We start from the raw sequence: 72089 nt of genomic DNA, 5'->3' as shown, positions 1-72089 counted from the left end.
CATGTGCAAACGATCCCTTGAAAGCTTTTTCGGTGGAAACAGATGGGTTTTTATCATGGGAAACAGAATTAGCCCTCGACGTCTGAGCAACTTTTTTTGAAAAAATCCCTAAGCCGCGCGGTCACAATATCAGCAAAAATCTGACGTTCTGCAATTCACTCAGAAATGGGGCCAAACATGTGCAAACGAGCCCCTGAAAGCTTTTTCAGTGAAAACAGACGGGTTTTTATCATGGGAAATAGAATTAGCCCTCGACGTCTGAACACCTTTTTTTGAAAAAATCCCTAAGCCGCGCGGTCACAATTTCAGCAAAAATCTGACGTTCTGCAATTCACTCAGAAATGGTGCCAAACTGTTGCAAACGATCCCCTGAAAGCTTTTTCGGTGGAAACAGATGGGTTTCTGTCATGGGAAACAGAATTAGCCCTCGACGTCGGAACCACTTTTTTTGAAAAAATCCCTAAGCCGCGCGGTCACAATTTCAGCAAAAATCTGACGTTCTGCATTTCACTCAGAAATGGTGCCAAACTGTTGCAAACGATCCCCTGAAAGCTTTTTCGGTGGAAACAGATGGGTTTTTATCATGGTAAACAGAATTCGCCCTAGACGTCTGAACACCTTTTTTTGAAAAAATCCCTAAGCCGCGCGGTCACAATTTCAGCAAAAATCTGACGTTCTGCAATTCACTCAGAAACGGTGCCAAACTGTTGCAAACGATCCCCTGAAAGCTTTTTCGGTGGAAACAGATGGGTTTTTATCATGGTAAACAGAATTCGCCCTAGATGTCTGAACACCTTTTTTTGAAAAAATCCCTAAGCCGCGCGGTCACAATTTCAGCAAAAATCTGACGTTCTGCAATTCACTCAGAAATGGGGCCAAACATGTGCAAACGAGCCCCTGAAAGCTTTTTCGGTGGAAACAGATGGGTTTCTGTCATGGGAAACAGAATTAGCCCTCGACGTCGGAACCACTTTTTCTGAAAAAATCCCTAAGCCGCGCGGTCACAATTTCAGCAAAAATCTGACGTTCTGCAATTCATGCAGAAATCGTGCCAAACTGTTGCAAACGATCCCCTGAAAGCTTTTTCGGTGGAAACAGATGGGTTTTTATCATGGTAAACAGAATTCGCCCTAGATGTCTGAACACCTTTTTTTGAAAAAATCCCTAAGCCGCGCGGTCACAATTTCAGCAAAAATCTGACGTTCTGCAATTCACTCAGAAATGGTGCCAAACTGTTGCAAACGATTGACTGAAAGCTTTTTCGGTGGAAACAGATGGGTTTTTATCATGGGAAACAGAATTAACCCTCGACGTCTGAGCAACTTTTTTTTGAAAAAATCCCAAAGCCGCGCGGTCACAATTTCAGCAAAAATCTGACGTTCTGCAATTCACTCAGAAATGGTGCCAAACATGTGCAAACGATCCCCTGAAAGCTTTTTCGGTGGAAACAGATGGGTTTTTATCATGGGAAACAGAATTAACCCTCGACGTCTGAGCAACTTTTTTTGAAAAAATCCCTAAGCCGCGCGGTCACAATATCAGCAAAAATCTGACGTTCTGCAATTCACTCAGAAATGGGGCCAAACATGTGCAAACGAGCCCCTGAAAGCTTTTTCGGTGGGAACAGATGGGTTTCTAACATGGGAAACAGAATTAGCCCTCGACGTCAGAACCACTTTTTTTGAAAAAATCCCTAAGCCGCGCGGTCACAATTTCAGCAAAAATCTGACGTTCTGCAATTCATGCAGAAATCGTGCCAAACTGTTGCAAACGATCCCCTGAAAGCTTTTTCGGTGGAAACAGATGGGTTTTTATCATGGTAAACAGAATTCGCCCTAGATGTCTGAACACCTTTTTTTGAAAAAATCCCTAAGCCGCGCGGTCACAATTTCATCAAAAATCTGACGTTCTGCAATTCACTCAGAAATGGTGCCAAACTGTTGCAAACGATTGACTGAAAGCTTTTTCGGTGAAAACAGATGGGTTTTTATCATGGGAAACAGAATTAGCCCTCGATGTCTGAACAACTTTTTTTGAAAAAATCCCTAAGCCGCGCGGTCACAATTTCAGCAAAAATCTGACGTTCTGCAATTCACTCAGAAATGTTGCCAAACTGTTGCAAACGATCCCCTGAAAGCTTTTTCGGTGAAAACCGATGGGTTTTTAACATGGGAAACAGAATTAGCCCTAGATGTCTGAACACCTTTTTTTGAAAAAATCCCTAAGCCGCGCGGTCACAATTTCAGCAAAAATCTGACGTTCTGCAATTCACTCAGAAATGGTGCCAAACATGTGCAAACGATCCCCTGAAAGCTTTTTCGGTGGAAACAGATGGGTTTTTATCATGGGAAACAGAATTAACCCTCGACGTCTGAGCAACTTTTTTTGAAAAAATCCCTAAGCCGCGCGGTCACAATTTCAGTAAAAATCTGACGTTCTGCAATTCACTCAGAAATGGTGCCAAACTGTTGCAAACGATTGACTGAAAGCTTTTTCGGTGAAAACAGATGGGTTTTTATCATGGGAAACAGAATTAGCCCTCGATGTCTGAACAACTTTTTTTGAAAAAACCCCTAAGCCGCGCGGTCACAATTTCAGCAAAAATCTGACGTTCTGCAATTCACTCAGAAATGTTGCCAAACTGTTGCAAACGATCCCCTGAAAGCTTTTTCGGTGAAAACAGATGGGTTTTTAACATGGGAAACAGAATTAGCCCTAGATGTCTGAACACCTTTTTTTGAAAAAATCCCTAAGCCGCACGGTCACAATTTCAGCAAAAATCTGACGTTCTGCAATTCACTCAGAAATGGTGCCAAACATGTGCAAACGATCCCCTGAAAGCTTTTTCGGTGGAAACAGATGGGTTTTTATCATGGGAAACAGAATTAACCCTCGACGTCTCAGCAACTTTTTTTGAAAAAATCCCTAAGCCGCGCGGTCACAATATCAGCAAAAATCTGACGTTCTGCAATTCATGCAGAAATCGTGCCAAACTGTTGCAAACGATCCCCTGAAAGCTTTTTCGGTGGAAACAGATGGGTTTTTATCATGGTAAACAGAATTCGCCCTAGATGTCTGAACACCTTTTTTTGAAAAAATCCCTAAGCCGCGCGGTCACAATTTCAGCAAAAATCTGACGTTCTGCAATTCACTCAGAAATGGGGCCAAACATGTGCAAACGAGCCCCTGAAAGCTTTTTCGGTGGAAACAGATGGGTTTCTGTCATGGGAAACAGAATTAGCCCTCGACGTCGGAACCACTTTTTCTGAAAAAATCCCTAAGCCGCGCGGTCACAATTTCAGCAAAAATCTGACGTTCTGCAATTCATGCAGAAATCGTGCCAAACTGTTGCAAACGATCCCCTGAAAGCTTTTTCGGTGGAAACAGATGGGTTTTTATCATGGTAAACAGAATTCGCCCTAGATGTCTGAACACCTTTTTTTGAAAAAATCCCTAAGCCGCGCGGTCACAATTTCAGCAAAAATCTGACGTTCTGCAATTCACTCAGAAATGGTGCCAAACTGTTGCAAACGATTGACTGAAAGCTTTTTCGGTGGAAACAGATGGGTTTTTATCATGGGAAACAGAATTAACCCTCGACGTCTGAGCAACTTTTTTTTGAAAAAATCCCAAAGCCGCGCGGTCACAATTTCAGCAAAAATCTGACGTTCTGCAATTCACTCAGAAATGGTGCCAAACATGTGCAAACGATCCCCTGAAAGCTTTTTCGGTGGAAACAGATGGGTTTTTATCATGGGAAACAGAATTAACCCTCGACGTCTGAGCAACTTTTTTTGAAAAAATCCCTAAGCCGCGCGGTCACAATATCAGCAAAAATCTGACGTTCTGCAATTCACTCAGAAATGGGGCCAAACATGTGCAAACGAGCCCCTGAAAGCTTTTTCGGTGGGAACAGATGGGTTTCTAACATGGGAAACAGAATTAGCCCTCGACGTCAGAACCACTTTTTTTGAAAAAATCCCTAAGCCGCGCGGTCACAATTTCAGCAAAAATCTGACGTTCTGCAATTCATGCAGAAATCGTGCCAAACTGTTGCAAACGATCCCCTGAAAGCTTTTTCGGTGGAAACAGATGGGTTTTTATCATGGTAAACAGAATTCGCCCTAGATGTCTGAACACCTTTTTTTGAAAAAATCCCTAAGCCGCGCGGTCACAATTTCAGCAAAAATCTGACGTTCTGCAATTCACTCAGAAATGGTGCCAAACTGTTGCAAACGATTGACTGAAAGCTTTTTCGGTGAAAACAGATGGGTTTTTATCATGGGAAACAGAATTAGCCCTCGATGTCTGAACAACTTTTTTTGAAAAAATCCCTAAGCCGCGCGGTCACAATTTCAGCAAAAATCTGACGTTCTGCAATTCACTCAGAAATGTTGCCAAACTGTTGCAAACGATCCCCTGAAAGCTTTTTCGGTGAAAACCGATGGGTTTTTAACATGGGAAACAGAATTAGCCCTAGATGTCTGAACACCTTTTTTTGAAAAAATCCCTAAGCCGCGCGGTCACAATTTCAGCAAAAATCTGACGTTCTGCAATTCACTCAGAAATGGTGCCATACATGTGCAAACGATCCCCTGAAAGCTTTTTCGGTGGAAACAGATGGGTTTTTAACATGGGAAACAGAATTAGCCCTAGATGTCTGAACACCTTTTTTTGAAAAAATCCCTAAGCCGCGCGGTCACAATTTCAGTAAAAATCTGACGTTCTGCAATTCACTCAGAAATGGTGCCAAACTGTTGCAAACGATTGACTGAAAGCTTTTTCGGTGAAAACAGATGGGTTTTTATCATGGGAAACAGAATTAGCCCTCGATGTCTGAACAACTTTTTTTGAAAAAATCCCTAAGCCGCGCGGTCACAATTTCAGCAAAAATCTGACGTTCTGCAATTCACTCAGAAATGTTGCCAAACTGTTGCAAACGATCCCCTGAAAGCTTTTTCGGTGAAAACAGATGGGTTTTTAACATGGGAAACAGAATTAGCCCTAGATGTCTGAACACCTTTTTTTGAAAAAATCCCTAAGCCGCGCGGTCACAATTTCAGCAAAAATCTGACGTTCTGCAATTCACTCAGAAATGGTGCCAAACATGTGCAAACGATCCCTTGAAAGCTTTTTCGGTGGAAACAGATGGGTTTTTATCATGGGAAACAGAATTAGCCCTCGACGTCTGAGCAACTTTTTTTGAAAAAATCCCTAAGCCGCGCGGTCACAATATCAGCAAAAATCTGACGTTCTGCAATTCACTCAGAAATGGTGCCAAACTGTTGCAAACGATCCCCTGAAAGCTTTTTCGGTGGAAACAGATGGGTTTCTGTCATGGGAAACAGAATTAGCCCTCGACGTCGGAACCACTTTTTTTGAAAAAATCCCTAAGCCGCGCGGTCACAATTTCAGCAAAAATCTGACGTTCTGCATTTCACTCAGAAATGGTGCCAAACTGTTGCAAACGATCCCCTGAAAGCTTTTTCGGTGGAAACAGATGGGTTTTTATCATGGTAAACAGAATTCGCCCTAGACGTCTGAACACCTTTTTTTGAAAAAATCCCTAAGCCGCGCGGTCACAATTTCAGCAAAAATCTGACGTTCTGCAATTCACTCAGAAACGGTGCCAAACTGTTGCAAACGATCCCCTGAAAGCTTTTTCGGTGGAAACAGATGGGTTTTTATCATGGTAAACAGAATTCGCCCTAGATGTCTGAACACCTTTTTTTGAAAAAATCCCTAAGCCGCGCGGTCACAATTTCAGCAAAAATCTGACGTTCTGCAATTCACTCAGAAATGGGGCCAAACATGTGCAAACGAGCCCCTGAAAGCTTTTTCGGTGGAAACAGATGGGTTTCTGTCATGGGAAACAGAATTAGCCCTCGACGTCGGAACCACTTTTTCTGAAAAAATCCCTAAGCCGCGCGGTCACAATTTCAGCAAAAATCTGACGTTCTGCAATTCATGCAGAAATCGTGCCAAACTGTTGCAAACGATCCCCTGAAAGCTTTTTCGGTGGAAACAGATGGGTTTTTATCATGGTAAACAGAATTCGCCCTAGATGTCTGAACACCTTTTTTTGAAAAAATCCCTAAGCCGCGCGGTCACAATTTCAGCAAAAATCTGACGTTCTGCAATTCACTCAGAAATGGTGCCAAACTGTTGCAAACGATTGACTGAAAGCTTTTTCGGTGGAAACAGATGGGTTTTTATCATGGGAAACAGAATTAACCCTCGACGTCTGAGCAACTTTTTTTTGAAAAAATCCCAAAGCCGCGCGGTCACAATTTCAGCAAAAATCTGACGTTCTGCAATTCACTCAGAAATGGTGCCAAACATGTGCAAACGATCCCCTGAAAGCTTTTTCGGTGGAAACAGATGGGTTTTTATCATGGGAAACAGAATTAACCCTCGACGTCTGAGCAACTTTTTTTGAAAAAATCCCTAAGCCGCGCGGTCACAATATCAGCAAAAATCTGACGTTCTGCAATTCACTCAGAAATGGGGCCAAACATGTGCAAACGAGCCCCTGAAAGCTTTTTCGGTGGGAACAGATGGGTTTCTAACATGGGAAACAGAATTAGCCCTCGACGTCAGAACCACTTTTTTTGAAAAAATCCCTAAGCCGCGCGGTCACAATTTCAGCAAAAATCTGACGTTCTGCAATTCATGCAGAAATCGTGCCAAACTGTTGCAAACGATCCCCTGAAAGCTTTTTCGGTGGAAACAGATGGGTTTTTATCATGGTAAACAGAATTCGCCCTAGATGTCTGAACACCTTTTTTTGAAAAAATCCCTAAGCCGCGCGGTCACAATTTCAGCAAAAATCTGACGTTCTGCAATTCACTCAGAAATGGTGCCAAACTGTTGCAAACGATTGACTGAAAGCTTTTTCGGTGAAAACAGATGGGTTTTTATCATGGGAAACAGAATTAGCCCTCGATGTCTGAACAACTTTTTTTGAAAAAATCCCTAAGCCGCGCGGTCACAATTTCAGCAAAAATCTGACGTTCTGCAATTCACTCAGAAATGTTGCCAAACTGTTGCAAACGATCCCCTGAAAGCTTTTTCGGTGAAAACCGATGGGTTTTTAACATGGGAAACAGAATTAGCCCTAGATGTCTGAACACCTTTTTTTGAAAAAATCCCTAATCCGCGCGGTCACAATTTCAGCAAAAATCTGACGTTCTGCAATTCACTCAGAAATGGTGCCATACATGTGCAAACGATCCCCTGAAAGCTTTTTCGGTGGAAACAGATGGGTTTTTAACATGGGAAACAGAATTAGCCCTAGATGTCTGAACACCTTTTTTTGAAAAAATCCCTAAGCCGCGCGGTCACAATTTCAGTAAAAATCTGACGTTCTGCAATTCACTCAGAAATGGTGCCAAACTGTTGCAAACGATTGACTGAAAGCTTTTTCGGTGAAAACAGATGGGTTTTTATCATGGGAAACAGAATTAGCCCTCGATGTCTGAACAACTTTTTTTGAAAAAATCCCTAAGCCGCGCGGTCACAATTTCAGCAAAAATCTGACGTTCTGCAATTCACTCAGAAATGTTGCCAAACTGTTGCAAACGATCCCCTGAAAGCTTTTTCGGTGAAAACAGATGGGTTTTTAACATGGGAAACAGAATTAGCCCTAGATGTCTGAACACCTTTTTTTGAAAAAATCCCTAAGCCGCGCGGTCACAATTTCAGCAAAAATCTGACGTTCTGCAATTCACTCAGAAATGGTGCCAAACATGTGCAAACGATCCCTTGAAAGCTTTTTCGGTGGAAACAGATGGGTTTTTATCATGGGAAACAGAATTAGCCCTCGACGTCTGAGCAACTTTTTTTGAAAAAATCCCTAAGCCGCGCGGTCACAATATCAGCAAAAATCTGACGTTCTGCAATTCACTCAGAAATGGGGCCAAACATGTGCAAACGAGCCCCTGAAAGCTTTTTCAGTGAAAACAGACGGGTTTTTATCATGGGAAATAGAATTAGCCCTCGACGTCTGAACACCTTTTTTTGAAAAAATCCCTAAGCCGCGCGGTCACAATTTCAGCAAAAATCTGACGTTCTGCAATTCACTCAGAAATGGTGCCAAACTGTTGCAAACGATCCCCTGAAAGCTTTTTCGGTGGAAACAGATGGGTTTCTGTCATGGGAAACAGAATTAGCCCTCGACGTCGGAACCACTTTTTTTGAAAAAATCCCTAAGCCGCGCGGTCACAATTTCAGCAAAAATCTGACGTTCTGCAATTCACTCAGAAATGGTGCCAAACTGTTGCAAACGATCCCCTGAAAGCTTTTTCGGTGGAAACAGATGGGTTTTTATCATGGTAAACAGAATTCGCCCTAGACGTCTGAACACCTTTTTTTGAAAAAATCCCTAAGCCGCGCGGTCACAATTTCAGCAAAAATCTGACGTTCTGCAATTCACTCAGAAACGGTGCCAAACTGTTGCAAACGATCCCCTGAAAGCTTTTTCGGTGGAAACAGATGGGTTTCTAACATGGGAAACAGAATTAGCCCTCGACGTCAGAACCACTTTTTTTGAAAAAATCCCTAAGCCGCGCGGTCACAATTTCAGCAAAAATCTGACGTTCTGCAATTCATGCAGAAATCGTGCCAAACTGTTGCAAACGATCCCCTGAAAGCTTTTTCGGTGGAAACAGATGGGTTTTTATCATGGTAAACAGAATTCGCCCTAGATGTCTGAACACCTTTTTTTGAAAAAATCCCTAAGCCGCGCGGTCACAATTTCAGCAAAAATCTGACGTTCTGCAATTCACTCAGAAATGGTGCCAAACTGTTGCAAACGATTGACTGAAAGCTTTTTCGGTGAAAACAGATGGGTTTTTATCATGGGAAACAGAATTAGCCCTCGATGTCTGAACAACTTTTTTTGAAAAAATCCCTAAGCCGCGCGGTCACAATTTCAGCAAAAATCTGACGTTCTGCAATTCACTCAGAAATGTTGCCAAACTGTTGCAAACGATCCCCTGAAAGCTTTTTCGGTGAAAACAGATGGGTTTTTAACATGGGAAACAGAATTAGCCCTAGATGTCTGAACACCTTTTTTTGAAAAAATCCCTAAGCCGCGCGGTCACAATTTCAGCAAAAATCTGACGTTCTGCAATTCACTCAGAAATGGTGCCAAACATGTGCAAACGATCCCCTGAAAGCTTTTTCGGTGGAAACAGATGGGTTTTTATCATGGGAAACAGAATTAACCCTCGACGTCTGAGCACCTTTTTTTGAAAAAATCCCTAAGCCGCGCGGTCACAATTTCAGTAAAAATCTGACGTTCTGCAATTCACTCAGAAATGGTGCCAAACTGTTGCAAACGATTGACTGAAAGCTTTTTCGGTGAAAACAGATGGGTTTTTATCATGGGAAACAGAATTAGCCCTCGATGTCTGAACAACTTTTTTTGAAAAAATCCCTAAGCCGCGCGGTCACAATTTCAGCAAAAATCTGACGTTCTGCAATTCATGCAGAAATCGTGCCAAACTGTTGCAAACGATCCCCTGAAAGCTTTTTCGGTGGAAACAGATGGGTTTTTATCATGGTAAACAGAATTCGCCCTAGATGTCTGAACACCTTTTTTTGAAAAAATCCCTAAGCCGCGCGGTCACAATTTCAGCAAAAATCTGACGTTCTGCAATTCACTCAGAAATGGTGCCAAACTGTTGCAAACGATTGACTGAAAGCTTTTTCGGTGAAAACAGATGGGTTTTTATCATGGGAAACAGAATTAGCCCTCGATGTCTGAATAACTTTTTTTGAAAAAATCCCTAAGCCGCGCGGTCACAATTTCAGCAAAAATCTGACGTTCTGCAATTCACTCAGAAATGTTGCCAAACTGTTGCAAACGATCCCCTGAAAGCTTTTTCGGTGAAAACCGATGGGTTTTTAACATGGGAAACAGAATTAGCCCTAGATGTCTGAACACCTTTTTTTGAAAAAATCCCTAAGCCGCGCGGTCACAATTTCAGCAAAAATCTGACGTTCTGCAATTCACTCAGAAATGGTGCCATACATGTGCAAACGATCCCCTGAAAGCTTTTTCGGTGGAAACAGATGGGTTTTTAACATGGGAAACAGAATTAGCCCTAGATGTCTGAACACCTTTTTTTGAAAAAATCCCTAAGCCGCGCGGTCACAATTTCAGTAAAAATCTGACGTTCTGCAATTCACTCAGAAATGGTGCCAAACTGTTGCAAACGATTGACTGAAAGCTTTTTCGGTGAAAACAGATGGGTTTTTATCATGGGAAACAGAATTAGCCCTCGATGTCTGAACAACTTTTTTTGAAAAAATCCCTAAGCCGCGCGGTCACAATTTCAGCAAAAATCTGACGTTCTGCAATTCACTCAGAAATGTTGCCAAACTGTTGCAAACGATCCCCTGAAAGCTTTTTCGGTGAAAACAGATGGGTTTTTAACATGGGAAACAGAATTAGCCCTAGATGTCTGAACACCTTTTTTTGAAAAAATCCCTAAGCCGCGCGGTCACAATTTCAGCAAAAATCTGACGTTCTGCAATTCACTCAGAAATGGTGCCAAACATGTGCAAACGATCCCTTGAAAGCTTTTTCGGTGGAAACAGATGGGTTTTTATCATGGGAAACAGAATTAGCCCTCGACGTCTGAGCAACTTTTTTTGAAAAAATCCCTAAGCCGCGCGGTCACAATATCAGCAAAAATCTGACGTTCTGCAATTCACTCAGAAATGGGGCCAAACATGTGCAAACGAGCCCCTGAAAGCTTTTTCAGTGAAAACAGACGGGTTTTTATCATGGGAAATAGAATTAGCCCTCGACGTCTGAACACCTTTTTTTGAAAAAATCCCTAAGCCGCGCGGTCACAATTTCAGCAAAAATCTGACGTTCTGCAATTCACTCAGAAATGTTGCCAAACTGTTGCAAACGATCCCCTGAAAGCTTTTTCGGTGAAAACCGATGGGTTTTTAACATGGGAAACAGAATTAGCCCTAGATGTCTGAACACCTTTTTTTGAAAAAATCCCTAAGCCGCGCGGTCACAATTTCAGCAAAAATCTGACGTTCTGCAATTCACTCAGAAATGGTGCCATACATGTGCAAACGATCCCCTGAAAGCTTTTTCGGTGGAAACAGATGGGTTTTTAACATGGGAAACAGAATTAGCCCTAGATGTCTGAACACCTTTTTTTGAAAAAATCCCTAAGCCGCGCGGTCACAATTTCAGTAAAAATCTGACGTTCTGCAATTCACTCAGAAATGGTGCCAAACTGTTGCAAACGATTGACTGAAAGCTTTTTCGGTGAAAACAGATGGGTTTTTATCATGGGAAACAGAATTAGCCCTCGATGTCTGAACAACTTTTTTTGAAAAAATCCCTAAGCCGCGCGGTCACAATTTCAGCAAAAATCTGACGTTCTGCAATTCACTCAGAAATGTTGCCAAACTGTTGCAAACGATCCCCTGAAAGCTTTTTCGGTGAAAACAGATGGGTTTTTAACATGGGAAACAGAATTAGCCCTAGATGTCTGAACACCTTTTTTTGAAAAAATCCCTAAGCCGCGCGGTCACAATTTCAGCAAAAATCTGACGTTCTGCAATTCACTCAGAAATGGTGCCAAACATGTGCAAACGATCCCTTGAAAGCTTTTTCGGTGGAAACAGATGGGTTTTTATCATGGGAAACAGAATTAGCCCTCGACGTCTGAGCAACTTTTTTTGAAAAAATCCCTAAGCCGCGCGGTCACAATATCAGCAAAAATCTGACGTTCTGCAATTCACTCAGAAATGGGGCCAAACATGTGCAAACGAGCCCCTGAAAGCTTTTTCAGTGAAAACAGACGGGTTTTTATCATGGGAAATAGAATTAGCCCTCGACGTCTGAACACCTTTTTTTGAAAAAATCCCTAAGCCGCGCGGTCACAATTTCAGCAAAAATCTGACGTTCTGCAATTCACTCAGAAATGGTGCCAAACTGTTGCAAACGATCCCCTGAAAGCTTTTTCGGTGGAAACAGATGGGTTTCTGTCATGGGAAACAGAATTAGCCCTCGACGTCGGAACCACTTTTTTTGAAAAAATCCCTAAGCCGCGCGGTCACAATTTCAGCAAAAATCTGACGTTCTGCAATTCACTCAGAAATGGTGCCAAACTGTTGCAAACGATCCCCTGAAAGCTTTTTCGGTGGAAACAGATGGGTTTCTAACATGGGAAACAGAATTAGCCCTCGACGTCAGAACCACTTTTTTTGAAAAAATCCCTAAGCCGCGCGGTCACAATTTCAGCAAAAATCTGACGTTCTGCAATTCATGCAGAAATCGTGCCAAACTGTTGCAAACGATCCCCTGAAAGCTTTTTCGGTGGAAACAGATGGGTTTTTATCATGGTAAACAGAATTCGCCCTAGATGTCTGAACACCTTTTTTTGAAAAAATCCCTAAGCCGCGCGGTCACAATTTCAGCAAAAATCTGACGTTCTGCAATTCACTCAGAAATGGTGCCAAACTGTTGCAAACGATTGACTGAAAGCTTTTTCGGTGAAAACAGATGGGTTTTTATCATGGGAAACAGAATTAGCCCTCGATGTCTGAACAACTTTTTTTGAAAAAATCCCTAAGCCGCGCGGTCACAATTTCAGCAAAAATCTGACGTTCTGCAATTCACTCAGAAATGTTGCCAAACTGTTGCAAACGATCCCCTGAAAGCTTTTTCGGTGAAAACAGATGGGTTTTTAACATGGGAAACAGAATTAGCCCTAGATGTCTGAACACCTTTTTTTGAAAAAATCCCTAAGCCGCGCGGTCACAATTTCAGCAAAAATCTGACGTTCTGCAATTCACTCAGAAATGGTGCCAAACATGTGCAAACGAGCCCCTGAAAGCTTTTTCAGTGAAAACAGACGGGTTTTTATCATGGGAAACAGAATTAGCCCTCGACGTCTGAACACCTTTTTTTGAAAAAATCCCTAAGCCGCGCGGTCACAATTTCAGCAAAAATCTGACGTTCTGCAATTCACTCAGAAATGTTGCCAAACTGTTGCAAACGATCCCCTGAAAGCTTTTTCGGTGAAAACCGATGGGTTTTTAACATGGGAAACAGAATTAGCCCTAGATGTCTGAACACCTTTTTTTGAAAAAATCCCTAAGCCGCGCGGTCACAATTTCAGCAAAAATCTGACGTTCTGCAATTCACTCAGAAATGGTGCCATACATGTGCAAACGATCCCCTGAAAGCTTTTTCGGTGGAAACAGATGGGTTTTTAACATGGGAAACAGAATTAGCCCTAGATGTCTGAACACCTTTTTTTGAAAAAATCCCTAAGCCGCGCGGTCACAATTTCAGTAAAAATCTGACGTTCTGCAATTCACTCAGAAATGGTGCCAAACTGTTGCAAACGATTGACTGAAAGCTTTTTCGGTGAAAACAGATGGGTTTTTATCATGGGAAACAGAATTAGCCCTCGATGTCTGAACAACTTTTTTTGAAAAAATCCCTAAGCCGCGCGGTCACAATTTCAGCAAAAATCTGACGTTCTGCAATTCACTCAGAAATGTTGCCAAACTGTTGCAAACGATCCCCTGAAAGCTTTTTCGGTGAAAACAGATGGGTTTTTAACATGGGAAACAGAATTAGCCCTAGATGTCTGAACACCTTTTTTTGAAAAAATCCCTAAGCCGCGCGGTCACAATTTCAGCAAAAATCTGACGTTCTGCAATTCACTCAGAAATGGTGCCAAACATGTGCAAACGATCCCTTGAAAGCTTTTTCGGTGGAAACAGATGGGTTTTTATCATGGGAAACAGAATTAGCCCTCGACGTCTGAGCAACTTTTTTTGAAAAAATCCCTAAGCCGCGCGGTCACAATATCAGCAAAAATCTGACGTTCTGCAATTCACTCAGAAATGGGGCCAAACATGTGCAAACGAGCCCCTGAAAGCTTTTTCAGTGAAAACAGACGGGTTTTTATCATGGGAAATAGAATTAGCCCTCGACGTCTGAACACCTTTTTTTGAAAAAATCCCTAAGCCGCGCGGTCACAATTTCAGCAAAAATCTGACGTTCTGCAATTCACTCAGAAATGGTGCCAAACTGTTGCAAACGATCCCCTGAAAGCTTTTTCGGTGGAAACAGATGGGTTTCTGTCATGGGAAACAGAATTAGCCCTCGACGTCGGAACCACTTTTTTTGAAAAAATCCCTAAGCCGCGCGGTCACAATTTCAGCAAAAATCTGACGTTCTGCAATTCACTCAGAAATGGTGCCAAACTGTTGCAAACGATCCCCTGAAAGCTTTTTCGGTGGAAACAGATGGGTTTCTAACATGGGAAACAGAATTAGCCCTCGACGTCAGAACCACTTTTTTTGAAAAAATCCCTAAGCCGCGCGGTCACAATTTCAGCAAAAATCTGACGTTCTGCAATTCATGCAGAAATCGTGCCAAACTGTTGCAAACGATCCCCTGAAAGCTTTTTCGGTGGAAACAGATGGGTTTCTAACATGGGAAACAGAATTAGCCCTCGACGTCAGAACCACTTTTTTTGAAAAAATCCCTAAGCCGCGCGGTCACAATTTCAGCAAAAATCTGACGTTCTGCAATTCATGCAGAAATCGTGCCAAACTGTTGCAAACGATCCCCTGAAAGCTTTTTCGGTGGAAACAGATGGGTTTTTATCATGGTAAACAGAATTCGCCCTAGATGTCTGAACACCTTTTTTTGAAAAAATCCCTAAGCCGCGCGGTCACAATTTCAGCAAAAATCTGACGTTCTGCAATTCACTCAGAAATGGTGCCAAACTGTTGCAAACGATTGACTGAAAGCTTTTTCGGTGAAAACAGATGGGTTTTTATCATGGGAAACAGAATTAGCCCTCGATGTCTGAACAACTTTTTTTGAAAAAATCCCTAAGCCGCGCGGTCACAATTTCAGCAAAAATCTGACGTTCTGCAATTCACTCAGAAATGTTGCCAAACTGTTGCAAACGATCCCCTGAAAGCTTTTTCGGTGAAAACAGATGGGTTTTTAACATGGGAAACAGAATTAGCCCTAGATGTCTGAACACCTTTTTTTGAAAAAATCCCTAAGCCGCGCGGTCACAATTTCAGCAAAAATCTGACGTTCTGCAATTCACTCAGAAATGGTGCCAAACATGTGCAAACGATCCCCTGAAAGCTTTTTCGGTGGAAACAGATGGGTTTTTATCATGGGAAACAGAATTAACCCTCGACGTCTGAGCACCTTTTTTTGAAAAAATCCCTAAGCCGCGCGGTCACAATTTCAGTAAAAATCTGACGTTCTGCAATTCACTCAGAAATGGTGCCAAACTGTTGCAAACGATTGACTGAAAGCTTTTTCGGTGAAAACAGATGGGTTTTTATCATGGGAAACAGAATTAGCCCTCGATGTCTGAACAACTTTTTTTGAAAAAATCCCTAAGCCGCGCGGTCACAATTTCAGCAAAAATCTGACGTTCTGCAATTCACTCAGAAATGTTGCCAAACTGTTGCAAACGATCCCCTGAAAGCTTTTTCGGTGAAAACAGATGGGTTTTTAACATGGGAAACAGAATTAGCCCTAGATGTCTGAACACCTTTTTTTGAAAAAATCCCTAAGCCGCGCGGTCACAATTTCAGCAAAAATCTGACGTTCTGCAATTCACTCAGAAATGGTGCCAAACATGTGCAAACGATCCCTTGAAAGCTTTTTCGGTGGAAACAGATGGGTTTTTATCATGGGAAACAGAATTAGCCCTCGACGTCTGAGCAACTTTTTTTGAAAAAATCCCTAAGCCGCGCGGTCACAATATCAGCAAAAATCTGACGTTCTGCAATTCACTCAGAAATGGGGCCAAACATGTGCAAACGAGCCCCTGAAAGCTTTTTCGGTGGAAACAGATGGGTTTCTAACATGGGAAACAGAATTAGCCCTCGACGTCAGAACCACTTTTTTTGAAAAAATCCCTAAGCCGCGCGGTCACAATTTCAGCAAAAATCTGACGTTCTGCAATTTACTCAGAAATGGTGCCAAACTGTTGCAAACGATCCCCTGAAAGCTTTTTCAGTGAAAACAGACGGGTTTTTATCATGGGAAATAGAATTAGCCCTCGACGTCTGAACACCTTTTTTTGAAAAAATCCCTAAGCCGCGCGGTCACAATTTCAGCAAAAATCTGACGTTCTGCAATTCACTCAGAAATGGTGCCAAACATGTGCAAACGATCCCTTGAAAGCTTTTTCTGTGGAAACAGATGGGTTTTTATCATGGGAAACAGAATTAGCCCTCGACGTCTGAGCACCTTTTTTTGAAAAAATCCCTAAGCCGCGCGGTCACAATTTCAGCAAAAATCTGACGTTCTGCAATTCACTCAGAAATGGTGCCAAACTGTTGCAAACGATTGACTGAAAGTTTTTCGGTGGAAACAGATGGGTTTTTATCATGGGAAACAGAATTAACCCTCGACGTCTGAGCAACTTTTTTTTGAAAAAATCCGAAAGCCGCGCGGTCACAATTTCAGCAAAAATCTGACGTTCTGCAATTCACTCAGAAATGGTGCCAAACATGTGCAAACGATCCCCTGAAAGCTTTTTCGGTGGAAACAGATGGGTTTTTATCATGGGAAACAGAATTAACCCTCGACGTCTGAGCAACTTTTTTTGAAAAAATCCCTAAGCCGCGCGGTCACAATATCAGCAAAAATCTGACGTTCTGCAATTCACTCAGAAATGGGGCCAAACATGTGCAAACGAGCCCCTGAAAGCTTTTTCGGTGGGAACAGATGGGTTTCTAACATGGGAAACAGAATTAGCCCTCGACGTCAGAACCACTTTTTTTGAAAAAATCCCTAAGCCGCGCGGTCACAATTTCAGCAAAAATCTGACGTTCTGCAATTCATGCAGAAATCGTGCCAAACTGTTGCAAACGATCCCCTGAAAGCTTTTTCGGTGGAAACAGATGGGTTTTTATCATGGTAAACAGAATTTGCCCTAGATGTCTGAACACCTTTTTTTGAAAAAATCCCTAAGCCGCGCGGTCACAATTTCAGCAAAAATCTGACGTTCTGCAATTCACTCAGAAATGGTGCCAAACTGTTGCAAACGATTGACTGAAAGCTTTTTCGGTGAAAACAGATGGGTTTTTATCATGGGAAACAGAATTAGCCCTCGATGTCTGAACAACTTTTTTTGAAAAAATCCCTAAGCCGCGCGGTCACAATTTCAGCAAAAATCTGACGTTCTGCAATTCACTCAGAAATGTTGCCAAACTGTTGCAAACGATCCCCTGAAAGCTTTTTCGGTGAAAACCGATGGGTTTTTAACATGGGAAACAGAATTAGCCCTAGATGTCTGAACACCTTTTTTTGAAAAAATCCCTAAGCCGCGCGGTCACAATTTCAGCAAAAATCTGACGTTCTGCAATTCACTCAGAAATGGTGCCAAACATGTGCAAACGATCCCCTGAAAGCTTTTTCGGTGGAAACAGATGGGTTTTTATCATGGGAAACAGAATTAACCCTCGACGTCTGAGCAACTATTTTTGAAAAAATCCCTAAGCCGCGCGGTCACAATTTCAGTAAAAATCTGACGTTCTGCAATTCACTCAGAAATGGTGCCAAACATGTGCAAACGATCCCCTGAAAGCTTTTTCGGTGGAAACAGATGGGTTTTTATCATGGGAAACAGAATTAACCCTCGACGTCTGAGCAACTTTTTTTGAAAAAATCCCTAAGCCGCGCGGTCACAATTTCAGTAAAAATCTGACGTTCTGCAATTCACTCAGAAATGGTGCCAAACTGTTGCAAACGATTGACTGAAAGCTTTTTCGGTGAAAACAGATGGGTTTTTATCATGGGAAACAGAATTAGCCCTCGATGTCTGAACAACTTTTTTTGAAAAAATCCCTAAGCCGCGCGGTCACAATTTCAGCAAAAATCTGACGTTCTGCAATTCACTCAGAAATGTTGCCAAACTGTTGCAAACGATCCCCTGAAAGCTTTTTCGGTGAAAACCGATGGGTTTTTAACATGGGAAACAGAATTAGCCCTAGATGTCTGAACACCTTTTTTTGAAAAAATCCCTAAGCCGCGCGGTCACAATTTCAGCAAAAATCTGACGTTCTGCAATTCACTCAGAAATGGTGCCAAACATGTGCAAACGATCCCCTGAAAGCTTTTTCGGTGGAAACAGATGGGTTTTTATCATGGGAAACAGAATTAACCCTCGACGTCTGAGCAACTTTTTTTGAAAAAATCCCTAAGCCGCGCGGTCACAATTTCAGTAAAAATCTGACGTTCTGCAATTCACTCAGAAATGGTGCCAAACTGTTGCAAACGATTGACTGAAAGCTTTTTCGGTGAAAACAGATGGGTTTTTATCATGGGAAACAGAATTAGCCCTCGATGTCTGAACAACTTTTTTTGAAAAAATCCCTAAGCCGCGCGGTCACAATTTCAGCAAAAATCTGACGTTCTGCAATTCACTCAGAAATGTTGCCAAACTGTTGCAAACGATCCCCTGAAAGCTTTTTCGGTGAAAACAGATGGGTTTTTAACATGGGAAACAGAATTAGCCCTAGATGTCTGAACACCTTTTTTTGAAAAAATCCCTAAGCCGCGCGGTCACAATTTCAGCAAAAATCTGACGTTCTGCAATTCACTCAGAAATGGTGCCAAACATGTGCAAACGATCCCTTGAAAGCTTTTTCGGTGGAAACAGATGGGTTTTTATCATGGGAAACAGAATTAGCCCTCGACGTCTGAGCAACTTTTTTTGAAAAAATCCCTAAGCCGCGCGGTCACAATATCAGCAAAAATCTGACGTTCTGCAATTCACTCAGAAATGGGGCCAAACATGTGCAAACGAGCCCCTGAAAGCTTTTTCAGTGAAAACAGACGGGTTTTTATCATGGGAAATAGAATTAGCCCTCGACGTCTGAACACCTTTTTTTGAAAAAATCCCTAAGCCGCGCGGTCAGAATTTCAGCAAAAATCTGACGTTCTGCAATTCACTCAGAAATGGTGCCAAACTGTTGCAAACGATCCCCTGAAAGCTTTTTCGGTGGAAACAGATGGGTTTCTGTCATGGGAAACAGAATTAGCCCTCGACGTCGGAACCACTTTTTTTGAAAAAATCCCTAAGTAGCGCGGTCACAATTTCAGCAAAAATCTGACGTTCTGCAATTCACTCAGAAATGGTGCCAAACTGTTGCAAACGATCCCCTGAAAGCTTTTTCGGTGGAAACAGATGGGTTTTTATCATGGTAAACAGAATTCGCCCTAGACGTCTGAACACCTTTTTTTGAAAAAATCCCTAAGCCGCGCGGTCACAATTTCAGCAAAAATCTGACGTTCTGCAATTCACTCAGAAACGGTGCCAAACTGTTGCAAACGATCCCCTGAAAGCTTTTTCGGTGGAAACAGATGGGTTTCTAACATGGGAAACAGAATTAGCCCTCGACGTCAGAACCACTTTTTTTGAAAAAATCCCTAAGCCGCGCGGTCACAATTTCAGCAAAAATCTGACGTTCTGCAATTCATGCAGAAATCGTGCCAAACTGTTGCAAACGATCCCCTGAAAGCTTTTTCGGTGGAAACAGATGGGTTTTTATCATGGTAAACAGAATTCGCCCTAGATGTCTGAACACCTTTTTTTGAAAAAATCCCTAAGCCGCGCGGTCACAATTTCAGCAAAAATCTGACGTTCTGCAATTCACTCAGAAATGGTGCCAAACTGTTGCAAACGATTGACTGAAAGCTTTTTCGGTGAAAACAGATGGGTTTTTATCATGGGAAACAGAATTAGCCCTCGATGTCTGAACAACTTTTTTTGAAAAAATCCCTAAGCCGCGCGGTCACAATTTCAGCAAAAATCTGACGTTCTGCAATTCACTCAGAAATGTTGCCAAACTGTTGCAAACGATCCCCTGAAAGCTTTTTCGGTGAAAACAGATGGGTTTTTAACATGGGAAACAGAATTAGCCCTAGATGTCTGAACACCTTTTTTTGAAAAAATCCCTAAGCCGCGCGGTCACAATTTCAGCAAAAATCTGACGTTCTGCAATTCACTCAGAAATGGTGCCAAACATGTGCAAACGATCCCCTGAAAGCTTTTTCGGTGGAAACAGATGGGTTTTTATCATGGGAAACAGAATTAACCCTCGACGTCTGAGCACCTTTTTTTGAAAAAATCCCTAAGCCGCGCGGTCACAATTTCAGTAAAAATCTGACGTTCTGCAATTCACTCAGAAATGGTGCCAAACTGTTGCAAACGGTTGACTGAAAGCTTTTTCGGTGAAAACAGATGGGTTTTTATCATGGGAAACAGAATTAGCCCTCGATGTCTGAACAACTTTTTTTGAAAAAATCCCTAAGCCGCGCGGTCACAATTTCAGCAAAAATCTGACGTTCTGCAATTCACTCAGAAATGTTGCCAAACTGTTGCAAACGATCCCCTGAAAGCTTTTTCGGTGAAAACAGATGGGTTTTAAACATGGGAAACAGAATTAGCCCTAGATGTCTGAACACCTTTTTTTGAAAAAATCCCTAAGCCGCGCGGTCACAATTTCAGCAAAAATCTGACGTTCTGCCATTCACTCAGAAATGGTGCCAAACATGTGCAAACGATCCCTTGAAAGCTTTTTCGGTGGAAACAGATGGGTTTTTATCATGGGAAACAGAATTAGCCCTCGACGTCTGAGCAACTTTTTTTGAAAAAATCCCTAAGCCGCGCGGTCACAATATCAGCAAAAATCTGACGTTCTGCAATTCACTCAGAAATGGGGCCAAACATGTGCAAACGAGCCCCTGAAAGCTTTTTCGGTGGAAACAGATGGGTTTCTAACATGGGAAACAGAATTAGCCCTCGACGTCAGAACCACTTTTTTTGAAAAAAATCCCTAAGCCGCGCGGTCACAATTTCAGCAAAAATCTGACGTTCTGCAATTTACTCAGAAATGGTGCCAAACTGTTGAAACGATCCCCTGCAAGCTTTTTCAGTGAAAACAGACGGGTTTTTATCATGGGAAATAGAATTAGCCCTCGACGTCTGAACACCTTTTTTTGAAAAAATCCCTAAGCCGCGCGGTCACAATTTCAGCAAAAATCTGACGTTCTGCAATTCACTCAGAAATGGTGCCAAACATGTGCAAACGATCCCTTGAAAGCTTTTTCGGTGGAAACAGATGGGTTTTTATCATGGGAAACAGAATTAGCCCTCGACGTCTGAGCACCTTTTTTTGAAAAAATCCCTAAGCCGCGCGGTCACAATTTCAGCAAAAATCTGACGTTCTGCAATTCACTCAGAAATGGTGCCAAACTGTTGCAAACGATCCCCTGAAAGCTTTTTCAGTGGAAACTGATGGGTTTTTATCATGGTAAACAGAATTTGCCCTAGATGTCTGAACACCTTTTTTTGAAAAAATCCCTAAGCCGCGCGGTCAGAATTTCAGCAAAAATCTGACATTCTGCAATTCACTCAGAAATGGGGCCAAACATGTGCAAACGAGCCCCTGAAAGCTTTTTCGGTGGAAACAGATGGGTTTCTAACATGGGAAACAGAATTAGCCCTCGACGTCAGAACCACTTTTTTTGAAAAAATCCCTAAGCCGCGCGGTCACAATTTCAGCAAAAATCTGACGTTCTGCAATTCATGCAGAAATCGTGCCAAACTGTTGCAAACGATCCCCTGAAAGCTTTTTCGGTGGAAACAGATGGGTTTTTATCATGGTAAACAGAATTCGCCCTAGATGTCTGAACACCTTTTTTTGAAAAAATCCCTAAGCCGCGCGGTCACAATTTCAGCAAAAATCTGACGTTCTGCAATTCACTCAGAAATGGTGCCAAACTGTTGCAAACGATTGACTGAAAGCTTTTTCGGTGAAAACAGATGGGTTTTTATCATGGGAAACAGAATTAGCCCTCGATGTCTGAACAACTTTTTTTGAAAAAATCCCTAAGCCGCGCGGTCACAATTTCAGCAAAAATCTGACGTTCTGCAATTCACTCAGAAATGTTGCCAAACTGTTGCAAACGATCCCCTGAAAGCTTTTTCGGTGAAAACAGATGGGTTTTTAACATGGGAAACAGAATTAGCCCTAGATGTCTGAACACCTTTTTTTGAAAAAATCCCTAAGCCGCGCGGTCACAATTTCAGCAAAAATCTGACGTTCTGCAATTCACTCAGAAATGGTGCCAAACATGTGCAAACGATCCCCTGAAAGCTTTTTCGGTGGAAACAGATGGGTTTTTATCATGGGAAACAGAATTAACCCTCGACGTCTGAGCACCTTTTTTTGAAAAAATCCCTAAGCCGCGCGGTCACAATTTCAGTAAAAATCTGACGTTCTGCAATTCACTCAGAAATGGTGCCAAACTGTTGCAAACGATTGACTGAAAGCTTTTTCGGTGAAAACAGATGGGTTTTTATCATGGGAAACAGAATTAGCCCTCGATGTCTGAACAACTTTTTTTGAAAAAATCCCTAAGCCGCGCGGTCACAATTTCAGCAAAAATCTGACGTTCTGCAATTCACTCAGAAATGTTGCCAAACTGTTGCAAACGATCCCCTGAAAGCTTTTTCGGTGAAAACAGATGGGTTTTTAACATGGGAAACAGAATTAGCCCTAGATGTCTGAACACCTTTTTTTGAAAAAATCCCTAAGCCGCGCGGTCACAATTTCAGCAAAAATCTGACGTTCTGCAATTCACTCAGAAATGGTGCCAAACATGTGCAAACGATCCCCTGAAAGCTTTTTCAGTGGAAACTGATGGGTTTTTATCATGGTAAACAGAATTTGCCCTAGATGTCTGAACACCTTTTTTTGAAAAAATCCCTAAGCCGCGCGGTCAGAATTTCAGCAAAAATCTGACATTCTGCAATTCACTCAGAAATGGTGCCAAACATGTGCAAACGGTCCCCTGAAAGCTTTTTCGGTGGAAACAGATGGGTTTGTATCATGGGAAACATAATTAGCCCTCGACGTCTGAACACCTTTTTTTTGAAAAAATCCCTAAGCCGCGCGGTCACAATTTCAGCAAAAATCTGACGTTCTGCAATTCACTCAGAAATGGTGCCAAACATGCGCAAACGATCCCCTGAAAGCTTTTTCGGTGGAAACAGATGGGTTTTTATCATGGAAAACAGAATTAGCCCTCGACGTCTGAGCACCTTTTTTTGAAAAAATCCCTAAGCCGCGCGGTCACAATTTCAGCAAAAATCTGACGTTCTGCAATTCACTCAGAAATGGTGCCAAACATGTGCAAACGAGCCCCTGAAAGCTTTTTCAGTGGAAACAGATGGGTTTCTATCATGGGAAACAGAATTAGCCCTCGACGTGTGAGCAACTTTTATTGAAAAAATCCCTAAGCCGCGCGGTCACAATTTCAGCAAAAATCTGACGTTCTGCAGTTCACTCAGAAATGGTGCCAAACTGTTGCAAACGAGCCCCTGAAAGCTTTTTCGGTGGAAACAGATGGGTTTCTATCATGGGAAACAGAATTAGCCCTCAACGTCGGAACCACTTTTTTTGAAAAAATCCCTAAGCCGCGCGGTCACAATTTCAGCAAAAATCTGACGTTCTGTAATTCACTCAGAAATCGTGCCAAACTGTTGCAAACGATTGACTGAAAGCTTTTTCGGTGAAAACAGATGGGTTTTTATCATGGGAAACAGAATTAGCCCTCGATGTCTGAACAACTTTTTTTGAAAAAACCCCTAAGCCGCGCGGTCACAATTTCAGCAAAAATCTGACGTTCTGCAATTCACTCAGAAATGTTGCCAAACTGTTGCAAACGATCCCCTGAAAGCTTTTTCAGTGGAAACTGATGGGTTTTTATCATGGTAAACAGAATTTGCCCTAGATGTCTGAACACCTTTTTTTGAAAAAATCCCTAAGCCGCGCGGTCAGAATTTCAGCAAAAATCTGACATTCTGCAATTCACTCAGAAATGGTGCCAAACATGTGCAAACGGTCCCCTGAAAGCTTTTTCGGTGGAAACAGATGGGTTTGTATCATGGGAAACATAATTAGCCCTCGACGTCTGAACACCTTTTTTTTGAAAAAATCCCTAAGCCGCGCGGTCACAATTTCAGCAAAAATCTGACGTTCTGCAATTCACTCAGAAATGGTGCCAAACATGCGCAAACGATCCCCTGAAAGCTTTTTCGGTGGAAACAGATGGGTTTTTATCATGGAAAACAGAATTAGCCCTCGACGTCTGAGCACCTTTTTTTGAAAAAATCCCTAAGCCGCGCGGTCACAATTTCAGCAAAAATCTGACGTTCTGCAATTCACTCAGAAATGGTGCCAAACATGTGCAAACGAGCCCCTGAAAGCTTTTTCAGTGGAAACAGATGGGTTTCTATCATGGGAAACAGAATTAGCCCTCGACGTGTGAGCAACTTTTATTGAAAAAATCCCTAAGCCGCGCGGTCACAATTTCAGCAAAAATCTGACGTTCTGCAGTTCACTCAGAAATGGTGCCAAACTGTTGCAAACGAGCCCCTGAAAGCTTTTTCGGTGGAAACAGATGGGTTTTTATCATGGGAAACAGAATTAGCCCTCAACGTCGGAACCACTTTTTTTGAAAAAATCCCTAAGCCGCGCGGTCACAATTTCAGCAAAAATCTGACGTTCTTTAATTCACTCAGAAATCGTGCCAAACTGTTGCAAACGATTGACTGAAAGCTTTTTCGGTGAAAACAGATGGGTTTTTATCATGGGAAACAGAATTAGCCCTCGATGTCTGAACAACTTTTTTTGAAAAAACCCCTAAGCCGCGCGGTCACAATTTCAGCAAAAATCTGACGTTCTGCAATTCACTCAGAAATGTTGCCAAACTGTTGCAAACGATCCCCTGAAAGCTTTTTCGGTGAAAACAGATGGGTTTTTAACATGGGAAACAGAATTAGCCCTAGATGTCTGAACACCTTTTTTTGAAAAAATCCCTAAGCCGCGCGGTCACAATTTCAGCAAAAATCTGACGTTCTGCAATTCACTCAGAAATGGTGCCAAACATGTGCAAACGATCCCCTGAAAGCTTTTTCGGTGGAAACAGATGGGTTTTTATCATGGAAAACAGAATTAGCCCTCGACGTCTGAGCACCTTTTTTTGAAAAAATCCCTAAGCCGCGCGGTCACAATTTCAGCAAAAATCTGACGTTCTGCAATTCACTCAGAAATGGTGCCAAACATGTGCAAACGAGCCCCTGAAAGCCTTTTCAGTGGAAACAGATGGGTTTCTATCATGGGAAACAGAATTAGCCCTCGACGTGTGAGCAACTTTTTTTGAAAAAATCCCTAAGCCGCGCGGTCATAATTTCAGCAAAAATCTGACGTTCTGCAATTCACTCAGAAATGGTGCCAAACTGTTGCAAACGAGCCCCTGAAAGCTTTTTCGGTGGAAACAGATGGGTTTCTATCATGGGAAACAGAATTAGCCCTCAACGTCGGAACCACTTTTTTTGAAAAAATCCCTAAGCCGCGCGGTCACAATTTCAGCAAAAATCTGACATTCTGCAATTCACTCAGAAATGTTGCCAAACTGTTACGAACGATCTCCTGAAAGCTTTTTCGGTGGAAACAGATGGGTTTGTATCATGGGAAACATAATTAGCCCTCGACGTCTGAACACCTTTTTTTTTGAAAAAATCCCTAAGCCGCGCGGTCACAATTTCAGCAAAAATCTGACGTTCTGCAATTCACTCAGAAATGGTGCCAAACTGTAGCAAACGATCGACTGAAAGCTTTTCGGTGAAAACAGATGGGTTTTTATCATGGAAAACAGAATTAGCCCTAGATGTCTGAACACCTTTTTTTGAAAAAATCCCTAAGCCGCGCGGTCACAATTTCAGCAAAAATCTGACGTTCTGCAATTCACTCAGAAATGTTGCCAAACTGTTGCAAACGATCCCCTGAAAGCTTTTTCGGTGAAAACAGATGGGTTTTTAACATGGGAAACAGAATTAGCCCTAGATGTCTGAACACCTTTTTTTGAAAAAATCCCTAAGCCGCGCGGTCACAATTTCAGAAAAAATCTGACGTTCTGCAATTCACTCAGAAATGGTGCCAAACATGTGCAAATGATCCCCTGAAAGCTTTTTCGGTGGAAACAGATAGGTTTTTATCATGGGAAACAGAATTAGCCCTCGACGTCTGAGCAACTTTTTTTGAAAAAATCCCTAAGCCGCGCCGTCACAATTTCAGCAAAAATCTGACGTTCTGCAATTCACTCAGAAATGGTGCCAAACTGTTGCAAACGAGCCCCTGAAAGCTTTTTCGGTGGAAACAGATGGGTTTCTATCATGGGAAACAGAATTAGCCCTCAACGTCGGAACCACTTTTTTTGAAAAAATCCCTAAGCCGCGTGGTCACAATTTCAGCAAAAATCTGACGTTCTGCAATTCACTCAGAAATCGTGCCAAACTCTTGCAAACGATCCCCTGATAGCTTTTTCGGTGAAAACAGATGGGTTTGTATCATGGGACACAGAATTCGCCCTAGATGTCTGAACACCTTTTTTTGAAAAAATCCCTAAGCCGCGCGGTCAGAATTTCAGCAAAAACTGACGTTCTGCAATTCACTCAGAAATGGTGCCAAACTGTTGCAAACGATTGACTGAAAGCTTTTTCGATGAAAACAGATGGGTTTTTATCATGGGAAACAGAATTAGCCCTCGATGTCTGAACAACTTTTTTTGAAAAAATCCCTAAGCCGCGCGGTCACAATTTCAGCAAAAATCTGACGTTCTGCAATTCACTCAGAAATGTTGCCAAACTGTTGCAAACGAGCCCCTGAAAGCTTTTTCGGTGAAAACAGATGGGTTTTTAACATGGGAAACAGAATTAGCCCTAGATGTCTGAACACCTTTTTTTGAAAAAATCCCTAAGCCGCGCGGTCACAATTTCATCAAAAATCTGACGTTCTGCAATTCACTCAGAAATGGTGCCAAACATGTGCAAACGATCCCCTGAAAGCTTTTTCGGTGGAAACAGATGGGTTTTTATCATGGGAAACAGAATTAGCCCTCGACGTCTGAGCAACTTTTTTTGAAAAAATCCCTAAGCCGCGCGGTCACAATATCAGCAAAAATCTGACGTTCTGCAATTCACTCAGAAATGTTGCCAAACTGTTGCAAACGAGCCCCTGAAAGCTTTTTCAGTGGAAACAGATGGGTTTCTGTCATGGGAAACAGAATTAGCCCTCGACGTCGGAACCACTTTTTTTGAAAAAATCCCTAAGCCGCGCGGTCACAATTTCAGCAAAAATCTGACGTTCTGCAATTCACTCAGAAATGGTGCCAAACTGTTGCAAACGATCCCCTGAAAGCTTTTTCGGTGGAAACAGATGGGTTTTTATCATGGTAAACAGAATTCGCCCTAGATGTCTGAACACCTTTTTTTGAAAAAATCCCTAAGCCGCGCGGTCACAATTTCAGCAAAAATCTGACGTTCTGCAATTCACTCAGAAATGTTGCCAAACTGTTGCAAACGATCCCCTGAAAGCTTTTTCGGTGAAAACAGATGGGTTTTTAACATGGGTAACAGAATTAGCCCTAGATGTCTGAACACCTTTTTTTGAAAAGATCCCTAAGCCGCGCGGTCAGAATTTCATCAAAAATCTGACGTTCTGCAATTCACTCAGAAATGGTGCCAAACATGTGCAAACGATCCCCTGAAAGCTTTTTCGGTGGAAACAGATGGGTTTTTATCATGGGAAACAGAATTAACCCTCGACGTCTGAGCAACTTTTTTTGAAAAAATCCCTAAGCCGCGCGGTCACAATTTCAGCAAAAATCTGACGTTCTGCAATTCACTCAGAAATGGTGCCAAACATGTGCAAACGATCCCCTGAAAGCTTTTTCGGTGGAAACAGATAGGTTTTTATCATGGGAAACAGAATTAACCCTCGACGTCTGAGCAACTTTTTTTGAAAAAATCCCTAAGCCGCGCGGTCACAATTTCAGCAAAAATCTGACGTTCTGCAATTCACTCAGAAATGGTGCCAAACTGTTGCAAACGAGCCCCTGAAAGCTTTTTCGGTGGAAACAGATGGGTTTCTATCATGGGAAACAGAATTAGCCCTCAACGTCGGAACCACTTTTTTTGAAAAAATCCCTAAGCCGCGCGGTCACAATTTCAGCAAAAATCTGACGTTCTGCAATTCACTCAGAAATCGTGCCAAACTCTTGCAAACGATCCCCTGATAGCTTTTTCGGTGAAAACAGATGGGTTTGTATCATGGGACACAGAATTCGCCCTAGATGTCTGAACACCTTTTTTTGAAAAAATCCCTAAGCCGCGCGGTCAGAATTTCAGCAAAAACTGACGTTCTGCAATTCACTCAGAAATGGTGCCAAACTGTTGCAAACGATTGACTGAAAGCTTTTTCGGTGAAAACAGATGGGTTTTTATCATGGGAAACAGAATTAGCCCTCGATGTCTGAACAACTTTTTTTGAAAAAATCCCTAAGCCGCGCGGTCACAATTTCAGCAAAAATCTGACGTTCTGCAATTCACTCAGAAATGTTGCCAAACTGTTGCAAACGAGCCCCTGAAAGCTTTTTCGGTGAAAACAGATGGGTTTTTAACATGGGAAACAGAATTAGCCCTAGATGTCTGAACACCTTTTTTTGAAAAAATCCCTAAGCCGCGCGGTCACAATTTCATCAAAAATCTGACGTTCTGCAATTCACTCAGAAATGGTGCCAAACATGTGCAAACGATCCCCTGAAAGCTTTTTCGGTGGAAACAGATGGGTTTTTATCATGGGAAACAGAATTAGCCCTCGACGTCTGAGCAACTTTTTTTGAAAAAATCCCTAAGCGGCGCGGTCACAATATCAGCAAAAATCTGACGTTCTGCAATTCACTCAGAAATGGTGCCAAACATGTGCAAACGAGCCCCTGAAAGCTTTTTCGGTGGAAACAGATGGGTTTCTGTCATGGGAAACAGAATTAGCCCTCGACGTCGGAACCACTTTTTTTGAAAAAATCCCTAAGCCGCGCGGTCACAATTTCAGCAAAAATCTGACGTTCTGCAATTCACTCAGAAATGGTGCCAAACATGTGCAAACGATCCCCTGAAAGCTTTTTCGGTGGAAACAGATGGGTTTTTATCATGGGAAACAGAATTAACCCTCGACGTCTGAGCAACTTTTTTTGAAAAAATCCCTAAGCCGCGCGGTCACAATTTCAGCAAAAATCTGACGTTCTGCAATTCACTCAGAAATGGTGCCAAACTGTTGCAAACGATTGACTGAAAGCTTCTTCGGTGAAAACAGATGGGTTTTTATCATGGGAAACAGAATTAGCCCTCGATGTCTGAACAACTTTTTTTGAAAAAATCCCTAAGCCGCGCGGTCACAATTTCAGCAAATATCTGACGTTCTTCAATTCACTCAGAAATGTTGCCAAACTGTTGCAAACGATCCCCTGAAAGCTTTTTCGGTGAAAACAGATGGGTTTTTAACATGGGAAACAGAATTAGCCCTAGATGTCTGAACACCTTTTTTTGAAAAAATCCCTAAGCCGCGCGGTCACAATTTCAGCAAAAATCTGACGTTCTGCAATTCACTCAGAAATGTTGCCAAACTGTTGCAAACGAGCCCCTGAAAGCTTTTTCGGTGGAAACAGATGGGTTTCTATCATGGGAAACAGAATTAGCCCTCAACGTCGGAACCACTTTTTTTGAAAAAATCCCTAAGCCGCGCGGTCACAATTTCAGCAAAAATCTGACGTTCTGCAATTCACTCAGAAATCGTGCCAAACTCTTGCAAACGATCCCCTGATAGCTTTTTCGGTGAAAACAGATGGGTTTGTATCATGGGACACAGAATTCGCCCTAGATGTCTGAACACCTTTTTTTGAAAAAATCCCTAAGCCGCGCGGTCAGAATTTCAGCAAAAACTGACGTTCTGCAATTCACTCAGAAATGGTGCCAAACTGTTGCAAACGATTGACTGAAAGCTTTTTCGGTGAAAACAGATGGGTTTTTATCATGGGAAACAGAATTAGCCCTCGATGTCTGAACAACTTTTTTTGAAAAAATCCCTAAGCCGCGCGGTCACAATTTCAGCAAAAATCTGACGTTCTGCAATTCACTCAGAAATGTTGCCAAACTGTTGCAAACGAGCCCCTGAAAGCTTTTTCGGTGAAAACAGATGGGTTTTTAACATGGGAAACAGAATTAGCCCTAGATGTCTGAACACCTTTTTTTGAAAAAATCCCTAAGCCGCGCGGTCACAATTTCATCAAAAATCTGACGTTCTGCAATTCACTCAGAAATGGTGCCAAACATGTGCAAACGATCCCCTGAAAGCTTTTTCGGTGGAAACAGATGGGTTTTTATCATGGGAAACAGAATTAGCCCTCGACGTCTGAGCAACTTTTTTTGAAAAAATCCCTAAGCGGCGCGGTCACAATATCAGCAAAAATCTGACGTTCTGCAATTCACTCAGAAATGGTGCCAAACATGTGCAAACGAGCCCCTGAAAGCTTTTTCGGTGGAAACAGATGGGTTTCTGTCATGGGAAACAGAATTAGCCCTCGACGTCGGAACCACTTTTTTTGAAAAAATCCCTAAGCCGCGCGGTCACAATTTCAGCAAAAATCTGACGTTCTGCAATTCACTCAGAAATGGTGCCAAACATGTGCAAACGATCCCCTGAAAGCTTTTTCGGTGGAAACAGATGGGTTTTTATCATGGGAAACAGAATTAACCCTCGACGTCTGAGCAACTTTTTTTGAAAAAATCCCTAAGCCGCGCGGTCACAATTTCAGCAAAAATCTGACGTTCTGCAATTCACTCAGAAATGGTGCCAAACTGTTGCAAACGATTGACTGAAAGCTTCTTCGGTGAAAACAGATGGGTTTTTATCATGGGAAACAGAATTAGCCCTCGATGTCTGAACAACTTTTTTTGAAAAAATCCCTAAGCCGCGCGGTCACAATTTCAGCAAATATCTGACGTTCTTCAATTCACTCAGAAATGTTGCCAAACTGTTGCAAACGATCCCCTGAAAGCTTTTTCGGTGAAAACAGATGGGTTTTTAACATGGGAAACAGAATTAGCCCTAGATGTCTGAACACCTTTTTTTGAAAAAATCCCTAAGCCGCGCGGTCACAATTTCAGCAAAAATCTGACGTTCTGCAATTCACTCAGAAATGGTGCCAAACATGTGCAAACGATCCCTTGAAAGCTTTTTCGGTGGAAACAGATGGGTTTTTATCATGGGAAACAGAATTAGCCCTCGACGTCTGAGCAACTTTTTTTGAAAAAATCCCTAAGCCGCGCGGTCACAATTTCAGCAAAAATCTGACGTTCTGCAATTCACGCAGAAATCGTGCCAAACTCTTGCAAACGATCCCCTGATAGCTTTTTCGGTGAAAACAGATGGGTTTGTATCATGGGACACAGAATTCGCCCTAGATGTCTGAACACCTTTTTTTGAAAAAATCCCTAAGCCGCGCGGTCAGAATTTCAGCAAAAACTGACGTTCTGCAATTCACTCAGAAATGGTGCCAAACTGTTGCAAACGATTGACTGAAAGCTTTTTCGGTGAAAACAGATGGGTTTTTATCATGGGAAACAGAATTAGCCCTCGATGTCTGAACAACTTTTTTTGAAAAAATCCCTAAGCCGCGCGGTCACATTTTCAGCAAAAATCTGACGTTCTGCAATTCACTCAGAAATGTTGCCAAACTGTTGTAAACGAGCCCCTGAAAGCTTTTTCGGTGAAAACAGATGGGTTTTTAACATGGGAAACAGAATTAGCCCTAGATGTCTGAACACCTTTTTTTGAAAAAATCCCTAAGCCGCGCGGTCACAATTTCATCAAAAATCTGACGTTCTGCAATTCACTCAGAAATGGTGCCAAACATGTGCAAACGATCCCCTGAAAGCTTTTTCGGTGGAAACAGATGGGTTTTTATCATGGGAAATAGAATTAGCCCTCGACGTCTGAGCAACTTTTTTTGAAAAAATCCCTAAGCGGCGCGGTCACAATATCAGCAAAAATCTGACGTTCTGCAATTCACTCAGAAATGGTGCCAAACATGTGCAAACGAGCCCCTGAAAGCTTTTTCGGTGGAAACAGATGGGTTTCTGTCATGGGAAACAGAATTAGCCCTCGACGTCGGAACCACTTTTTTTGAAAAAATCCCTAAGCCGCGCGGTCACAATTTCAGCAAAAATCTGACGTTCTGCAATTCACTCAGAAATGGTGCCAAACATGTGCAAACGATCCCCTGAAAGCTTTTTCGGTGGAAACAGATGGGTTTTTATCATGGGAAACAGAATTAACCCTCGACGTCTGAGCAACTTTTTTTGAAAAAATCCCTAAGCCGCGCGGTCACAATTTCAGCAAAAATCTGACGTTCTGCAATTCACTCAGAAATGGTGCCAAACTGTTGCAAACGATTGACTGAAAGCTTCTTCGGTGAAAACAGATGGGTTTTTATCATGGGAAACAGAATTAGCCCTCGATGTCTGAACAACTTTTTTTGAAAAAATCCCTAAGCCGCGCGGTCACAATTTCAGCAAATATCTGACGTTCTTCAATTCACTCAGAAATGTTGCCAAACTGTTGCAAACGATCCCCTGAAAGCTTTTTCGGTGAAAACAGATGGGTTTTTAACATGGGAAACAGAATTAGCCCTAGATGTCTGAACACCTTTTTTTGAAAAAATCCCTAAGCCGCGCGGTCACAATTTCAGCAAAAATCTGACGTTCTGCAATTCACTCAGAAATGGTGCCAAACATGTGCAAACGATCCCTTGAAAGCTTTTTCGGTGGAAACAGATGGGTTTTTATCATGGGAAACAGAATTAGCCCTCGACGTCTGAGCAACTTTTTTTGAAAAAATCCCTAAGCCGCGCGGTCACAATATCAGCAAAAATCTGAAGTTCTGCAATTCACTCAGAAATGGGGCCAAACATGTGCAAACGAGCCCCTGAAAGCTTTTTCGGTGGAAACAGATGGGTTTCTAACATGGGAAACAGAATTAGCCCTCGACGTCAGAACCACTTTTTTTGAAAAAATCCCTAAGCCGCGCGGTCACAATTTCAGCAAAAATCTGACGTTCTGCAATTCACTCAGAAATGGTGCCAAACTGTTGCAAACGATCCCCTGAAAGCTTTTTCAATGGAAACTGATGGGTTTTTATCATGGTAAACAGAATTTGCCCTAGATGTCTGAACACCCTTTTTTGAAAAAATCCCTAAGCCGCGCGGTCAGAATTTCAGCAAAAATCTGACATTCTGCAATTCACTCAGAAATGGTGCCAAACATGTGCAAACGATCCCCTGAAAGCTTTTTCGGTGGAAACAGATGGGTTTTTATCATGGGAAACATAATTAGCCCTCGACGTCTGAACACCTTTTTTTGAAAAAATCCCTAAGCCGCGCGGTCACAATTTCAGCAAAAATCTGACGTTCTGCAATTCACTCAGAAATGGTGCCAAACATGTGCAAACGAGCCCCTGAAAGCTTTTTCAGTGGAAACAGATGGGTTTCTATCATGGGAAACAGAATTAGCCCTCGATGTCTGAAAAACTTTTTTTTGAAAAAATCCCTAAGCCGCGCGGTCACAATTTCAGCAAAAATCTGACGTTCTGCAATTCACTCAGAAATGGTGCCAAACTGTTGCAAACGAGCCCCTGAAAGCTTTTTCGGTGGAAACAGATGGGTTTCTATCATGGGAAACAGAATTAGCCCTCAACGTCGGAACCACTTTTTTTGAAAAAATCCCTAAGCCGCGCGGTCACAATTTCAGCAAAAATCTGACGTTCTGTAATTCACTCAGAAATCGTGCCAAACTCTTGCAAACGATCCCCTGAACCCTTTTTCGGTGAAAACAGATGGGTTTGTATCATGGGAAACAGAATTCGCCCTAGATGTCTGAACACCTTTTTTTGAAAAAATCCCTAAGCCGCGCGGTCAGAATTTCAGCAAAAACTGACGTTCTGCAATTCACTCAGAAATGGTGCCAAACTGTTGCAAACGATTGACTGAAAGCTTTTTCGGTGAAAACAGATGGGTTTTTATCATGGGAAACAGAATTAGCCCTCGATGTCTGAACAACTTTTTTTGAAAAAATCCCTAAGCCGCGCGGTCACAATTTCAGCAAAAATCTGACGTTCTGCAATTCACTCAGAAATGTTGCCAAACTGTTGCAAACGATGCCCTGAAAGCTTTTTCGGTGAAAACAGATGGGTTTTTAACATGGGAAACAGAATTAGCCCTAGATGTCTGAACACCTTTTTTTGAAAAAATCCCTAAGCCGCGCGGTCAGAATTTCAGCAAAAATCTGACGTTCTGCAATTCACTCAGAAATGGTGCCAAACATGTGCAAACGATCCCCTGAAAGCTTTTTCGGTGGAAACAGATGGGTTTTTATCATGGGAAACAGAATTAGCCCTCGACGTCTGAGCAACTTTTTTTGAAAAAATCCCTAAGCCGCGCGGTCACAATATCAGCAAAAATCTGACGTTCTGCAATTCACTCAGAAATGGGGCCAAACATGTGCAAACGAGCCCCTGAAAGCTTTTTCGGTGGAAACAGATGGGTTTCTGTCATGGGAAACAGAATTAGCCCTCGACGTCGGAACCACTTTTTTTGAAAAAATCCCTAAGCCGCGCGGTCACAATTTCAGCAAAAATCTGACGTTCTGCAATTCACTCAGAAATGGTGCCAAACTGTTGCAAACGATCCCCTGAAAGCTTTTTCGGTGGAAACAGATGGGTTTTTATCATGGTAAACAGAATTCGCCCTAGATGTCTGAACACCTTTTTTTGAAAAAATCCCTAAGCCGCGCGGTCACAATTTCAGCAAAAACTGACATTCTGCCATTCACTCAGAAATGGGGCCAAACTGTTGCAAACGATCCCCTGAAAGCTTTTTCGGTGAAAACAGATGGGTTTTTATCATGGGAAACAGAATTAGCCCTCGACGTCTGAACAACTTTTTTTGAAAAAATCCCTAAGCCGCGCGGTCACAATTTCAGCAAAAATCTGACGTTCTGCAATTCACTCAGAAATGTTGCCAAACTGTTGCAAACGATCCCCTGAAAGCTTTTTCGGTGAAAACAGATGGGTTTTTATCATGGGAAACAGAATTAGCCCTCGTCGTCTGAGCACATTTTTTTGGACAAATCCCTATGCCGCGCGGTCACAATTTCAGCAAAAATCTGACGTTCTGCAATTCACTCAGAAATGGTGCCAAACTGTTGCAAACGATCCCCTGACAGCTTTTTCGATGAAAACAGATGGGTTTTTATCATGGGAAATAGAATTAGCCCTCGACGTCTGAACACCTTTTTTTGAAAAAATCCCTAAGCCGCGCGGTCACAATTTCAGCAAAAATCTGACGTTCTGCAATTCACTCAGAAATGGTGCCAAACATGTGTAAACGATCCCCTGAAAGCTTTTTCGGTGGAAACAGATGGGTTTTTATCATGGGAAACAGAATTAGCCCTCGACGTCTGAGCAACTTTTTTTGAAAAAATCCGTAAGCCGCGCGGTCACAATTTCAGCAAAAATCTGACGTTCTGCAATTCACTCAGAAATGGTGCCAAACTGTTGCAAACGATCCCCTGAAAGCTTTTTCAGTGGAAACTGATGGGTTTGTATCATGGGAAACAGAATTCGCCCTAGATGTCTGAACACCTTTTTTTGAAAAAATCCCTAAGCCGCGCGGTCAGAATTTCAGCAAAAATCTGACATTCTACAATTCACTCAGAAATGGGGCCAAACTGTTGCAAACGGTCCCCTGAAAGCTTTTTCGGTGGAAACAGATGGGTTTGTATCATGGGAAACAGATTTAGCCCTCGATGTCTGAAAAACTTTTTTTTTAAAAAATCCCTAAGCCGCGCGGTCACAATTTCAGCAAAAATCTGACGTTCTGCAATTCACTCAGAAATGGTGCCAAACTGTTGCAAACGATCCCCTGAAAGCTTTTTCGATGAAAACAGATGGGTTTTTATCATGGGAAATAGAATTAGCCCTCGACGTCTGAACACCTTTTTTTGAAAAAATCCCTAAGCCGCGCGGTCACAATTTCAGCAAAAATCTGACGTTCTGCAATTCACTCAGAAATGGTGCCAAACATGTGCAAACGATCCCCTGAAAGCTTTTTCGGTGGAAACAGATGGGTTTTTATCATGGGAAACAGAATTAGCCCTCGACGTCTGAGAACCTTTTTTTGAAAAAATCCCTAAGCCGCGCGGTCACAATTTCAGAAAAAAATCTGACGTTCTGCAATTCACTCAGAAATGGTGCCAAACATGTGCAAACGAGCCCCTGAAAGGTTTTTCGGTGGAAACAGATGGTTTTCTATCATGGGAAACAGAATTAGCCCTCGACGTCAGAACCACTTTTTTTGAAAAAATCCCTAAGCCGCGCGGTCACAATTTCAGCAAAAATCTGACGTTCTGCAATTCACTCAGAAATGGTGCCAAACTGTTGCAAACGATCCCCTGAAAGCTTTTTCGGTGAAAACAGATGGGTTTTTAACATGGGAAACAGAATTAGCCCTCGACGTCAGAACCACTTTTTTTGAAAAAATCCCTAAGCCGCGCGGTCACAATTTCAGCAAAAATCTGACGTTCTGCAATTCACTCAGAAATGGTGCCAAACATGTGCAAACGATCCCCTGAAAGCTTTTTCGGTGGAAACAGATGGGTTTTTATCATGGGAAACAGAATTAGCCCTCGACGTCTGAGCAACTTTTTTTGAAAAAACCCCTAAGCCGCGCGGTCACAATTTCAGCAAAAATCTGACGTTCTGCAATTCACTCAGAAATGGTGCCAAATTGTTGCAAACGAGCCCCTGAAAGCTTTTTCGGTGGAAACAGATGGGTTTCTGTCATGGGAAACAGAATTAGCCCTCGACGTCGGAACCACTTTTTTTGAAAAAATCCCTAAGCCGCGCGGTCACAATTTCAGCAAAAATCTGACGTTCTGCAATTCACTCAGAAATGGTGCCAAACTGTTGCAAACGATCCCCTGAAAGCTTTTTCGGTGGAAACAGATGGGTTTTTATCATGGTAAACAGAATTCGCCCTAGATGTCTGAACACCTTTTTTTGAAAAAATCCCTAAGCCGCGCGGTCAGAATTTCAGCAAAAACTGACATTCTGCCATTCACTCAGAAATGGGGCCAAACTGTTGCAAACGATTGACTGAAAGCTTTTTCGGTGAAAACAGATGGGTTTTTATCATGGGAAACAGAATTAGCCCTCGACGTCTGAACAACTTTTTTTGAAAAAATCCCTAAGCCGCGCGGTCACAATTTCAGCAAAAATCTGACGTTCTGCAATTCACTCAGAAATGTTGCCAAACTGTTGCAAACGATCCCCTGAAAGCTTTTTCGGTGAAAACAGATGGGTTTTTAACATGGGAAACAGAATTAGCCCTAGATGTCTCAACACCTTTTTTTGAAACAATCCCTAAGCCGCGCGGTCAGAATTTCAGCAAAAATCTGACGTTCTGCAATTCACTCAGAAATGGTGCCAAACATGTGCAAACGATCCCCTGAAAGCTTTTTCGGTGGAAACAGATGGGTTTTTATCATGGGAAACAGAATTAGCCCTCGACGTCTGAGCAACTTTTTTTGAAAAAATCCCTAAGCCGCGCGGTCACAATATCAGCAAAAATCTGACGTTCTGCAATTCACTCAGAAATGGGGCCAAACATGTGCAAACGAGCCCCTGAAAGCTTTTTCGGTGGAAACAGATGGGTTTCTGTCATGGGAAACAGAATTAGCCCTCGACGTCGGAACCACTTTTTTTGAAAAAATCCCTAAGCCGCGCGGTCACAATTTCAGCAAAAATCTGACGTTCTGCAATTCACTCAGAAATGGTGCCAAACTGTTGCAAACGATCCCCTGAAAGCTTTTTCGGTGGAAACAGATGGGTTTTTATCATGGTAAACAGAATTCGCCCTAGATGTCTGAACAGCTTTTTTTGAAAAAATCCCTAAGCCGCGCGGTCACAATTTCAGCAAAAATCTGACGTTCTGCAATTCACTCAGAAATGTTGCCAAACATGTGCAAACGATCCCCTGAAAGCTTTTTCGGTGAAAACAGATGGGTTTTTATCATGGGAAACAGAATTAGCCCTAGATGTCTGAACACCTTTTTTTGAAAAAATCCCTAAGCCGCGCGGTCACAATTTCAGCAAAAATCTGACGTTCTGCAATTCACTCAGAAATGGTGCCAAACATGTGCAAACGATCCCCTGAAAGCTTTTTCGGTGGAAACAGATGGGTTTTTATCATGGGAAACAGAATTAGCCCTCGACGTCTGAGCAACTTTTTTTGAAAAAACCCCTAAGCCGCGCGGTCACAATTTCAGCAAAAATCTGACGTTCTGCAATTCACTCAGAAATGGTGCCAAATTGTTGCAAACGAGCCCCTGAAAGCTTTTTCGGTGGAAACAGATGGGTTTCTGTCATGGGAAACAGAATTAGCCCTCGACGTCGGAACCACTTTTTTTGAAAAAATCCCTAAGCCGCGCGGTCACAATTTCAGCAAAAATCTGACGTTTTGCAATTCACTCAGAAATGGTGCCAAACTGTTGCAAACGATCCCCTGAAAGCTTTTTCGGTGGAAACAGATGGGTTTTTATCATGGTAAACAGAATTCGCCCTAGATGTCTGAACACCTTTTTTTGAAAAAATCCCTAAGCCGCGCGGTCACAATTTCAGCAAAAATCTGACGTTCTGCAATTCACTCAGAAATGGTCCCAAACATGTGCAAACGATCCCCTGAAAGCTTTTTCGGTGGAAACAGATGGGTTTTTATCATGGGAAACAGAATTAACCCTCGACGTCTGAGCAACTTTTTTTGAAAAAATCCCTAAGCCGCGCGGTCACAATTTCAGCAAAAATCTGACGTTCTTCAATTCACTCAGAAATGTTGCCAAACTGTTGCAAACGATCCCCTGAAAGCTTTTTCGGTGAAAACAGATGGGTTTTTAACATGGGAAACAGAATTAGCCCTAGATGTCTGAACACCTTTTTTTGAAAAAATCCCTAAGCCGCGCGGTCACAATATCAGCAAAAATCTGACGTTCTGCAATTCACTCAGAAATGGGGCCAAACATGTGCAAACGAGCCCCTGAAAGCTTTTTCGGTGGAAACAGATGGGTTTCTAACATGGGAAACAGAATTAGCCCTCGACGTCAGAACCACTTTTTTTGAAAAAATCCCTAAGCCGCGCGATCACAATTTCAGCAAAAATCTGACGTTCTGCAATTTACTCAGAAATGGTGACAAACTGTTGCAAACGATCCCCTGAAAGCTTTTTCAGTGAAAACAGACGGGTTTTTATCATGGGAAATAGATTTAGCCCTCGACGTCTGAACACCTTTTTTTGAAAAAATCCCTAAGCCGCGCGGTCACAATTTCAGCAAAAATCTGACGTTCTGCAATTCACTCAGAAATGGTGCCAAACATGTGCAAACGATCCCTTGGAAGCTTTTTCGGTGGAAACAGATGGGTTTTTATCATGGGAAACAGAATTAGCCCTCGACGTCTGAGCAACTTTTTTTGAAAAAATCCCTAAGCCGCGCGGTCACAATTTCAGCAAAAATCTGACGTTCTGCAATTCACTCAGAAATGGTGCCAAACTCTTGCAAACGATCCCCTCAAAGCTTTTTCGGTGAAAACAGATGGGTTTGTATCATGGGACACAGAATTCGCCCTAGATGTCTGAACACCTTTTTTTGAAAAAATCCCTAAGCCGCGCGGTCACAATTTCAGCAAAAACTGACATTCTGCAATTCACTCAGAAATGGGGCCAAACTGTTGCAAACGATTGACTGAAAGCTTTTTCGGTGAAAACAGATGGGTTTTTATCATGGGAAACAGAATTAGCCCTCGACGTCTGAACAACTTTTTTGAAAAAATCCCTAAGCCGCGCGGTCACAATTTCAGCAAAAATCTGACGTTCTGCAATTCACTCAGAAATGTTGCCAAACTGTTGCAAACGATCCCCTGAAAGCTTTTTCGGTGAAAACAGATGGGTTTTTAACATGGGAAACAGAATTAGCCCTAGATGTCTCAACACCTTTTTTTGAAACAATCCCTAAGCCGCGCGGTCAGAATTTCAGCAAAAATCTGACGTTCTGCAATTCACTCAGAAATGGTGCCAAACATGTGCAAACGAGCCCCTGAAAGCTTTTTCAGTGGAAACAGATGGGTTTCTATCATGGGAAACAGAATTAGCCCTCGATGTCTGAAAAACTTTTTTTTGAAAAAATCCCTAAGCCGCGCGGTCACAATTTCAGCAAAAATCTGACGTTCTGCAATTCACTCAGAAATGGTGCCAAACTGTTGCAAACGAGCCCCTGAAAGCTTTTTCGGTGGAAACAGATGGGTTTCTATCATGGGAAACAGAATTAGCCCTCAACGTCGGAACCACTTTTTTTGAAAAAATCCCTAAGCCGCGCGGTCACAATTTCAGCAAAAATCTGACGTTCTGTAATTCACTCAGAAATCGTGCCAAACTCTTGCAAACGATCCCCTGAACCCTTTTTCGGTGAAAACAGATGGGTTTGTATCATGGGAAACAGAATTCGCCCTAGATGTCTGAACACCTTTTTTTGAAAAAATCCCTAAGCCGCGCGGTCAGAATTTCAGCAAAAACTGACGTTCTGCAATTCACTCAGAAATGGTGCCAAACTGTTGCAAACGATTGACTGAAAGCTTTTTCGGTGAAAACAGATGGGTTTTTATCATGGGAAACAGAATTAGCCCTCGATGTCTGAACAACTTTTTTTGAAAAAATCCCTAAGCCGCGCGGTCACAATTTCAGCAAAAATCTGACGTTCTGCAATTCACTCAGAAATGTTGCCAAACTGTTGCAAACGATGCCCTGAAAGCTTTTTCGGTGAAAACAGATGGGTTTTTAACATGGGAAACAGAATTAGCCCTAGATGTCTGAACACCTTTTTTTGAAAAAATCCCTAAGCCGCGCGGTCAGAATTTCAGCAAAAATCTGACGTTCTGCAATTCACTCAGAAATGGTGCCAAACATGTGCAAACGATCCCCTGAAAGCTTTTTCGGTGGAAACAGATGGGTTTTTATCATGGGAAACAGAATTAGCCCTCGACGTCTGAGCAACTTTTTTTGAAAAAATCCCTAAGCCGCGCGGTCACAATATCAGCAAAAATCTGACGTTCTGCAATTCACTCAGAAATGGGGCCAAACATGTGCAAACGAGCCCCTGAAAGCTTTTTCGGTGGAAACAGATGGGTTTCTGTCATGGGAAACAGAATTAGCCCTCGACGTCGGAACCACTTTTTTTGAAAAAATCCCTAAGCCGCGCGGTCACAATTTCAGCAAAAATCTGACGTTCTGCAATTCACTCAGAAATGGTGCCAAACTGTTGCAAACGATCCCCTGAAAGCTTTTTCGGTGGAAACAGATGGGTTTTTATCATGGTAAACAGAATTCGCCCTAGATGTCTGAACACCTTTTTTTGAAAAAATCCCTAAGCCGCGCGGTCACAATTTCAGCAAAAACTGACATTCTGCCATTCACTCAGAAATGGGGCCAAACTGTTGCAAACGATCCCCTGAAAGCTTTTTCGGTGAAAACAGATGGGTTTTTATCATGGGAAACAGAATTAGCCCTCGACGTCTGAACAACTTTTTTTGAAAAAATCCCTAAGCCGCGCGGTCACAATTTCAGCAAAAATCTGACGTTCTGCAATTCACTCAGAAATGTTGCCAAACTGTTGCAAACGATCCCCTGAAAGCTTTTTCGGTGAAAACAGATGGGTTTTTATCATGGGAAACAGAATTAGCCCTCGTCGTCTGAGCACATTTTTTTGGACAAATCCCTATGCCGCGCGGTCACAATTTCAGCAAAAATCTGACGTTCTGCAATTCACTCAGAAATGGTGCCAAACTGTTGCAAACGATCCCCTGACAGCTTTTTCGATGAAAACAGATGGGTTTTTATCATGGGAAATAGAATTAGCCCTCGACGTCTGAACACCTTTTTTTGAAAAAATCCCTAAGCCGCGCGGTCACAATTTCAGCAAAAATCTGACGTTCTGCAATTCACTCAGAAATGGTGCCAAACATGTGTAAACGATCCCCTGAAAGCTTTTTCGGTGGAAACAGATGGGTTTTTATCATGGGAAACAGAATTAGCCCTCGACGTCTGAGCAACTTTTTTTGAAAAAATCCGTAAGCCGCGCGGTCACAATTTCAGCAAAAATCTGACGTTCTGCAATTCACTCAGAAATGGTGCCAAACTGTTGCAAACGATCCCCTGAAAGCTTTTTCAGTGGAAACTGATGGGTTTGTATCATGGGAAACAGAATTCGCCCTAGATGTCTGAACACCTTTTTTTGAAAAAATCCCTAAGCCGCGCGGTCAGAATTTCAGCAAAAATCTGACATTCTACAATTCACTCAGAAATGGGGCCAAACTGTTGCAAACGGTCCCCTGAAAGCTTTTTCGGTGGAAACAGATGGGTTTGTATCATGGGAAACAGATTTAGCCCTCGATGTCTGAAAAACTTTTTTTTTAAAAAATCCCTAAGCCGCGCGGTCACAATTTCAGCAAAAATCTGACGTTCTGCAATTCACTCAGAAATGGTGCCAAACTGTTGCAAACGATCCCCTGAAAGCTTTTTCGATGAAAACAGATGGGTTTTTATCATGGGAAATAGAATTAGCCCTCGACGTCTGAACACCTTTTTTTGAAAAAATCCCTAAGCCGCGCGGTCACAATTTCAGCAAAAATCTGACGTTCTGCAATTCACTCAGAAATGGTGCCAAACATGTGCAAACGATCCCCTGAAAGCTTTTTCGGTGGAAACAGATGGGTTTTTATCATGGGAAACAGAATTAGCCCTCGACGTCTGAGAACCTTTTTTTGAAAAAATCCCTAAGCCGCGCGGTCACAATTTCAGAAAAAAATCTGACGTTCTGCAATTCACTCAGAAATGGTGCCAAACATGTGCAAACGAGCCCCTGAAAGGTTTTTCGGTGGAAACAGATGGTTTTCTATCATGGGAAACAGAATTAGCCCTCGACGTCAGAACCACTTTTTTTGAAAAAATCCCTAAGCCGCGCGGTCACAATTTCAGCAAAAATCTGACGTTCTGCAATTCACTCAGAAATGGTGCCAAACTGTTGCAAACGATCCCCTGAAAGCTTTTTCGGTGAAAACAGATGGGTTTTTAACATGGGAAACAGAATTAGCCCTCGACGTCAGAACCACTTTTTTTGAAAAAATCCCTAAGCCGCGCGGTCACAATTTCAGCAAAAATCTGACGTTCTGCAATTCACTCAGAAATGGTGCCAAACATGTGCAAACGATCCCCTGAAAGCTTTTTCGGTGGAAACAGATGGGTTTTTATCATGGGAAACAGAATTAGCCCTCGACGTCTGAGCAACTTTTTTTGAAAAAACCCCTAAGCCGCGCGGTCACAATTTCAGCAAAAATCTGACGTTCTGCAATTCACTCAGAAATGGTGCCAAATTGTTGCAAACGAGCCCCTGAAAGCTTTTTCGGTGGAAACAGATGGGTTTCTGTCATGGGAAACAGAATTAGCCCTCGACGTCGGAACCACTTTTTTTGAAAAAATCCCTAAGCCGCGCGGTCACAATTTCAGCAAAAATCTGACGTTCTGCAATTCACTCAGAAATGGTGCCAAACTGTTGCAAACGATCCCCTGAAAGCTTTTTCGGTGGAAACAGATGGGTTTTTATCATGGTAAACAGAATTCGCCCTAGATGTCTGAACACCTTTTTTTGAAAAAATCCCTAAGCCGCGCGGTCACAATTTCAGCAAAAATCTGACGTTCTGCAATTCACTCAGAAATGGTGCCAAACATGTGCAAACGATCCCCTGAAAGCTTTTTCGGTGGAAACAGATGGGTTTTTATCATGGGAAACAGAATTCGCCCTCGACGTCTGAACACCTTTTTTTGAAAATATCCCTAAGCCGCGCGGTCACAATATCAGCAAAAATCTGACGTTCTGCAATTCACTCAGAAATGGGGCCAAACATGTGCAAACGAGCCCCTGAAAGCTTTTTCGGTGGAAACAGATGGGTTTCTAACATGGGAAACAGAATTAGCCCTCGACGTCAGAACCACTTTTTTTGAAAAAATCCCTAAGCCGCGCGATCACAATTTCAGCAAAAATCTGACGTTCTGCAATTTACTCAGAAATGGTGACAAACTGTTGCAAACGATCCCCTGAAAGCTTTTTCAGTGAAAACAGACGGGTTTTTATCATGGGAAATAGATTTAGCCCTCGACGTCTGAACACCTTTTTTTGAAAAAATCCCTAAGCCGCGCGGTCACAATTTCAGCAAAAATCTGACGTTCTGCAATTCACTCAGAAATGGTGCCAAACATGTGCAAACGATCCCTTGAAAGCTTTTTCGGTGGAAACAGATGGGTTTTTATCATGGGAAACAGAATTAGCCCTCGACGTCTGAGCAACTTTTTTTGAAAAAATCCCTAAGCCGCGCGGTCACAATTTCAGCAAAAATCTGACGTTCTGCAATTCACTCAGAAATGGTGCCAAACTCTTGCAAACGATCCCCTCAAAGCTTTTTCGGTGAAAACAGATGGGTTTGTATCATGGGACACAGAATTCGCCCTAGATGTCTGAACACCTTTTTTTGAAAAAATCCCTAAGCCGCGCGGTCAGAATTTCAGCAAAAACTGACATTCTGCCATTCACTCAGAAATGGGGCCAAACTGTTGCAAACGATTGACTGAAAGCTTTTTCGGTGAAAACAGATGGGTTTTTATCATGGGAAACAGAATTAGCCCTCGACGTCTGAACAACTTTTTTTGAAAAAATCCCTAAGCCGCGCGGTCACAATTTCAGCAAAAATCTGACGTTCTGCAATTCACTCAGAAATGTTGCCAAACTGTTGCAAACGATCCCCTGAAAGCTTTTTCGGTGAAAACAGATGGGTTTTTAACATGGGAAACAGAATTAGCCCTAGATGTCTCAACACCTTTTTTTGAAACAATCCCTAAGCCGCGCGGTCAGAATTTCAGCAAAAATCTGACGTTCTGCAATTCACTCAGAAATGGTGCCAAACATGTGCAAACGATCCCCTGAAAGCTTTTTCGGTGGAAACAGATGGGTTTTTATCATGGGAAACAGAATTAGCCCTCGACGTCTGAGCAACTTTTTTTGAAAAAATCCCTAAGCCGCGCGGTCACAATATCAGCAAAAATCTGACGTTCTGCAATTCACTCAGAAATGGGGCCAAACATGTGCAAACGAGCCCCTGAAAGCTTTTTCGGTGGAAACAGATGGGTTTCTGTCATGGGAAACAGAATTAGCCCTCGACGTCGGAACCACTTTTTTTGAAAAAATCCCTAAGCCGCGCGGTCACAATTTCAGCAAAAATCTGACGTTCTGCAATTCACTCAGAAATGGTGCCAAACTGTTGCAAACGATCCCCTGAAAGCTTTTTCGGTGGAAACAGATGGGTTTTTATCATGGTAAACAGAATTCGCCCTAGATGTCTGAACAGCTTTTTTTGAAAAAATCCCTAAGCCGCGCGGTCACAATTTCAGCAAAAATCTGACGTTCTGCAATTCACTCAGAAATGTTGCCAAACATGTGCAAACGATCCCCTGAAAGCTTTTTCGGTGAAAACAGATGGGTTTTTATCATGGGAAACAGAATTAGCCCTAGATGTCTGAACACCTTTTTTTGAAAAAATCCCTAAGCCGCGCGGTCACAATTTCAGCAAAAATCTGACGTTCTGCAATTCACTCAGAAATGGTGCCAAACATGTGCAAACGATCCCCTGAAAGCTTTTTCGGTGGAAACAGATGGGTTTTTATCATGGGAAACAGAATTAGCCCTCGACGTCTGAGCAACTTTTTTTGAAAAAACCCCTAAGCCGCGCGGTCACAATTTCAGCAAAAATCTGACGTTCTGCAATTCACTCAGAAATGGTGCCAAATTGTTGCAAACGAGCCCCTGAAAGCTTTTTCGGTGGAAACAGATGGGTTTCTGTCATGGGAAACAGAATTAGCCCTCGACGTCGGAACCACTTTTTTTGAAAAAATCCCTAAGCCGCGCGGTCACAATTTCAGCAAAAATCTGACGTTTTGCAATTCACTCAGAAATGGTGCCAAACTGTTGCAAACGATCCCCTGAAAGCTTTTTCGGTGGAAACAGATGGGTTTTTATCATGGTAAACAGAATTCGCCCTAGATGTCTGAACACCTTTTTTTGAAAAAATCCCTAAGCCGCGCGGTCACAATTTCAGCAAAAATCTGACGTTCTGCAATTCACTCAGAAATGGTGCCAAACATGTGCAAACGATCCCCTGAAAGCTTTTTCGGTGGAAACAGATGGGTTTTTATCATGGGAAACAGAATTAACCCTCGACGTCTGAGCAACTTTTTTTGAAAAAATCCCTAAGCCGCGCGGTCACAATTTCAGCAAAAATCTGACGTTCTTCAATTCACTCAGAAATGTTGCCAAACTGTTGCAAACGATCCCCTGAAAGCTTTTTCGGTGAAAACAGATGGGTTTTTAACATGGGAAACAGAATTAGCCCTAGATGTCTGAACACCTTTTTTTGAAAAAATCCCTAAGCCGCGCGGTCACAATATCAGCAAAAATCTGACGTTCTGCAATTCACTCAGAAATGGGGCCAAACATGTGCAAACGAGCCCCTGAAAGCTTTTTCGGTGGAAACAGATGGGTTTCTAACATGGGAAACAGAATTAGCCCTCGACGTCAGAACCACTTTTTTTGAAAAAATCCCTAAGCCGCGCGATCACAATTTCAGCAAAAATCTGACGTTCTGCAATTTACTCAGAAATGGTGACAAACTGTTGCAAACGATCCCCTGAAAGCTTTTTCAGTGAAAACAGACGGGTTTTTATCATGGGAAATAGATTTAGCCCTCGACGTCTGAACACCTTTTTTTGAAAAAATCCCTAAGCCGCGCGGTCACAATTTCAGCAAAAATCTGACGTTCTGCAATTCACTCAGAAATGGTGCCAAACATGTGCAAACGATCCCTTGGAAGCTTTTTCGGTGGAAACAGATGGGTTTTTATAATGGGAAACAGAATTAGCCCTCGACGTCTGAGCAACTTTTTTTGAAAAAATCCCTAAGCCGCGCGGTCACAATTTCAGCAAAAATCTGACGTTCTGCAATTCACTCAGAAATGGTGCCAAACTCTTGCAAACGATCCCCTCAAAGCTTTTTCGGTGAAAACAGATGGGTTTGTATCATGGGACACAGAATTCGCCCTAGATGTCTGAACACCTTTTTTTGAAAAAATCCCTAAGCCGCGCGGTCAGAATTTCAGCAAAAACTGACATTCTCCAATTCACTCAGAAATGGGGCCAAACTGTTGCAAACGATTGACTGAAAGCTTTTTCGGTGAAAACAGATGGGTTTTTATCATGGGAAACAGAATTAGCCCTCGACGTCTGAACAACTTTTTTGAAAAAATCCCTAAGCCGCGCGGTCACAATTTCAGCAAAAATCTGACGTTCTGCAATTCACTCAGAAATGTTGCCAAACTGTTGCAAACGATCCCCTGAAAGCTTTTTCGGTGAAAACAGATGGGTTTTTAACATGGGAAACAGAATTAGCCCTAGATGTCTCAACACCTTTTTTTGAAACAATCCCTAAGCCGCGCGGTGAGAATTTCAGCAAAAATCTGACGTTCTGCAATTCACTCAGAAATGGTGCCAAACATGTGCAAACGAGCCCCTGAAAGCTTTTTCAGTGGAAACAGATGGGTTTCTATCATGGGAAACAGAATTAGCCCTCGATGTCTGAAAAACTTTTTTTTGAAAAAATCCCTAAGCCGCGCGGTCACAATTTCAGCAAAAATCTGACGTTCTGCAATTCACTCAGAAATGGTGCCAAACTGTTGCAAACGAGCCCCTGAAAGCTTTTTCGGTGGAAACAGATGGGTTTCTATCATGGGAAACAGAATTAGCCCTCAACGTCGGAACCACTTTTTTTGAAAAAATCCCTAAGCCGCGCGGTCACAATTTCAGCAAAAATCTGACGTTCTGTAATTCACTCAGAAATCGTGCCAAACTCTTGCAAACGATCCCCTGAACCCTTTTTCGGTGAAAACAGATGGGTTTGTATCATGGGAAACAGAATTCGCCCTAGATGTCTGAACACCTTTTTTTGAAAAAATCCCTAAGCCGCGCGGTCAGAATTTCAGCAAAAACTGACGTTCTGCAATTCACTCAGAAATGGTGCCAAACTGTTGCAAACGATTGACTGAAAGCTTTTTCGGTGAAAACAGATGGGTTTTTATCATGGGAAACAGAATTAGCCCTCGATGTCTGAACAACTTTTTTTGAAAAAATCCCTAAGCCGCGCGGTCACAATTTCAGCAAAAATCTGACGTTCTGCAATTCACTCAGAAATGTTGCCAAACTGTTGCAAACGATGCCCTGAAAGCTTTTTCGGTGAAAACAGATGGGTTTTTAACATGGGAAACAGAATTAGCCCTAGATGTCTGAACACCTTTTTTTGAAAAAATCCCTAAGCCGCGCGGTCAGAATTTCAGCAAAAATCTGACGTTCTGCAATTCACTCAGAAATGGTGCCAAACATGTGCAAACGATCCCCTGAAAGCTTTTTCGGTGGAAACAGATGGGTTTTTATCATGGGAAACAGAATTAGCCCTCGACGTCTGAGCAACTTTTTTTGAAAAAATCCCTAAGCCGCGCGGTCACAATATCAGCAAAAATCTGACGTTCTGCAATTCACTCAGAAATGGGGCCAAACATGTGCAAACGAGCCCCTGAAAGCTTTTTCGGTGGAAACAGATGGGTTTCTGTCATGGGAAACAGAATTAGCCCTCGACGTCGGAACCACTTTTTTTGAAAAAATCCCTAAGCCGCGCGGTCACAATTTCAGCAAAAATCTGACGTTCTGCAATTCACTCAGAAATGGTGCCAAACTGTTGCAAACGATCCCCTGAAAGCTTTTTCGGTGGAAACAGATGGGTTTTTATCATGGTAAACAGAATTCGCCCTAGATGTCTGAACACCTTTTTTTGAAAAAATCCCTAAGCCGCGCGGTCACAATTTCAGCAAAAACTGACATTCTGCCATTCACTCAGAAATGGGGCCAAACTGTTGCAAACGATCCCCTGAAAGCTTTTTCGGTGAAAACAGATGGGTTTTTATCATGGGAAACAGAATTAGCCCTCGACGTCTGAACAACTTTTTTTGAAAAAATCCCTAAGCCGCGCGGTCACAATTTCAGCAAAAATCTGACGTTCTGCAATTCACTCAGAAATGTTGCCAAACTGTTGCAAACGATCCCCTGAAAGCTTTTTCGGTGAAAACAGATGGGTTTTTATCATGGGAAACAGAATTAGCCCTCGACGTCTGAGCACCTTTTTTTGAACAAATCCCTATGCCGCGCGGTCACAATTTCAGCAAAAATCTGACGTTCTGCAATTCACTCAGAAATGGTGCCAAACTGTTGCAAACGATCCCCTGACAGCTTTTTCGATGAAAATAGATGGGTTTTTATCATGGGAAATAGAATTAGCCCTCGACGTCTGAACACCTTTTTTTGAAAAAATCCCTAAGCCGCGCGGTCACAATTTCAGCAAAAATCTGACGTTCTGCAATTCACTCAGAAATGGTGCCAAACATGTGTAAACGATCCCCTGAAAGCTTTTTCGGTGGAAACAGATGGGTTTTTATCATGGGAAACAGAATTAGCCCTCGACGTCTGAGCAACTTTTTTTGAAAAAATCCGTAAGCCGCGCGGTCACAATTTCAGCAAAAATCTGACGTTCTGCAATTCACTCAGAAATGGTGCCAAACTGTTGCAAACGATCCCCTGAAAGCTTTTTCAGTGGAAACTGATGGGTTTGTATCATGGGAAACAGAATTCGCCCTAGATGTCTGAACACCTTTTTTTGAAAAAATCCCTAAGCCGCGCGGTCAGAATTTCAGCAAAAATCTGACATTCTACAATTCACTCAGAAATGGGGCCAAACTGTTGCAAACGGTCCCCTGAAAGCTTTTTCGGTGGAAACAGATGGGTTTGTATCATGGGAAACAGATTTAGCCCTCGATGTCTGAAAAACTTTTTTTTTAAAAAATCCCTAAGCCGCGCGGTCACAATTTCAGCAAAAATCTGACGTTCTGCAATTCACTCAGAAATGGTGCCAAACTGTTGCAAACGATCCCCTGAAAGCTTTTTCGATGAAAACAGATGGGTTTTTATCATGGGAAATAGAATTAGCCCTCGACGTCTGAACACCTTTTTTTGAAAAAATCCCTAAGCCGCGCGGTCACAATTTCAGCAAAAATCTGACGTTCTGCAATTCACTCAGAAATGGTGCCAAACATGTGCAAACGATCCCCTGAAAGCTTTTTCGGTGGAAACAGATGGGTTTTTATCATGGGAAACAGATTTAGCCCTCGACGTCTGAGAACCTTTTTTTGAAAAAATCCCTAAGCCGCGCGGTCACAATTTCAGAAAAAAATCTGACGTTCTGCAATTCACTCAGAAATGGTGCCAAACATGTGCAAACGAGCCCCTGAAAGGTTTTTCGGTGGAAACAGATGGTTTTCTATCATGGGAAACAGAATTAGCCCTCGACGTCAGAACCACTTTTTTTGAAAAAATCCCTAAGCCGCGCGGTCACAATTTCAGCAAAAATCTGACGTTCTGCAATTCACTCAGAAATGGTGCCAAACTGTTGCAAACGATCCCCTGAAAGCTTTTTCGGTGAAAACAGATGGGTTTTTAACATGGGAAACAGAATTAGCCCTCGACGTCAGAACCACTTTTTTTGAAAAAATCCCTAAGCCGCGCGGTCACAATTTCAGCAAAAATCTGACGTTCTGCAATTCACTCAGAAATGGTGCCAAACATGTGCAAACGATCCCCTGAAAGCTTTTTCGGTGGAAACAGATGGGTTTTTATCATGGGAAACAGAATTAGCCCTCGACGTCTGAGCAACTTTTTTTGAAAAAACCCCTAAGCCGCGCGGTCACAATTTCAGCAAAAATCTGACGTTCTGCAATTCACTCAGAAATGGTGCCAAATTGTTGCAAACGAGCCCCTGAAAGCTTTTTCGGTGGAAACAGATGGGTTTCTGTCATGGGAAACAGAATTAGCCCTCGACGTCGGAACCACTTTTTTTGAAAAAATCCCTAAGCCGCGCGGTCACAATTTCAGCAAAAATCTGACGTTCTGCAATTCACTCAGAAATGGTGCCAAACTGTTGCAAACGATCCCCTGAAAGCTTTTTCGGTGGAAACAGATGGGTTTTTATCATGGTAAACAGAATTCGCCCTAGATGTCTGAACACCTTTTTTTGAAAAAATCCCTAAGCCGCGCGGTCAGAATTTCAGCAAAAACTGACATTCTGCCATTCACTCAGAAATGGGGCCAAACTGTTGCAAACGATTGACTGAAAGCTTTTTCGGTGAAAACAGATGGGTTTTTATCATGGGAAACAGAATTAGCCCTCGACGTCTGAACAACTTTTTTTGAAAAAATCCCTAAGCCGCGCGGTCACAATTTCAGCAAAAATCTGACGTTCTGCAATTCACTCAGAAATGTTGCCAAACTGTTGCAAACGATCCCCTGAAAGCTTTTTCGGTGAAAACAGATGGGTTTTTAACATGGGAAACAGAATTAGCCCTAGATGTCTCCCTTTTTTTGAAACAATCCCTAAGCCGCGCGGTCAGAATTTCAGCAAAAATCTGACGTTCTGCAATTCACTCAGAAATGGTGCCAAACATGTGCAAACGATCCCCTGAAAGCTTTTTCGGTGGAAACAGATGGGTTTTTATCATGGGAAACAGAATTAGCCCTCGACGTCTGAGCAACTTTTTTTGAAAAAATCCCTAAGCCGCGCGGTCACAATATCAGCAAAAATCTGACGTTCTGCAATTCACTCAGAAATGGGGCCAAACATGTGCAAACGAGCCCCTGAAAGCTTTTTCGGTGGAAACAGATGGGTTTCTGTCATGGGAAACAGAATTAGCCCTCGACGTCGGAACCACTTTTTTTGAAAAAATCCCTAAGCCGCGCGGTCACAATTTCAGCAAAAATCTGACGTTCTGCAATTCACTCAGAAATGGTGCCAAACTGTTGCAAACGATCCCCTGAAAGCTTTTTCGGTGGAAACAGATGGGTTTTTATCATGGTAAACAGAATTCGCCCTAGATGTCTGAACAGCTTTTTTTGAAAAAATCCCTAAGCCGCGCGGTCACAATTTCAGCAAAAATCTGACGTTCTGCAATTCACTCAGAAATGTTGCCAAACATGTGCAAACGATCCCCTGAAAGCTTTTTCGGTGAAAACAGATGGGTTTTTATCATGGGAAACAGAATTAGCCCTAGATGTCTGAACACCTTTTTTTGAAAAAATCCCTAAGCCGCGCGGTCACAATTTCAGCAAAAATCTGACGTTCTGCAATTCACTCAGAAATGGTGCCAAACATGTGCAAACGATCCCCTGAAAGCTTTTTCGGTGGAAACAGATGGGTTTTTATCATGGGAAACAGAATTAGCCCTCGACGTCTGAGCAACTTTTTTTGAAAAAACCCCTAAGCCGCGCGGTCACAATTTCAGCAAAAATCTGACGTTCTGCAATTCACTCAGAAATGGTGCCAAATTGTTGCAAACGAGCCCCTGAAAGCTTTTTCGGTGGAAACAGATGGGTTTCTGTCATGGGAAACAGAATTAGCCCTCGACGTCGGAACCACTTTTTTTGAAAAAATCCCTAAGCCGCGCGGTCACAATTTCAGCAAAAATCTGACGTTTTGCAATTCACTCAGAAATGGTGCCAAACTGTTGCAAACGATCCCCTGAAAGCTTTTTCGGTGGAAACAGATGGGTTTTTATCATGGTAAACAGAATTCGCCCTAGATGTCTGAACACCTTTTTTTGAAAAAATCCCTAAGCCGCGCGGTCACAATTTCAGCAAAAATCTGACGTTCTGCAATTCACTCAGAAATGGTGCCAAACATGTGCAAACGATCCCCTGAAAGCTTTTTCGGTGGAAACAGATGGGTTTTTATCATGGGAAACAGAATTAACCCTCGACGTCTGAGCAACTTTTTTTGAAAAAATCCCTAAGCCGCGCGGTCACAATTTCAGCAAAAATCTGACGTTCTTCAATTCACTCAGAAATGTTGCCAAACTGTTGCAAACGATCCCCTGAAAGCTTTTTCGGTGAAAACAGATGGGTTTTTAACATGGGAAACAGAATTAGCCCTAGATGTCTGAACACCTTTTTTTGAAAAAATCCCTAAGCCGCGCGGTCACAATATCAGCAAAAATCTGACGTTCTGCAATTCACTCAGAAATGGGGCCAAACATGTGCAAACGAGCCCCTGAAAGCTTTTTCGGTGGAAACAGATGGGTTTCTAACATGGGAAACAGAATTAGCCCTCGACGTCAGAACCACTTTTTTTGAAAAAATCCCTAAGCCGCGCGATCACAATTTCAGCAAAAATCTGACGTTCTGCAATTTACTCAGAAATGGTGACAAACTGTTGCAAACGATCCCCTGAAAGCTTTTTCAGTGAAAACAGACGGGTTTTTATCATGGGAAATAGATTTAGCCCTCGACGTCTGAACACCTTTTTTTGAAAAAATCCCTAAGCCGCGCGGTCACAATTTCAGCAAAAATCTGACGTTCTGCAATTCACTCAGAAATGGTGCCAAACATGTGCAAACGATCCCTTGGAAGCTTTTTCGGTGGAAACAGATGGGTTTTTATCATGGGAAACAGAATTAGCCCTCGACGTCTGAGCAACTTTTTTTGAAAAAATCCCTAAGCCGCGCGGTCACAATTTCAGCAAAAATCTGACGTTCTGCAATTCACTCAGAAATGGTGCCAAACTCTTGCAAACGATCCCCTCAAAGCTTTTTCGGTGAAAACAGATGGGTTTGTATCATGGGACACAGAATTCGCCCTAGATGTCTGAACACCTTTTTTTGAAAAAATCCCTAAGCCGCGCGGTCAGAATTTCAGCAAAAACTGACATTCTGCAATTCACTCAGAAATGGGGCCAAACTGTTGCAAACGATTGACTGAAAGCTTTTTCGGTGAAAACAGATGGGTTTTTATCATGGGAAACAGAATTAGCCCTCGACGTCTGAACAACTTTTTTTGAAAAAATCCCTAAGCCGCGCGGTCACAATTTCAGAAAAAATCTGACGTTCTGCAATTCACTCAGAAATGTTGCCAAACTGTTGCAAACGATCCCCTGAAAGCTTTTTCGGTGAAAACAGATGGGTTTTTAACATGGGAAACAGAATTAGCCCTAGATGTCTCAACACCTTTTTTTGAAACAATCCCTAAGCCGCAAGGTCAGAATTTCAGCAAAAATCTGACGTTCTGCAATTCACTCAGAAATGGTGCCAAACATGTGCAAACGATCCCCTGAAAGCTTTTTCGGTGGAAACAGATGGGTTTTTATCATGGGAAACAGAATTAGCCCTCGACGTCTGAGCAACTTTTTTTGAAAAAATCCCTAAGCCGCGCGGTCACAATATCAGCAAAAATCTGACGTTCTGCAATTCACTCAGAAATGGGGCCAAACATGTGCAAACGAGCCCCTGAAAGCTTTTTCGGTGGAAACAGATGGGTTTCTGTCATGGGAAACAGAATTAGCCCTCGACGTCGGAACCACTTTTTTTGAAAAAATCCCTAAGCCGCGCGGTCACAATTTCAGCAAAAATCTGACGTTCTGCAATTCACTCAGAAATGTTGCCAAACTGTTGCAAACGATCCCCTGAAAGCTTTTTCGGTGAAAACAGATGGGTTTTTATCATGGGAAACAGAATTAGCCCTAGATGTCTGAACACCTTTTTTTGAAAAAATCCCTAAGCCGCGCGGTCACAATTTCAGCAAAAATCTGACGTTCTGCAATTCACTCAGAAATGGTGCCAAACATGTGCAAACGATCCCCTGAAAGCTTTTTCGGTAGAAACAGATGGGTTTTTATCATGGGAAACAGAATTAGCCCTCGACGTCTCAGCACCTTTTTTTGAACAAATCCCTAAGCCGCGCGGTCACAATTTCAGCAAAAATCTGACGTTCTGCAATTCACTCAGAAACGGTGCCAAACATGTGCAAACGATCCCCTGAAAGCTTTTTCGGTGGAAACAGATGGGTTCCTACCATGGGAAACAGAATTAGCCCTCGACGTCGGAACCACTTTTTTTGAAAAAATCCGTAAGCCGCGCGGTCACAATTTCAGCAAAAATCTGACGTTCTGCAATTCACTCAGAAATGGTGCCAAACTGTTGCAAACGATCGACTGAAAGCTTGTTCGGTGAAAACAGATGGGTTTTTATCATGGGAAACAGATTTAGCCCTCGATGTCTGAATTTTTTTTTTGAAAAAATCCCTAAGCCGCGCGGTCACAATTTCAGCAAAAATCTGACATTCTGCAATTCACTCAGAAATGTTGCCAAACTGTTGAAAACGATCCCCTGAAAGCTTTTTCGGTGAAAACAGATGGGTTTTTAACATGGTAAACAGAATTAGCCCTAGATGTCTGAACACCTTTTTTTGAAAAAATCCCTAAGCCGCGCGGTCACAATTTCAGAAAAATCTGACGTTCTGCAATTCACTCAGAAATGGTGCCAAACATGTGCAAACGATCCCCTGAAAGCTTTTTCGGTGGAAACAGATTGGTTTTTATCATGGAAAACAGAATTAGCCCTCGACGTCTGAGCACCTTTTTTTGAAAAAATCCCGCGCGGTCAGAATTTCAGCAAAAATCTGACGTTCTGCAATTCACTCAGAAATGGTGCCAAACATGTGCAAACGAGCCCCTGAAAGCTTTTTCGGTGGAAACAGATGGGTTTCTATCATGGGAAACAGAATTAGCCCTCGACGTCGGAACCACTTTTTTTGAAAAAATCCCTAAGACGCGCGGTCACAATTTCAGCAAAAATCTGACGTTCTGCAATTCACTCAGAAATGGTGCCAAACTGTTGCAAACGATCCCCTGAAAGCTTTTTCGATGAAAACAGATGGGTTTTTATCATCGGAAATAGAATTAGCCCTCGACGTCTGAACACCTTTTTTTGAAAAAATCCCTAAGCCGCGCGGTCACAATTTCAGCAAAAATCTGACGTTCTGCAATTCACTCAGAAATGGTGCCAAACATGTGCAAACGATCCCCTGAAAGCTTTTTCGGTGGAAACAGATGGGTTTTTATCATGGGAAACAGAATTAGCCCTCGACGTCTGAGCAACTTTTTTTGAAAAAATCCGTAAGCCGCGCGGTCACAATTTCAGCAAAAATCTGACGTTCTGCAATTCACTCAGAAATGGTGCCAAACTGTTGCAAACGATCCCCTGAAAGCTTTTTCAGTGGAAACTGATGGGTTTTTATCATGGTAAACAGAATTAGCCCTAGATGTCTGAACACCTTTTTTTGTAAAAATCCCTAAGCCGCGCGGTCAGAATTTCAGCAAAAATCTGACATTCTGCAATTCACTCAGAAATGGGGCCAAACTGTTGCAAACGGTCCCCTGAAAGCTTTTTCGGTGGAAACAGATGGGTTTGTATCATGGGAAACAGATTTAGCCCTCGATGTCTGAAAAACTTTTTTTTGAAAAAATCCCTAAGCCGCGCGGTCACAATTTCAGCAAAAATCTGACATTCTGCAATTCACTCAGAAATGGTGCCAAACATGTGCAAACGATCCCCTGAAAGCTTTTTCGGTGAAAACAGATGGGTTTTTATCATGGAAAACAGAATTAGCCCTCGACGTCTGAGCACCTTTTTTTGAAAAAATCCCTAAACCGCGCGGTCAGAATTTCAGCAAAAATCTGACGTTCTGCAATTCACTCAGAAATGGTGCCAAACATGTGCAAACGATCCCCTGAAAGCTTTTTCAGTGGAAACAGATGGGTTTTTATCATGGAAAACAGAATTAGCCCTCGACGTCTGAGCACCTTTTTTTGAAAAAATCCCTAAGCCGCGCGGTCACAATTTCAGCAAAAATCTGACGTTCTGCAATTCACTCAGAAATGGTGCGAAACTGTTGCAAACGATCGACTGAAAGCTTTTTCGGTGGAAACAGATGGGTTTTTATCATGGGAAACAGATTTAGCCCTCGATGTCTGAAATTTTTTTTTGAAAAAATCCCTAAGCTGCGCGGTCACAATTTCAGCAAAAATCTGACGTTCTGCAATTCACTCAGAAATGGTGCCAAACATGTGCAAACGATCCCCTGAAAGCTTTTTCGGTGGAAACAGATGGGTTTTTATCATGAGAAACAGAATTAGCCCTCGACGTCTGAGCAACTTTTTTTGAAAAAATCCGTAAGCCGCGCGGTCACAATTTCAGCAAAAATCTGACGTTCTGCAATTCACTCAGAAATGGTGCCAAACTGTTGCAAACGATCCCCTGAAAGCTTTTTCAGTGGAAACTGATGGGTTTTTATCATGGTAAACAGAATTAGCCCTAGATGTCTGAACACCTTTTTTTGTAAAAATCCCTAAGCCGCGCGGTCAGAATTTCAGCAAAAATCTGACATTCTGCAATTCACTCAGAAATGGGGCCAAACTGTTGCAAACGGTCCCCTGAAAGCTTTTTCGGTGAAAACAGATGGGTTTTTATCATGGTAAACAGAATTAGCCCTAGATGTCTGAACACCTTTTTTTGAAAAAATCCCTAAGCCGCGCGGTTACAATTTCAGCAAAAATCTGACGTTCTGCAATTCACTCAGAAATGGTGCCAAACATGTGCAAACGATCCCCTGAAAGCTTTTTCGGTGAAAACAGATGGGTTTTTATCATGGAAAACAGAATTAGCCCTCGACGTCTGAGCACCTTTTTTTGAAAAAATCCCTAAGCCGCGCGGTCACAATTTCAGCAAAAATCTGACGTTCTGCAATTCACTCAGAAATGGTGCCAAACATGTGCAAACGATCCCCTGAAAGCTTTTTCAGTGGAAACAGATGGGTTTTTATCATGGAAAACAGAATTAGCCCTCGACGTCTGAGCACCTTTTTTTGAAAAAATCCCTAAGCCGCGCGGTCACAATTTCAGCAAAAATCTGACGTTCTGCAATTCACTCAGAAATGGTGCCAAACTGTTGCAAACGATCGACTGAAAGCTTGTTCGGTGAAAACAGATGGGTTTTTATCATGGGAAACAGATTTAGCCCTCGATGTCTGAAATTTTTTTTTGAAAAAATCCCTAAGCCGCGCGGTCACAATTTCAGCAAAAATCTGACATTCTGCAATTCACTCAGAAATGGGGCCAAACATGTGCAAACGAGCCCCTGAAAGCTTTTTCGGTGGAAACAGATGGGTTTCTGTCATGGGAAACAGAATTAGCCCTCGACGTCGGAACCACTTTTTTTGAAAAAATCCCTAAGCCGCGCGGTCACAATTTCAGCAAAAATCTGACGTTCTGCAATTCACTCAGAAATGGTGCCAAACTGTTGCAAACGATCCCCTGAAAGCTTTTTCGGTGAAAACAGATGGGTTTTTAACATGGTAAACAGAATTAGCCCTAGATGTCTGAACACCTTTTTTTGAAAAAATCCCTAAGCCGCGCGGTCACAATTTCAGAAAAATCTGACGTTCTGCAATTCACTCAGAAATGGTGCCAAACATGTGCAAACGATCCCCTGAAAGCTTTTTCGGTGGAAACAGATTGGTTTTTATCATGGAAAACAGAATTAGCCCTCGACGTCTGAGCACCTTTTTTTGAAAAAATCCCGCGCGGTCAGAATTTCAGCAAAAATCTGACGTTCTGCAATTCACTAAGAAATGGTGCCCAACATGTGCAAACGAGCCCCTGAAAGCTTTTTCGGTGGAAACAGATGGGTTTCTATCATGGGAAACAGAATTAGCCCTCGACGTCGGAACCACTTTTTTTGAAAAAATCCCTAAGCCGCGCGGTCACAATTTCAGCAAAAATCTGACGTTCTGCAATTCACTCAGAAATGGTGCCAAACTGTTGCAAACGATCCCCTGAAAGCTTTTTCGATGAAAACAGATGGGTTTTTATCATGGGAAATAGAATTAGCCCTCGACGTCTGAACACCTTTTTTTGAAAAAATCCCTAAGCCGCGCGGTCACAATTTCAGCAAAAATCTGACGTTCTGCAATTCACTCAGAAATGGTGCCAAACATGTGCAAACGATCCCCTGAAAGCTTTTTCGGTAGAAACAGATGGGTTTTTATCATGGGAAACAGAATTAGCCCCCGACGTCTGAGCACCTTTTTTTGAACAAATCCCTAAGCCGCGCGGTCACAATTTCAGCAAAAATCTGACGTTCTGCAATTCACTCAGAAATGGTGCCAAACTGTTGCAAACGATTGACGGAAAGCTTTTTCGGTGAAAACAGATGGGTTTTTATCATGGGAAATAGAATTAGCCCTAGATGTCTGAGCAACTTTTTTTGAAAAAATCCCTAAGCCGCGCGGTCACAATTTCAGGAAAAATCTGACATTCTGCAATTCACTCAGAAATGTTGCCAAACTGTTGCAAACGATCCCCTGAAAGCTTTTTCGGTGGAAACAGATGGGTTTTTATCATGGGAAACAGAATTAGCCCTCGACGTCTGAGCAACTTTTTTTGAAAAAATCCCTAAGCCGCGCGGTCACAATATCAGCAAAAATCTGACGTTCTGCAATTCACTCAGAAATGGGGCCAAACATGTGCAAACGAGCCCCTGAAAGCTTTTTCGGTGGAAACAGATGGGTTTCTGTCATGGGAAACAGAATTAGCCCTCGACGTCGGAACCACTTTTTTTGAAAAAATCCCTAAGCCGCGCGGTCACAATTTCAGCAAAAATCTGACGTTCTGCAATTCACTCAGAAATGGTGCCAAACTGTTGCAAACGATCCCCTGAAAGCTTTTTCGGTGAAAACAGATGGGTTTTTATCATGGGAAACAGAATTAGCCCTAGATGTCTGAACACCTTTTTTTGAAAAAATCCCTAAGCCGCGCGGTCACAATTTCAGCAAAAATCTGACGTTCTGCAATTCACTCAGAAATGGTGCCAAACATGTGCAAACGATCCCCTGAAAGCTTTTTCGGTAGAAACAGATGGGTTTTTATCATGGGAAACAGAATTAGCCCTCGACGTCTGAGCACCTTTTTTTGAACAAATCCCTAAGCCGCGCGGTCACAATTTCAGCAAAAATCTGACGTTCTGCAATTCACTCAGAAATGGTGCCAAACTGTTGCAAACGATCCCCTGAAAGCTTTTTCGATGAAAACAGATGGGTTTTTATCATGGGAAATAGAATTAGCCCTCGACGTCTGAACACCTTTTTTTGAAAAAATCCCTAAGCCGCGCGGTCACAATTTCAGCAAAAATCTGACGTTCTGCAATTCACTCAGAAATGGTGCCAAACATGTGTAAACGATCCCCTGAAAGCTTTTTCGGTGGAAACAGATGGGTTTTTATCATGGGAAACAGAATTAGCCCTCGACGTCTGAGCAACTTTTTTTGAAAAAATCCGTAAGCCGCGCGGTCACAATTTCAGCAAAAATCTGACGTTCTGCAATTCACTCAGAAATGGTGCCAAACTGTTGCAAACGATCCCCTGAAAGCTTTTTCAGTGGAAACTGATGGGTTTGTATCATGGGAAACAGAATTCGCCCTAGATGTCTGAACACCTTTTTTTGAAAAAATCCCTAAGCCGCGCGGTCAGAATTTCAGCAAAAATCTGACATTCTACAATTCACTCAGAAATGGGGCCAAACTGTTGCAAACGGTCCCCTGAAAGCTTTTTCGGTGGAAACAGATGGGTTTGTATCATGGGAAACAGATTTAGCCCTCGATGTCTGAAAAACTTTTTTTTGAAAAAATCCCTAAGCCGCGCGGTCACAATTTCAGCAAAAATCTGACGTTCTGCAATTCACTCAGAAATGGTGCCAAACTGTTGCAAACGATCCCCTGAAAGCTTTTTCGATGAAAACAGATGGGTTTTTATCATGGGAAATAGAATTAGCCCTCGACGTCTGAACACCTTTTTTTGAAAAAATCCCTAAGCCGCGCGGTCACAATTTCAGCAAAAATCTGACGTTCTGCAATTCACTCAGAAATGGTGCCAAACATGTGCAAACGATCCCCTGAAAGCTTTTTCGGTGGAAACAGATGGGTTTTTATCATGGGAAACAGAATTAGCCCTCGACGTCTGAGAACCTTTTTTTGAAAAAATCCCTAAGCCGCGCGGTCACAATTTCAGAAAAAAATCTGACGTTCTGCAATTCACTCAGAAATGGTGCCAAACATGTGCAAACGAGCCCCTGAAAGGTTTTTCGGTGGAAACAGATGGTTTTCTATCATGGGAAACAGAATTAGCCCTCGACGTCAGAACCACTTTTTTTGAAAAAATCCCTAAGCCGCGCGGTCACAATTTCAGCAAAAATCTGACGTTCTGCAATTCACTCAGAAATGGTGCCAAACTGTTGCAAACGATCCCCTGAAAGCTTTTTCGGTGGAAACAGATGGGTTTCTATCATGGGAAACAGAATTAGCCCTAGATGTCTGAGCAACTTTTTTTGAAAAAATCCCTAAGCCGCGCGGTCACAATTTCAGGAAAAATCTGACATTCTGCAATTCACTCAGAAATGTTGCCAAACTGTTGCAAACGATCCCCTGAAAGCTTTTTCGGTGGAAACAGATGGGTTTGTATCATGGGAAACATAATTAGCCCTCGACGTCTGAACACCTTTTTTTTGAAAAAATCCCTAAGCCGCGCGGTCACAATTTCAGCAAAAATCTGACGTTCTGCAATTCACTCAGAAATGGTGCCAAACTGTAGCAAACGATCAACTGAAAGCTTTTCGGTGAAAACAGATGGGTTTTTATCATGGTAAACAGAATTAGCCCTAGATGTCTGAACACCTTTTTTTGAAAAAATCCCTAAGCCGCGCGGTCACAATTTCAGCAAAAATCTGACGTTCTGCAATTCACTCAGAAATGTTGCCAAACTGTTGCAAACGATCCCCTGAAAGCTTTTTCGGTGAAAACAGATGGGTTTTTAACATGGGAAACAGAATTAGCCCTAGATGTCTGAGCAACTTTTTTTGAAAAAATCCCTAAGCCGCGCGGTCACAATTTCAGCAAAAATCTGACGTTCTGCAATTCACTCAGAAATGGTGCCAAACATGTGCAAACGATCCCCTGAAAGCTTTTTCGGTGGAAACAGATGGGTTTTTATCATGGGAAACAGAATTAGCCCTCGACGTCTGAGCAACTTTTTTTGAAAAAATCCCTAAGCCGCGCGGTCACAATTTCAGCAAAAATCTGACGTTCTGCAATTCACTCAGAAATGTTGCCAAACTGTTGCAAACGATCCCCTGAAAGCTTTTTCGGTGAAAACAGATGGGTTTTTAACATGGGAAACAGAATTAGCCCTAGATGTCTGAGCAACTCTTTTTGAAAAAATCCCTAAGCCGCGCGGTCACAATTTCAGCAAAAATCTGACGTTCTGCAATTCACTCAGAAATGGTGCCAAACATGTGCAAACGATCCCCTGAAAGCTTTTTCGGTGGAAACAGATGGGTTTTTATCATGGGAAACAGAATTAGCCCTCAACGTCGGAACCACTTTTTTTGAAAAAACCCCTAAGCCGCGCGGTCACAATTTCAGCAAAAATCTGACGTTCTGCAATTCACTCAGAAATCGTGCCAAACTCTTGCAAACGATCCCCTGAAAGCTTTTTCGGTGGAAACAGATGGGTTTGTATCATGGGACACAGAATTCGCCCTAGATGTCTGAACACCTTTTTTTGAAAAAATCCCTAAGCCGCGCGGTCACAATTTCAGCAAAAATCTGACGTTCTGCAATTCACTCAGAAATGGTGCCAAACTGTTGCAAACGATTGACTGAAAGCTTTTTCGGTGAAAACAGATGGGTTTTTATCATGGGAAACAGAATTAGCCCTCGATGTCTGAACAACTTTTTTTGAAAAAATCCCTAAGCCGCGCGGTCACAATTTCAGCAAAAATCTGACGTTCTGCAATTCACTCAGAAATGTTGCCAAACTGTTGCAAACGATCCCCTGAAAGCTTTTTCGGTGAAAACAGATGGGTTTTTAACATGGGAAACAGAATTAGCCCTAGATGTCTGAACACCTTTTTTTGAAACAATCCCTAAGCCGCGCGGTCAGAATTTCAGCAAAAATCTGACGTTCTGCAATTCACTCAGAAATGGTGCCAAACATGTGCAAACGATCCCCTGAAAGCTTTTTCGGTGGAAACAGATGGGTTTTTATCATGGGAAACAGAATTAGCCCTCGACGTCTGAGCAACTTTTTTTGAAAAAACCCCTAAGCCGCGCGGTCACAATTTCAGCAAAAATCTGACGTTCTGCAATTCACTCAGAAATGGTGCCAAATTGTTGCAAACGAGCCCCTGAAAGCTTTTTCGGTGGAAACAGATGGGTTTCTGTCATGGGAAACAGAATTAGCCCTCGACGTCGGAACCACTTTTTTTGAAAAAATCCCTAAGCCGCGCGGTCACAATTTCAGCAAAAATCTGACGTTCTGCAATTCACTCAGAAATGGTGCCAAACTGTTGCAAACGATCCCCTGAAAGCTTTTTCGGTGGAAACAGATGGGTTTTTATCATGGTAAACAGAATTCGCCCTAGATGTCTGAACACCTTTTTTTGAAAAAATCCCTAAGCCGCGCGGTCACAATTTCAGCAAAAATCTGACGTTCTGCAATTCACTCAGAAATGGTGCCAAACATGTGCAAACGATCCCCTGAAAGCTTTTTCGGTGGAAACAGATGGGTTTTTATCATGGGAAACAGAATTAACCCTCGACGTCTGAGCAACTTTTTTTGAAAAAATCCCTAAGCCGCGCGGTCACAATTTCAGCAAAAATCTGACGTTCTGCAATTCACTCAGAAATGTTGCCAAACTGTTGCAAACGATCCCCTGAAAGCTTTTTCGGTGAAAACAGATGGGTTTTTAACATGGGAAACAGAATTAGCCCTAGATGTCTGAACACCTTTTTTTGAAAAAATCCCTAAGCCGCGCGGTCACAATATCAGCAAAAATCTGACGTTCTGCAATTCACTCAGAAATGGGGCCAAACATGTGCAAACGAGCCCCTGAAAGCTTTTTCGGTGGAAACAGATGGGTTTCTAACATGGGAAACAGAATTAGCCCTCGACGTCAGAACCACTTTTTTTGAAAAAATCCCTAAGCCGCGCGGTCACAATTTCAGCAAAAATCTGACGTTCTGCAATTTACTCAGAAATGGTGACAAACTGTTGCAAACGATCCCCTGAAAGCTTTTTCGGTGAAAACAGACGGGTTTTTATCATGGGAAATAGATTTAGCCCTCGACGTCTGAACACCTTTTTTTGAAAAAATCCCTAAGCCGCGCGGTCACAATTTCAGCAAAAATCTGACGTTCTGCAATTCACTCAGAAATGGTGCCAAACATGTGCAAACGATCCCTTGAAAGCTTTTTCGGTGGAAACAGATGGGTTTTTATCATGGGAAACAGAATTAGCCCTCGACGTCTGAGCAACTTTTTTTGAAAAAATCCCTAAGCCGCGCGGTCACAATTTCAGCAAAAATCTGACGTTCTGCAATTCACTCAGAAATGGTGCCAAACTCTTGCAAACGATCCCCTGAAAGCTTTTTCGGTGAAAACAGATGGGTTTGTATCATGGGACACAGAATTCGCCCTAGATGTCTGAACACCTTTTTTTGAAAAAATCCCTAAGCCGCGCGGTCACAATTTCAGCAAAAATCTGACGTTCTGCAATTCACTCAGAAATGGTGCCAAACTGTTGCAAACGATCCCCTGAAAGCTTTTTCGGTGGAAACAGATGGGTTTTTATCATGGTAAACAGAATTCGCCCTAGATGTCTGAACAGCTTTTTTTGAAAAAATCCCTAAGCCGCGCGGTCACAATTTCAGCAAAAATCTGACGTTCTGCAATTCACTCAGAAATGTTGCCAAACTGTTGCAAACGATCCCCTGAAAGCTTTTTCGGTGAAAACAGATGGGTTTTTATCATGGTAAACAGAATTAGCCCTAGATGTCTGAACACCTTTTTTTGAAAAAATCCCTAAGCCGCGCGGTCACAATTTCAGCAAAAATCTGACGTTCTGCAATTCACTCAGAAATGGTGCCAAACATGTGCAAACGATCCCCTGAAAGCTTTTTCGGTAGAAACAGATGGGTTTTTATCATGGGAAACAGAATTAGCCCTCGACGTCTGAGCACCTTTTTTTGAACAAATCCCTAAGCCGCGCGGTCACAATTTCAGCAAAAATCTGACGTTCTGCAATTCACTCAGAAACGGTGCCAAACATGTGCAAACGATCCCCTGAAAGCTTTTTCGGTGGAAACAGATGGGTTCCTACCATGGGAAACAGAATTAGCCCTCGACGTCGGAACCACTTTTTTTGAACAAATCCCTAAGCCGCGCGGTCACAATTTCAGCAAAAATCTGACGTTCTGCAATTCACTCAGAAATGGTGCCAAACATGTGCAAACGATCCCCTGAAAGCTTTTTCGGTAGAAACAGATGGGTTTTTATCATGGGAAACAGAATTAGCCCTCGACGTCTGAGCACCTTTTTTTGAACAAATCCCTAAGCCGCGCGGTCACAATTTCAGCAAAAATCTGACGTTCTGCAATTCACTCAGAAACGGTGCCAAACATGTGCAAACGATCCCCTGAAAGCTTTTTCGGTGGAAACAGATGGGTTCCTACCATGGGAAACAGAATTAGCCCTCGACGTCGGAACCACTTTATTTGAAAAAATCCGTAAGCCGCGCGGTCACAATTTCAGCAAAAATCTGACGTTCTGCAATTCACTCAGAAATGGTGCCAAACATGTGCAAACGAGCCCCTGAAAGCTTTTTCGGTGGAAACAGATGTGTTTCTATCATGGGAGACAGAATTAGCCCTCGACGTCGGAACCACTTTTTAGGAAAAAATCCCTAAGCCGCGCGGTCAGAATTTCAGCAAAAATCTGACATTCTGCAATTCACTCAGAAATGGGGCCAAACTGTTGCAAACGGTCCCCTGAAAGCTTTTTCGGTGGAAACAGATGGGTTTGTATCATGGGAAACAGATTTAGCCCTCGATGTCTGAAAAACTTTTTTTTGAAAAAATCCCTAAGCCGCGCGGTCACAATTTCAGCAAAAATCTGACATTCTGCAATTCACTCAGAAATGGTGCGAAACATGTGCAAACGATCCCCTGAAAGCTTTTTCGGTGAAAACAGATGGGTTTTTATCATGGAAAACAGAATTAGCCCTCGACGTCTGAGCACCTTTTTTTGAAAAAATCCCTAAACCGCGCGGTCAGAATTTCAGCAAAAAAATGACGTTCTGCAATTCACTCAGAAATGGTGCCAAACATGTGCAAACGATCCCCTGAAAGCTTTTTCAGTGGAAACAGATGGGTTTTTATCATGGAAAACAGAATTAGCCCTCGACGTCTGAGCACCTTTTTTTGAAAAAATCCCTAAGCCGCGCGGTCACAATTTCAGCAAAAATCTGACATTCTGCAATTCACTCAGAAATGGTGCCAAACTGTTGCAAACGATCGACTGAAAGCTTGTTCGGTGAAAACAGATGGGTTTTTATCATGGGAAACAGATTTAGCCCTCGATGTCTGAAATTTTTTTTTGAAAAAATCCCTAAGCCGCGCGGTCACAATTTCAGCAAAAATCTGACATTCTGCAATTCACTCAGAAATGTTGCCAAACTGTTGAAAACGATCCCCTGAAAGCTTTTTCGGTGAAAACAGATGGGTTTTTAACATGGTAAACAGAATTAGCCCTAGATGTCTGAACACCTTTTTTTGAAAAAATCCCTAAGCCGCGCGGTCACAATTTCAGAAAAATCTGACGTTCTGCAATTCACTCAGAAATGGTGCCAAACATGTGCAAACGATCCCCTGAAAGCTTTTTCGGTGGAAACAGATTGGTTTTTATCATGGAAAACAGAATTAGCCCTCGACGTCTGAGCACCTTTTTTTGAAAAAATCCCGCGCGGTCAGAATTTCAGCAAAAATCTGACGTTCTGCAATTCACTCAGAAATGGTGCCAAACATGTGCAAACAAGCCCCTGAAAGCTTTTTCGGTGGAAACAGATGGGTTTCTATCATGGGAAACAGAATTAGCCCTCGACGTCGGAACCACTTTTTTTGAAAAAATCCCTAAGCCGCGCGGTCACAATTTCAGCAAAAATCTGACGTTCTGCAATTCACTCAGAAATGGTGCCAAACTGTTGCAAACGATCCCCTGAAAGCTTTTTCGACGAAAACAGATGGGTTTTTATCATGGGAAATAGAATTAGCCCTCGACGTCTGAACACCTTTTTTTGAAAAAATCCCTAAGCAGCGCGGTCACAATTTCAGCAAAAATCTGACGTTCTGCAATTCACTCAGAAATGGTGCCAAACATGTGCAAACGATCCCCTGAAAGCTTTTTCGGTGGAAACAGATGGGTTTTTATCATGGGAAACAGAATTAGCCCTCGACGTCTGAGCAACTTTTTTTGAAAAAATCCGTAAGCCGCGCGGTCACAATTTCAGCAAAAATCTGACGTTCTGCAATTCACTCAGAAATGGTGCCAAACTGTTGCAAACGATCCCCTGAAAGCTTTTTCAGTGGAAACTGATGGGTTTTTATCATGGTAAACAGAATTAGCCCTAGATGTCTGAACACCTTTTTTTGTAAAAATCCCTAAGCCGCGCGGTCAGAATTTCAGCAAAAATCTGACATTCTGCAATTCACTCAGAAATGGGGCCAAACTGTTGCAAACGGTCCCCTGAAAGCTTTTTCGGTGAAAACAGATGGGTTTTTATCATGGTAAACAGAATTAGCCCTAGATGTCTGAACACCTTTTTTTGAAAAAATCCCTAAGCCGCGCGGTTACAATTTCAGCAAAAATCTGACGTTCTGCAATTCACTCAGAAATGGTGCCAAACATGTGCAAACGATCCCCTGAAAGCTTTTTCGGTGAAAACAGATGGGTTTTTATCATGGAAAACAGAATTAGCCCTCGACGTCTGAGCACCTTTTTTTGAAAAAATCCCTAAGCCGCGCGGTCAGAATTTCAGCAAAAATCTGACGTTCTGCAATTCACTCAGAAATGGTGCCAAACATGTGCAAACGATCCCCTGAAAGCTTTTTCAGTGGAAACAGATGGGTTTTTATCATGGAAAACAGAATTAGCCCTCGACGTCTGAGCACCTTTTTTTGAAAAAATCCCTAAGCCGCGCGGTCACAATTTCAGCAAAAATCTGACGTTCTGCAATTCACTCAGAAATGGTGCCAAACTGTTGCAAACGATCGACTGAAAGCTTGTTCGGTGAAAACAGATGGGTTTTTATCATGGGAAACAGATTTAGCCCTCGATGTCTGAAATTTTTTTTTGAAAAAATCCCTAAGCCGCGCGGTCACAATTTCAGCAAAAATCTGACATTCTGCAATTCACTCAGAAATGTTGCCAAACTGTTGAAAACGATCCCCTGAAAGCTTTTTCGGTGAAAACAGATGGGTTTTTAACATGGTAAACAGAATTAGCCCTAGATGTCTGAACACCTATTTTTGAAAAAATCCCTAAGCCGCGCGGTCACAATTTCAGAAAAATCTGACGTTCTGCAATTCACTCAGAAATGGTGCCAAACATGTGCAAACGATCCCCTGAAAGCTTTTTCGGTGGAAACAGATTGGTTTTTATCATGGAAAACAGAATTAGCCCTCGACGTCTGAGCACCTTTTTTTGAAAAAATCCCGCGCGGTCAGAATTTCAGCAAAAATCTGACGTTCTGCAATTCACTCAGAAATGGTGCCAAACATGTGGAAACGAGCCCCTGAAAGCTTTTTCGGTGGAAACAGATGGGTTTCTATCATGGGAAACAGAATTAGCCCTCGACGTCGGAAGCACTTTTTTTGAAAAAATCCCTAAGCCGCGCGGTCACAATTTCAGCAAAAATCTGACGTTCTGCAATTCACTCAGAAATGGTGCCAAACTGTTGCAAACGATCCCCTGAAAGCTTTTTCGATGAAAACAGATGGGTTTTTATCATGGGAAATAGAATTAGCCCTCGACGTCTGAACACCTTTTTTTGAAAAAATCCCTAAGCCGCGCGGTCACAATTTCAGCAAAAATCTGACGTTCTGCAATTCACTCAGAAATGGTGCCAAACATGTGCAAACGATCCCCTGAAAGCTTTTTCGGTGGAAACAGATGGGTTTTTATCATGGGAAACAGAATTAGCCCTCGACGTCTGAGAACCTTTTTTTGAAAAAATCCCTAAGCCGCGCGGTCACAATTTCAGAAAAAAATCTGACGTTCTGCAATTCACTCAGAAATGGTGCCAAACATGTGCAAACGAGCCCCTGAAAGCTTTTTCGGTGGAAACAGATGGTTTTCTATCATGGGAAACAGAATTAGCCCTCGACGTCAGAACCACTTTTTTTGAAAAAATCCCTAAGCCGCGCGGTCACAATTTCAGCAAAAATCTGACGTTCTGCAATTCACTCAGAAATGGTGCCAAACTGTTGCAAACGATCGACTGAAAGCTTTTTCGGTGAAAACAGATGGGTTTTTATCATGGGAAACAGAATTATCCCTCGATGTCTGAACACCTTTTTTGAAAAAATCCCTAAGCCGCGCGCGGTCACAATTTCAGCAAAAATCTGACGTTCTGCATTTCACTCAGATATGGTGCCAAACTGTTGCAAACGATCGACTGAAAGCTTTTTCGGTGGAAACAGATGGGTTTCTATCATGGGAAACAGAATTAGCCCTCGACGTCGGAACCACTTTTTTTGAAAAAATCCCTAAGCCGCGCGGTCACAATTTCAGCAAAAATCTGACGTTCTGCAATTCACTCAGAAATCGTGCCAAACTGTTGCAAACGATTGACTGAAAGCTTTTTCGGTGAAAACAGATGGGTTTTTAACATGGCAAACAGAATTAGCCCTAGATGTCTGAACACCATTTTTTGAAAAAATCCCTAAGCCGCGCGGTCACAATTTCAGAAAAAATCTGACGTTCTGCAATTCACTCAGAAATCGTGCCAAACTGTTGCAAACGAGCCCCTGAAAGCTTTTTCGGTGGAAACAGATGGGTTTCTATCATGGGAAACAGAATTAGCCCTCGACGTCGGAACCACTTTTTTTGAAAAAATCCAAAAGCCGCGCGGTCACAATTTCAGCAAAAATCTGACGTTCTGCAATTTACTCAGAAATGGTGCCAAACTGTTGCAAACGATCCCCTGAAAGCTTTTTCGATGAAAACAGATGGGTTTTTCTCATGGGAAATAGAATTAGCCCTCGACGTCTGAACACCTTTTTGTGAAAAAATCCCTAAGCCGCGCGGTCACAATTTCAGCAAAAATCTGACGTTCTGCAATTCACTCATAAATGGTGCCAAACTGTTGCAAACGATCCACTGAAAGCTTTTTCGGTGGAAACAGATGGGTTTGTATCATGGGAAACAGAATTAGCCCTCGACGTCTGAGCAACTTTTTTTGAAAAAATCCCTAAGCCGCGCGGTCACAATTTCAGCAAAAATCTGACGTTCTGCAATTCACTCAGAAATGGTGCCAAACTGTTGCAAACGATCCCCTGAAAGCTTTTTCGGTGGAAACAGATGGGTTTGTATCATGGGAAACAGAATTAGCCCTCGACGTCTGAGCAATGTTTTTGAAAAAATCCCTAAGACGCGCGGTCACAATTTCAGCAAAAATCTGATGTTCTGCGATTCACTCAGAAATGGTGCCAAACTGTTGCAAACGATCCCCTGAAAGCTTTTTCGGTGAAAACAGATGGGTTTTTATAATGGTAAACAGAATTAGCCCTAGATGTCTGATCACCTTTTTTAAAAAAAATCCCTAAGCCGCGCGGTCACAATTTCAGCAAAAATCTGACGTTCGGCAATTCACTCAGCAATGGTGCCAAACTGTTGCAAACGATCCCCTGAAAGCTTTTTCGGTGGAAACTGATGGGTTTTTATCATGGGAAATAGAATTAGCCCTCGACCTCTGAACATCTTTTTTTGAAAAAATCCCTAAGCCGCGCGGTCACAATTTCAGCAAAAATCTGACGTTCTGCAATTCACTCAGAAATGGTGCCAAACATGTGCAAACGAGCCCCTGAAAGCTTTTTCGGTGGAAACAGATGTGTTTCTATCATGGGAGACAGAATTAGCCCTCGACGTCGGAACCACTTTTTAGGAAAAAATCCCTAAGCCGCGCGGTCACAATTTCAGCAAAAATCTGACGTTCTGCAATTCACTCAGAAATGTTGCCAAACTGTTGCAAACGATCCCCTGAAAGCTTTTTCGGTGAAAACAGATGGGTTTTTATCATGGGAAACAGAATTCGCCCTAGATGTCTGAACACCTTTTTTTGAAAAAATCCCTAAGCCGCGCGGTCACAATTTCAGCAAAAATCTGACGTTCTGCAATTCACTCAGAAATGGTGCCAAACTGTTGCAAACGATCCCCTGAAAGCTTTTTCGGTGGAAACAGATGGGTTTTTATCATGGTAAACAGAATTAGCCCTCGACGTCTGAACACCTTTTTTTGAAAAAATCCCTAAGCCGCGCGGTCACAATTTCAGCAAAAATCTGACGTTCTGCGATTCACTCAGAAATGGTGCCAAACTGTTGCAAACGATCCCCTGAAAGCTTTTTCGGTGAAAACAGATGGGTTTTTATAATGGTAAACAGAATTAGCCCTAGATGTCTGATCACCTTTTTTTGAAAAAATCCCTAAGCCGCGCGGTCACAATTTCAGCAAAAATCTGACGTTCTGCAATTCACTCAGAAATGGTGCCAAACATGTGCAAACGAGCCCCTGAAAGCTTTTTCGGTGGAAACAGATGTGTTTCTATCATGGGAGACAGAATTAGCCCTCGACGTCGGAACCACTTTTTAGGAAAAAATCCCTAAGCCGCGCGGTCACAATTTCAGCAAAAATCTGACGTTCTGCAATTCACTCATAAATGGTGCCAAACTGTTGCAAACGATCCCCTGAAAGCTTTTTCGGTGGAAACAGATGGGTTTGTATCATGGGAAACAGAATTAGCCCTCGACGTCTGAGCAACTTTTTTTGAAAAAATCCCTAAGCCGCGCGGTCACAATTTCAGCAAAAAT

This window comes from Podarcis tiliguerta (assembly GCF_965153285.1).
Source record: "Podarcis tiliguerta genome assembly, chromosome: 10".
Taxonomy (NCBI): Eukaryota; Metazoa; Chordata; class Lepidosauria; order Squamata; family Lacertidae; genus Podarcis; species Podarcis tiliguerta.
The sequence above is the reverse complement of the archived record's forward strand: the minus strand, read 5'-3'. Positions refer to the sequence as shown.